The sequence below is a fragment of the Polyodon spathula genome, chromosome 13 (genome assembly GCF_017654505.1).
Source record: "Polyodon spathula isolate WHYD16114869_AA chromosome 13, ASM1765450v1, whole genome shotgun sequence".
NCBI lineage: Eukaryota > Metazoa > Chordata > Actinopteri > Acipenseriformes > Polyodontidae > Polyodon > Polyodon spathula.
The window spans coordinates 7446530-7517700 of NC_054546.1; the positions used below are offsets into that span (position 1 = coordinate 7446530).

The following is a 71171-nucleotide window of genomic DNA, read 5'->3' on the forward strand; positions in this document are numbered from 1 at the left end:
TATTGATCAAGATTGTTGTGTTGTAACACTATAAAAGCAAGAAAAACTGCTAATCTAAATTACCGTGCATCATTTTACACCAGTAAGCCCTTAAGAGTACAGTATATTGTCTCCTCAGAAATCCAGAACAACAAATACATTGCAAATACATTATGTTACGCTGGCACAATCTCAAAGCTTTCTCAAAACATCAACTGACACCTCCAGTGGAAGTAAAGCACACAATGTGTCCCATTTATTTATTTTGTTTTAGCCAAAAAAGCAGCACAGACTGTGGTACCCTGTGTTCACAGGGATGGTGTACAGTATTATTGACTCTGTGTGCAAGGGGGGGGGGGGGTCACTGGCTCCCTGTTAATCAGTGATTTGTGCCGGGTGGTAATTGGAAAGTTGATCAGACGTGGCTCTGTGTTCTGGATCATAGGGTGGCCAGTCGATAGAATGATTACCATTGACAGGGCAGGAGAGTGATGCAGCTCCCTTGTTTTTCTTCTTACTGATGCCCTGTGGTCATTGAGTCAATGTATCTGGCTTGAAGGCCGTTTGGCAGATAGATAAATTAACTAATTAGCGATCTATTATCCAGTGACAAAACCTCACAAGTAGACTATTTTTCACTGTGAGAGACTGTACACCAGTGTTTCCCAGATTGGGGATTTTACCAGGATCAAAACTATAACTATTACAACTCCTGTAGTAGAAGTGTTTCTCGGTAAAGTGGGGAACCTCCAGCAACAGCAGCTTGTGGCTCCAGCTCTCAGCCCTTGCAACTCTAACTGATACACTATAGATCACCTGGCTGTGTCTGGCAGAGTGACAAGAGGAGACACATCGACCAGTACAGATGGACAGTACAGCCATTCAGACTGGATACCAGATACTGATGAGGCCTGGGCAGTGATCAATACACATCAAGAACGGGGGGCTGCTCTGTCTGCTCCCAAGCATTAGCATCCTCCCTGGGGGGAGGTGGGGTCTCAACGGTTGGGTACCGCCAAAGCCCAACCATTCTGATTGGTAAGAAGCATGAAAAGCTTTATAACACATTTATAGAGGTTTTATCAACATATCCTTGAAGTGTGATCAAGACAGCCTCCAGTGGAAGGATCAGTTACGGAGAAGACAGGGAATAGGGAGAGCTGGTTGTTGAGGATCAGAGGGAGCAGTCTGCTGGTTAAATACAACAATATCAATCAGAATAAATCACAATATTCCTCACTATCGGAACACAAATAAAAGAGCATGATGGATTTCTATGTAGGTTAATCCCGGGATAAACGAGTTTCACGTCTAAATTAAAAGTTAAAACCCTTCTCTAATCGCTGTCTGCTCCGACACTGACAGAGGTGCAGACAGGAATAGCTCAACAAAGCCTCTGGATTTTAATAATGCTTTCTTTCATCCAGCCCTCATGTCCTGAAGTGACCGTCGTGAACATTTCTGTCATATCAAGATAAAGTTCACTTATGAACAATGTTCTATTGGTTACCTAGTTTTTTCTTTTTTTTTTTTTTTACAGGTGAAATGATACATAAAATTCAGATTTTTCAAATGAGAAATGATCGTAAATGAAAAGTAAGTGCAGGTCAAGTGCTGTAATGTACCGTGTGGCCTTGTAATGCATCTCCTCCCAGCGGCTGATGAGTTAACAATACTTCCCTCTCGACTACAGAGCTTGTTCTTTAATTGGATGATTAGCAGCTGGTGTCCAGCCCTTGCCTTTCCATTGAATGGGCTGAGATGCAAAATTATTACAGCCTCTTACAGCCAAGGTACCAGGAGACGGCAGTGTACACAATGCGAGGATGTATTTGAAAAATCTTTAAAACGTTCAGAATTTGCAGATTGAAAAACAGTAAGAGATACTTAATGCATGCATAATATATGCTGGACAATTATAGTGTTTAATATTTAATGGGATGGATTCATGAAGGTACAATAAATAAAGCGACAGACATCCATTGTAAAGCAATACCATATAAATATTTAGTTTTCTGTATTAACTTCAAATACACATTAAATATTAATTGAGCACATTTGTTGTGCTGTTGCACTGGCCTTGGACATCTGTTTACATGCAGTACATATGCTTGGAATTACATATTAATGCACTGCATAGACACACACATGTGGGTGTTGCTGTTTTATTGAGGATGTTGCATGTAGACTCATTAAATAATCATTCCTAATTCCTAAACCACTAAAGTCTGTGCATATTTTTTATTATTGCCCTTACAAAAGTTTACCATAGTAAATTCATACACTAGTGTTGCAGTTTTCCCAGGCTTTTTCTGTGATTATTCTTTGCACTTACAATAATTTACTATGGTTTGCCATGTTTTAATATGCTTTACCATGCCCCCCTGGGCTATACAGTGCTTTTAATATACATTGTTACACAATGCTTCTACTGGCAATATTTTAAAACGGTAATGCTCAAAACAAACTTGTTTTACACCTTGGACATGATTAGTGCTAATCTTCAAAGTAAAAATAAAGAAATCTGGAAAACAAAATAATCCACAGCAAAAACAACAAGGGACCCCACACCCCTCTCTCTCCCTCTCCCTCTCCCTCTCCCTCTCCTTCTCCTCCTCTCCCTCTCCCTCCCCATCTCCCTCCCCTTCCCCCTCTCCCTCTCTCATTACTACAGACTATGAAATGAAAACCAAACATCTCCCCCTCTCTTTACTCTATCCTCCCTTCTCCTCTCCACTCTCTCCCTTCACCCCCTCTCCACCCTTCTATCTCCCCTCTCCCCATTCTCTTTGCTTTCTCGACCAACTGCAAAAGTTTCCTAAAGTTGAGAACATACACACTGTTTCCCTTCACTGTCTTCATGAAGACATTGACGCCAAATCACTGGTTATATATTAACTTTATGCAACCCAAGTTCCTTTTTTTTTTAAAAAAACAAAACAAAGGTGTTAGGTAAGTTTCTGGTAGACATTTGCAGTAACAGGTTCTGAACGGGTACTAAGACTCAGGTGAGACTTATTCGTATAACAGAATTAGCTATCGAGAGCCTAAAGGCTCAGGTTGCTTTCTCGACCATTTGATAATTTCAGTGACACTTCTCAACAAGGCAGCTAGAGGATCCCTCCCCATACTTAAGATGGGTTATCTCAGAACCAATCACACAGACCAGGAGTGTGCAAGTGCTGCAGGTCCAGAATCCTCCTGCTCGTATTCTACTTGCACCCTAAACTACCAGAACCAACTCATCCTCCTTCCACTTCTCGCTAAGTTAATAATCTAATGAAGCCTATAAACCCAGGAGGACTGGGGGGGCTGGATTTGTGCAGTTCTGCATTTTCTGTATTTTTTTTATGGAAATTGCACTTTGATGCCCCTAGTGCCCAGTCCTGTCAGGAGTTCACTTGCAAAGGAAACCGGATCAATGTCTTAACCAGGACTGGGTGAAGATGCAGCTGGTTCTCTTTGAAAGCGACGGGCGTGATCTCGGATCCAGTTTCATAACTCTGTGTCAGAACAGTGCCCCTACATCTGTACAGCGCTGACCTCTGACCTGACCCCCTGGTACAACAGGCTTGTTTATCTTGGCAGTCATGATGTCGTCAGTAACGTGAGCACTGGGACACGATACTCAGAGAGGCTACGGGAGAGAGGGGATCATGTGCATTATCCAGTAATGGAGACACTGGGACACACTTAAATACAATCGGACAACAGATGGACTTTTACGGGCCCCCAGGAAACACATGTATTCCTTTACATCTGATGCTTGTATGTTTGTTGCATATTTCAAATGGCTCACGTTTGAACGAGTTTTCTCAAAGTTTCGTTTTTTTCACCCCACAGGTTCATTATTGCTTCTCTACATTTTGACTTGATTTGCTTTTCTAATCTGATCAGCCGCTAGGAGGAGATTCATTTCAATAACATAAAGCAAACAGAAGAAAAAGGGGATCAGAGGGATATTTGCTTGCATAAATAAGCAGTGAGAAATTCATTTTAAAAGCTTAGTTGGTTTAAATTTCTTTATCATGCACTTTTCCCCTTCCTTATTTTCCAGTTTATTTAAATATACATTTTCAATATATTCCCCAAGTGCTCCATGTTTGTCTAAATCAAAGCCAGATTAAGATAAATGTCAGAAAGTTTGAGTTTTATAGTTAAATTAACAGCAGAGCAAGAGTTTGTGAAGGCAAGTATCCATCTTACATCAAAAAATAAATTTGCCTTTAAATAATTACACAGAGAGAAAAGTGCAAAAATCAGCTTGTATCTTACACAGAAACCTATACTAAATGTTTATAATGTATAGCTAAATAAGAATAATTAAACAATACAGCTAAATGTGACATCTTTTCTATCTGATACAAAGAAATTTCAGATGAATGTATCACACTAATGCATCACAGGTTCTACTACTTTATATATTATACCACCCCTGTTCTTTAAAAATCAATTATATATATATATATATATATATACACACACACACACACACACACACACTGTTAGATCAATTGAGCACAGTGCCATAGAGTGGATGGATTTGATAACGCAAGTTAGGCTTCACATAACTACTAACTAGATGACTATAGCAGCAAGCTTGTTTGAAGTTAAAGTCAAGTAGTAAAAGTCAAGGTCCTAGATGTACTAAGATAACAAAAAAAAAAAATCTAAGAAACTGCAGAGACCAGATCATTCTGTACCTCTGTATCAAAATATTTACTCTAAAAGGGAAGTGATGTATTATGGTGTTTCGTGGGCCTGTGAAAAATGCATGTTGAAATGCAGCACACCTATGCATTGGTAAGCATGATTAAGCACAGAGGAGCATTGGGAAGCACAGGGTGCATACTAATGCAAAAATAAACACTGAAAAAACAACTGCTGAAGCTTTCATCTGTATGTGTGCCTGCTGAGGTGCAACAGTCTTAAAAGAATGAAGTGATGATGCATGCCAGGGCAGCTGCTGCCACCTGCTGGTGTCCTGCCACAGATGAGATTCATCAGTTCAGCCAGCTATCAGTAACTTAAACTAGGATTTGGGAAGAGGGGAGGCGAAGGGGTGGCAAACAGATGGGCTTGGCGGGGAGGGCAGAGATTTTTTTTTTTTTTTATTATTATTATCATTATATAAAGGATAAGGGAAGAGAAACCTGTGGAAGATAAATTAAGCTCTAAGAAAGTACTTTTGTTGCAGAGTATTTTCCCTTGTTTGTTTTTTGGTAAACTGGTGACTCACAATGTAATATTATGTATTCACTGCTAATAAACTACATTCAAGAGGCACCAATTGTTAAAATCAAAAAGGTTATCCGATGTTGCACTCCAATAAGTCAAATAGCTGTAGTTAATTTTCATAATTAAACCAAAAATGAGCAATCAGTATTAATTACTGATCAGCATCAGCTGGATTCGTATGTTGTGATGATTATAAGCAAACTTGTCCACAACAGCGTCAAGGTCCAGTTAGTTTAGCCAAGGCACTTCGCACTGTAAGAATGGCAAGATTATTCATTGGCCATTAGGTTTCACAGATGTGTTTTTAAACGCTTCATGCATGAAAAAGGTACTCTGAGCAGAAGCACTGGATGGAGGGAAGGTATTGGCAATGACACAGTTTGTACAGCTCTTAGAAAGCAATCTAGCCGCAGCTTCTATACTGTCCATGTCACATATATAATGCTAAGCAAATTGTTTCAGCACTGAAGTGTCGAGAAAAGTATCCCTCTGGGATCCAAACTGCTATTATTGTCGTTCAATCTGTTTCTCAGCTCAGTTGCAATGACTGGTAAGTGCAAGTTGACACAGTATTCCCCTGAAGTCAATAGTGATGCCTCTTCACAAGTTACATGTTCTGTAACACATTCCTTGAAATGTTCAGAAATCGACATGGAAGAGAGACTACCGCATTAGCTGTTATGCTATATACAATGCAAGGGAACAGTCATCGTTAAAACTTTGAAAATCTGTTGCATATTTTGTTTGTGGAAAAGATTTTAGGTGGGGTTGCATTGGCCCATCAGATATTGCCTGGGAAATATTAGAAGGCCTTCTGCGTCCGCTTTTTATAAACTTGCGATTGATTTACACAACCTACTCAACACTTTGAAGAGACAAGATCATTTTTATTGTGAAACAAGAGTTAATGAAAAATTAAAAGTGAAATGTCTTGGTTAGATAAGTATTCACCCCCATGAGTCAATACTTGGTAGAACCACCTATGGTAGCAATTACAGCTGCGAGTCTTTTGGGGTAAGTCTTTACCAGGTTTGCAAAGCTGGATCATGCAATATTCGCCCAGTCTTCTTGGCAAAATTGTTCAAGCTCTGTCAAGTTGGATGGGGATCGTTGGTGGACAGCAATCTTCAAGTCTTGCCACAGATTCTCAATCGGATTCAAGTCCGGGCTTTGACAAGACCACTCTAGGACATTCACTTTCTTGTTTTAAAGCCACTCCAGTGTCGCAACCCAAAGATTGTGTATAGTGAGACAGACAGACAGACATAAATAGTTAGACACAGACACTTCACACAAGTTTTGGTTCATATATTCTCTTTATTCATTTAACAATATTGTAACAACACCTAATAGAATAATACACCTTTTTTGTCGCTCTTGTTTTTCTCTGCTTCAAAATAAAATGCAGATTAAATTCATTTCATACAACACATCTAGTTTTGGGTTTAGTCAGATCTAGTCAGTTCTATGGTGCACTCCCTGGGTTTGGCTTCTCTTTGGTCAGTTCTAAGGCAGCACCATAGACATTACATCAGAAAGGCAATCTAAAAGAAAGGCTGTTGTCAGCAAAGGCTTTGGCTCGCAGTCCCCTTGCCATCTTCAAGGTTCAGGCGCGACAAAATGTTTTGAAAAATAAAATATATATTAAAATTGTAAAAAAATGAAAGCACAAAAATGATTGGTCCAGTCTTCAGGCATCATGGCATTAAACTGGGAAAATGTGTCTTTTGATAAAAATCATCCACGCAGTCGCTCCTTGTCCCATGTTTTAGTACCGTTTTTATTCTAAAGTATTCGTGATCACAGTATGACCCAAAGCTGCTTTGTAGGGTGCATGGCAACAATGTAGCTGGTACAGTTTTTTTAGTGTGTGTGTTTAGAGATCTTACTCCTGGATCCCTTGACTGTTGTTGTCAGATGCGAGACGCATGTACCTCTCGGCAGGGTCAGGCTTAGCCAGTATTACTGCTTTTTGGAATGTGATCTGCTCTGATCTGATCTCAAAAAGCAAAGCAGCAGCAGCAGCAGCAGGGTCTGGTTTGGTCAGTACTTCTTAGATTGTGATCTGCATGGTTCCTTAACCCCATCTTCCCTGGACTTGTCTGTTCCCAGGGAACACAGACAGCAGGAACACGGCACACTTTCACAACTAAAACTTTGAGAATTAGAAATCTGTCTCAGACTCTGCAGAAAGTCACTAGTCCTGGGTTCATTTGAAACTTTGTTCATTTAGCAACGTGCAACATTAAATCGGGCTTAGGGGTTCGATTGACGGGTAAGAGGGGGCGGGTCAATGACATTGTAATCCCCCTCCCAAACCCCATCCCCCTCTTGGAACCTCCCAACTGTGCTGGCCAGTCCGTATTTTGACAGAGCATGCGTCCGTCTGTCAGTCTCTACAGCATTCCGATGCTCTCAGGTTGCTGGATTCTCTGCTGCTATTGCGAGACCCCCCCTCCCCCTTGCAGCCCCCCCCAAACAGCACCAGCAGGGTCCTGCTCGACACCCCCCCGAATTCGAAGGTGAACGTCCCGTAGAAGATGAGGATGATGAAGGTGAAGGTCCACTCACAGATCGCAGCGGTGTGCTGCAGCTCAAAGCTCTCCTGCACAAAGAACACGCCACCTAGAGGCAGGGAGGGTTAAGGAGCTGGAACAGGGAACAGACTGGTATCGCTGTGGGTTTATATGTTAACAAGGAGTTTATTCATTCCAGATTAGTCAGCAAGGCCACTTTTATTACCATCATCAGTTAGCAGCAACATGTAATAGTGATCAGGTTGAGGTCAGTAGACGTACTAAAAGTGTTTATCAATGTCCACTAGATGATAGGTTAAGATTGGGAGGTAGGGGACAGGAGGTGAGAATGACAAAGGCGAGGAGGGGGCAGTTCTGTGACAGTGTAATAGATAGCACGAGCTTGATGAAGGTGAGCAGGGTCAGTGCAGTAGGGGCGCAGTAGGGGCGTAGAGTGGAGGGGGTAGAGGGTGGAGTCTAGAGGTAGAGGGCAGAGTCTAGGGGTAGAGTGTAGGGGGTATGGGGGTAGAGGGTGGAGTATAGGGGTAGTGTAGGGGATATGGGGGTACAGGGTGGAGTGTAGGGGTATGTGGATAGAGGGTGGAGTATAGGGGTAGAGCATGGGGGTATGGGGTAAACGATGGAGTGTAGGAGTAGAGGGTGGAGTGCAGGGGGTAGAGGGGTAAAGGGTGAAGTCTAGGGGGTGATTGGTACACAGTGTAAAGGATACTCAGTACGAGTGTGATGAAGGCGAGCAGGGTCAGACTGCAGCGTAGGTGCCCCACTCCGTATTCACAGCCAGTCTTGGCCAGGCGGTATGTCAGCGCAGACTGCAGACAAGCAAACAGCATGCTGGTGGGGAATGCAACGCTGGCACCTACGTAGTGCAGCACCTTCGCATTGTCAACCTGTAGGAGGCAGCAGAGAGGGGAGGGGTTAATGTAGCACAGGGAATTGCAATACAATGCAATATGATATAATATAATTCAATGCAATACAATTCAATTCAATACAGCACAGTAGCATCTTAACATTGTCAACCTGTATGGGGCAGCAAAGACAGGAAGGGTTACTGTAGAACAGGGCACTGAAGCAAAATGCACCTTAGCATATCAGAGAGAGAAGACAGGGCTACATCTAACAATTTATCATGTACAAAAGCAAGTCATCCCTCCTATAAATGTTCTGAAGTTAGGTATGTCTTATGTTTCGGGTCATATTGACCTGGTGCAATTTCAAACAAATTGAAACAGCCTTGAATAGATAAAATATTTGTACTCGTGTTGCAGAGAAAATGAGCCTCTACTAACCTCTGCCTTCTAGAGATGTGCATAAACCTTGTTTATAAACACCTCTCTAGACAGGTGCAGATAATAATAATAATAATAATAATAATAATAACAACAACCTTCATGCATACAAAGCTATCTTGTGTCATATTGATCTTAGGCATTATGTTTGTATACAAGATCAACTCTAAAAATAAATAAATACATAAAACATCTCAAAGTTCTTATTTTCTCTTTATAAGTCTGTGACCCCAACCTAGGAAAAGTCATCAAATATTACAGGGATAAAACAAGAGTAACATTTAAGATCAATGGAAACCAATGTTGGGTCAAATAGACCCAAAACATAATAGGAGGGTTACTGCAACAGGAATGAAAATTAGATTGCACAGTTTCTCCCATTCTAGGTTTTACTGTGAGCTTGATTAGCCACAGTGTATAGGCAACAAGCTCAAACATTCAATTTAAAACATGAAAAAATATTATTTATTTTAGGAAGGGAATGCAGCTACACAGAAAACAAAAAGCCAACACTTCACTAAAAACTTGGATCCACCCACTGCTTCATACTTCATGTGTATGACTTCATTTACCAAGAATACATAGAACTGGCTTCCAGGAATACCAGGCAGATGACAAGAGGGAAGGGACAGACGTGTGCAGACATGCAGAGGAATACGAGTGGAGCGAGAGCGAGCAGGAAAGGGGGAGAGAGGAGGGAGAAGGAGAAAAGCGGGTGAGAGCATCCCGATTGGGGAAAAAGAAAGGATTTCCGCACAATATACTGCAGCCTGTCACCTCACTGTATGAGCAGAGGCATGAACACAGCTGCTCTGGTCTTACTGTTGTTTATTTCAGATACACACTGGGGTCTGGCGTCCAACGAAGGCCTGCACGTGCACAGAACCACCCCAGCGATGGGTGTAGAGCAGAGTTAGGACGAGTCCTACTTTTAATCCTTATATAACCCTCCCCCAACTTAAAGCTTGTTCTGAAGTGGAAACACAACATCCACCTGAGCTCAGGGAGAAGTTTAAAAGTCAGAGAACACTTAAAGAATCCCGGGCCTCACAAGCCAGCATGCAAGTTTGTTATTGAATCAAGCAGCCCGGCCGTCGTTGTGTGTCCCTGGTTTCTGAGCTCCTCTGCTGTGAACAGAACTGCAGCGTAGGTGAGGGGCGGCTGATCCATCATTTACACTAATGCTTTACCAAACCTGCCATTCTCGTTTTAATAGAGGCTCCCTTGCCAAATGGATGGATGTTTTTAAAGCAATACAAACAGATCACACAGAGTACCAGGAAGCGCTCTGCACACAGCCGGCTCCACCCAGCTCCCCACTCCTCACTTTAACCCTTAGAAAAGCATAGCAAAGTGTGATAAAGCACAGTGAAAGCATGGCAAAGCATAGGCGAGTACAGCAAAGAATAGAGAAGCATGGTGAAGCACATTAATAAACACGGCAAACCTACTGCATAGCAGTTTCACCCATTCCAGGTTTCAAGCTTGATTAGCCACAGTGTATAGATAAGAAAGTGTCTCTTATTAAACTCATAGTAAAACCAGGAATGGATCAAACTGCTATGCAGTGGAACTCCTATTTCCATCCCTGTACAGAACATTTTCGCAGTCTGCTGTAATAAATCCTAACTGTTGGACACCGAACAAACGTCCTCTTTACCTCTCAACCCGCCTGCTCTATCTCCGAATATCTTTGCAGATAGACCCTTGAATGTATTTTAAACAGGGGTAAATCATTCCTGATTGTTTCTTACCTGAAAGTTTCCAACGACGATGAGCCCGGCGGCACAGATCCAGCCAGTGGACAGAGCGGCGGTGTTGAGGACACAGTTCTGGTGCTTCTCAATGACATGGGCATAGCGTAGCAGCCCGATCACCATCACTGAAATACAGCAGAGCGACATGGCTGAAACACACACAGAGGGGCATCACTGAGATACAGTAGCGTGACATGGCTGAAACACACACAGAGGGGCATCACTGAGATACAGTAGCGTGACATGGCTGAAACACACACAGAGGGGCATCACTGAGATACAGTAGTGTGACATGGCTGAAACACACACAGAGGGGCATCACTGAGATACAGTAGCGTGACATGGCTGAAACAGACACAGAGGGGCATCACTGAGATACAGTAGCATCACTGTGACATGGCTGAAACACACACAGAGGGGCATCACTGAGATACAGTAGCGTGACATGGCTGAAACAGACACAGAGGGGCATCACTGAGATACAGTAGCGTGACATGGCTGAAACACACACAGAGGGGCATCACTGAGACACAGGCAAGCCAGGGAAGACTCCTGTTGCATTCCAGGTTTTAATGCATGCTTCATTCACCACAATGTATAGGTAACAAGCGTGTCAGGTGTGTCTTATTAAATTAAACTCAGTAAAATCAGGAATGGATAAGACTGCTATGCAATGGGAGCCTTATTTCCACTTCTGCAAACACAACAGGGGTACCTGAGAAACCCAGGCACACAGAACAGGACACTGACAAAGTTATTTGTGCTAATAAGTGCTTTAATGAATCCTTGGCACTCGCAGCACTGCTAATAAAGAAGCAAAAACGCAAGCAGCCAAGGTAATCTCATCTTTCACTAGTCGAGATCAAAGCCCGCATTCCCATCTCATCCCGCCCATTTCTGCCTCTGAAACCCTACACTCCAGCTCATGGGCCTGGCTGTTTCCATGCTGCAGGGCTTCGCTTGTTGGGATTCTTCCAAGGATTTATTTTTCCAGGCGTGGTACCACTTTACTGCCAGCGCTCTGCCGAAATCACCCATACAGACAAAACACAGGCCTGTAAAAGAGCGTCCGGATTGGAGCAAGAGACCCCGAAACACAGCCTGCACGAGACCTCGAAACACAGCCTGCATGAGACCCCGAAACACCACCTAGACAAGAGACCCCGAAACACCGCCTAGACAAGAGACCCCGAAACACAGCCTACACGACACCCCGAAACACCGCCTAGACAAGAGACCCCGAAACACTGCCTAGACAAGAGACCCCGAACCAAATACAGCACACCCCAGCTGTGATACAAAACAAGGGCTCCAGTGCTGTTACCAATGACCAGCATCTATTCTACAGACATGCAGAAATCTAGGGGCAACATACATACGCACAGGCAGACAGTCCTCTGTATATTATATTCATAACTTTGAAACACTAAATCATAAATTACAAAGAACATATTCACAGTAAGGTAAACTTTTAGACTAGCAAAATTACCCCCAGATTACGATCCGCTGAATTCCGTGGTAAGAAAGATTCTTGGCAAGCTTCACCACAACTGGATACACACCAGATATGCTATTTATGCTCTAGTCTAGATATATACACACACAATTGTAAGTGTGTGTAACTAGATGCTGCCTTGCTGGCAGTTGCATGACTAAGCCTTGCCAAAGCAGTCATTTACAAGCTATGTATACAAAATCACAGTGAAACAATGTAGGGGGGTCTGGTGCAGCTCTGAGCCCAAACCCAGTGCTCGTCAGGGCCCACGCAAGACTCAAATCAGGATGTGGTTTTAAAGGGAGACAGAAAAATGATAGCAGATATTTCCAGTGTTATGAGGCTGGGATACAGAGAGAGAGAGAAAGAGAAAAAAAAACACCCAATATATGTTGTAATATATGTTACTTTAAAAGACAGTTTTGTAATTCTGGATCGCTTTAATCTCTTCTTACAACTCCACAGAAATATTCCTTCTTGGAAAATACAAGAAACTGTAATAGCTGCAGGTCCCGGAGTTTCTGACTGAGATCATGTAGAGTTCCTGGAACCGACACACGGTGGTTGGTTTAAGAAAATTCTTCCGCCTAACCTCACGCAGCACAGTGCCAGCAGCTAGACAGAGACAACGGCTCGTAATTTCAAAGCCTTACTCCAGTCTTTAATTAACTCCTGTTTTTTTAAAGCAGTCAAAACGCCTGATAATTTTACAAAACCTTAAAGCTAAATATTTCCAGTTCTCTCAAGCGCTCTCAATGTCTTTTTCTTTATTTTGTAACATTAACATGGATTTTTTTTTCCTCCTTTTAAAAAAAATAGCAGTCAATTAAAGACTGAAGCGAAAGCTTTGAAAATGTGGCCCAATACGCCTGCAGCGCTCCAAAAACCACACATTGTAGATATCAATTCATACTTTAAGATTTAAGCTGAAATCAGATAAGGAAAGCCAAACTTTCTATTGTTTCTTACGGTCGGAGGTAAAAATGAACACATTACAGGACCATTACAGGTGGTGATATAACCCAAAAACAGAATGTTCAGTCTAGACTATATAATCAAAACTGCGGTCTACAGAATTGCTGTCTATGGGAAGTTTTGTCATGTACAATCTTGCTTCACTCTGGGGGACAGAAACAGTTCCAGAGCCTATTGTATCAAACACTGCATATCTTTTTATATAGGACTGGGAGAAATCTTAGAATATTCAAAACGATCACTGCTTGAAATGTATGACAAAAATGACCACGATTGTATTCATTCATTCAGCAGAATGTATAAATGACTCTGTCAGAAAGGTAAAGTGAAAAGGAAACCTGTGCATCCATGACGTCGGAAATAAACACCACACTCTACAGTACAGAAGAGACTCTCTTTTCTTCAACAGGGCCTTATTCAGGGGCAAGACCCCTGGAATATTTACTTGTCGTCTCTTTCACTGTTTACATTATAACAGTAAATGAATAAAACAGCTGACAGAACACCCGTTCAAATCTCAAACGCAGAGCTGCAGTTTTTCTGGTTTTTTTTAACTGATTAGCGTAACAGTCATGATCATTCAATTCAATGGATTAATAGTTGCAGCTAGTTTTTGTTTTGTTTTTTAAATCATGAATGTGTAATTGTCCCTGCACCCCGATTCACTGAAACCCTGGAAAGACAGGAGAGGCCAGTGAATTACCCAGCAGTTTCTCTGCAACACCTCCCAGAAATGTCCTTTTCTTTTGCCAGTTACTGTTTGTCTTCAACTGTTAGTGGAGTGTTGTTGTTTGTTTTATTTTGACATGCGTGTCTTCAGAGAGACAGTCAGTCTTCCCAGTGTGTATCAATAAACATGCACTGCGACCGCCAAAGTGACCTCCACGACCTTGCTGACCCCCTCAAGCTGAAGGTCGTGTTTGGTCGCTCACCTACAAAGCGGCAGAATGCTTTTTCACATCTTCCTGTTGAGTTCACACCCGTTCAGCAGACAGATTCCAATACTGTGGTGTTCTAGAACAGCCTCAGGCTTCATCGCAATCGGATTAGTGGCGCACTAGATACACATGTAAAATTGTGTTGGTACATCACACTATGGAACTCACTCCCAGGTTCTATCCGGAGTGCCACTTCACCTTTTATTAATGAGCTGTACAGAGCTTTGCTCTTCCTCGGGCCTCTTCGCAGGTCTGCAGTGCCGAATGTTGACCGAATAGTTTCCCTTGTGGTTTTGCACTAGAGGACGCTACGCAGCACAGCAGTACTTGGGGTATCAGCAGAGCGCGCCTCCTTTAGCTGCAGAGACCTCTGGATCTCAATTTAACACAGGTCTTCTCAGAGCCAGGTCACACTGAGCACTCTGTCCGAGGAGAGGCAAGCTGCTGTTTTCATTGGCACGGCCCCGACAGTAGAACTTCACAACTCAGCATTCAGGAGCTACTGAAAACAACTCCAGCAAATCGGATAATGTGAACACCTTTCATATAAATGAGACCTTGGAAAGGATCATGTGACACGATGGTCCTATAGCCTTTAGCAATATCAAACACTGTCGCTGTCAGCAATATTACCAAGCATGGCACTTTCAATATAAAGACCAGCTAATCATATGCAGGGAAATGCAATGTTGCAAAAAGAGATGAAAAGGGATGAAAATCAGACACTCCTATTGTGTACAGGTAGCAAGCTCAGATACGTTTTATCAAACTCAATTGTAAAACCAGGACTGGTTCAAACTTATGCAATGGGATTCTTTTTTCCTATCCCTGATGGTCAGCAAGAGGTATCAATAAATTCTCCTCTTCCTTCTCTCCGATGGGAATTGTACTATAAAAAGGGAAAACGGCGCCTGTTATAAAACCCAGCTGACTTCTCCGGCTCTCAATCACACAGCCCTGATCCACCACTTGTGAAATCAAACCAGCAGGCTCTGGCTAAATATGGCCTTCTCTAACCGGCACCAAGATAAACTTGAGTGAGGGACAGAGATAAATCAGAGTGAGGGACAGAGCGATAGGGAAATTCAAAGTGAGAGAGAGGGAGGGAGAATGGAGTAGTCACATTTAAAGTGAAAGAAGGAGAAAGAAGCAGGAGAGGGAGGGGGAAGAAGTCAAATCCAAAGTGAGGAAGAGAAAGGGGGGGAGAGAGAGAGAATGAGGAGAGGGATGAGAGTGAGAGAGATAGTGAAATTCAAAGAGAGTGAGGGAGAAGTGAGAGAGAATGGAGAGGGAAAAGGGTCATCATTTCAAAGCTATTATTTTTTTTTTTTTTAAATCAACATGTGTGTCCGGTTTATAAACATTAAACGAGATACCTCACTCTGAGGCGGTAACATGAGAGCAGATCGGGGGACGAGAAGCACAGAATCTGCAAAGTTAACTTCCTTCCCCGCGACGAACGCTCATAGAAAAGCAGCTTCGCCCGTAACGGGGAGCGTAGCATTGGCCTGGCAGAGATAGGTGTTAGCTGTGCTTTGAGAAGCACGGAACAGAAACTCCGGAGTGTTGTACTGGTCACAAGACGACAACAGATAAAAATCACCCGATCTACCAATACTGTCTGAAGAGTTTATATCATACTAACCTATGTTAATCCAAACTGGTTTACATGCCAATTACTAAAAGAAAGTCCCATGACAAACATTTTGACTAGTCTTATCTCAATCAATGATTTATTAAGAAAGGCTTCTAGTCAAAACATTTGTCATGGAATGCATCATTGTTCTTTGAGTATTTCTACATTTAGCAGTGTTCAATGGTTATGGATGATAAAATGCATATAGATATGATTTGGGAATCAATTCCTCAAACAGATATCCTGAATTTGATTCTACTTATAAAACAGGTAACTGCATATTAAAGAGGTAAGGTAAATAATCCTGCCAGGACTGATACGACACTGAGGGGCAGAGCGAGGGGCGTGAGAGGCTGAAACTTACCCATGAAGGAGCCCATGCTGCAGATGAGACTGAACAGACAGCTCTCAGGGGGCAGGGTCCCACACTTACTGCAGGAGACAGAGACACAATGCAGGGTTAGGAGCTGTCTGAAGCAGGAGTGCTAAACTCAAGGCTCAGGGATTCAGTCGGGCTTCCTGAACAGCTTTATTTCAGGAGGCCCTTCCGAACACAGAGGCTGCCACTTAAAGTTTTCCCATGGTATGTTTTGCTATGGTTAGACTTTGCATTTAAATAGTTTACTGTGGTTTGCCATGTTTTTTTTTAATATGCTTTAACATACCTCACTATATTTTACAATGCTTGCCTATGTTTTAACAACGCTTTATTATACTTTGCTATGCTTATACTATGGTGAATGTACAGTACTGCATTTGTTCTACTCCAAAAGATCCAATTCTATTTTTACACTGCAATGACTATTACCATCTACAGAACTGCAGCTAGTCACCTTTCACCCACTTCACACTAAGAGCAGAGGAAGTGCAGGGAGGGAGTGGAGGAAGAGGGGGGTCGGTCTGGAGCAGATGAAATTAAACCAGCTCCCTCACCGATTTCTCTCTCTCTCTCGAACATATTTCTGATATGCATACTTCTATGACTGCTATTGCTATTGTTAGCATTATTACTACATACCTATGTACTGTACCTATTCACAGCTCCTCTCCATCGAGCTACAGAGGGGTTGGTGTGGTGTAGACTCCACATGCCTGCTGAGTTTACTTCTGTAGTAATACATACTTTGTGTGTGTGTGTGTGTATACCTATTGTATGCATCACTCCTAATACTCTCCAGTTCCTTACCTTACCAGCGGGATGTTGTCTGGGGTGCAACAAACTTCAGGGCCTTCTTGCTTGGCTAGCTCCACCTTACACGACAGGTTGTACACCCTGAGGGGGGGGGGGAGGGGGGGGGGGGTATACCACATCACTATCAGGGTCTCCTATATATTATATAGATTATTGTACAGGTAGGGTAACCCCTGCTGAGGGTATCAGTGAGTCACCACTCCAGTTGTGCAATGCCAGATGTGCTGAGGTCACTTCGCCCCACAGAGGCACTGAACAAACAGGGGCTTGTTACACATCACCAGAAAAACAAAAAAACTTTCCCCACTGCTAAGTCCATGTGTCAGGGCCAAGCTAAAAAAGTAATCGTTGTAGGATTCTAATGCATCCCAAATGCATGCACAGTTGATCAGGCGAGTGTTTTAGCTAATGCATGTTTTTTTTTTTTTTTACAGCACTGGGGAATAAACTGCCTCAACACACCTATCCCAGGCTTACTGCTACAAATACGGTGGCTGATGCAAACCAGGTGGATCCCCCAGTGCAGTAAAATGCTGTAATGAAAATCAAGCTCTGATGAAATCAAACACACAAGCATTTCAGCTCCATCAGTGTCACTGAAGTGCCTGAAGGAGAAGAAGTTACTGTACCAGTTCTCCATGGGGCAGACATGTTGATTGAACAGAGCCAGGGCATATCTGGAAAGAAAAATACAGAAATATATTAATACACAAGTACAGCTCTGTATATACTGTACAGCACTCCAGCATATCCAAACATATATAATAATTAGGAAATACTGAACACAGTGAATTAGTCAAGAGCCCTTATACTGTGAAGTACAGCAGATGTACAATTCAACAGTGACATGGCCCAGGGATGGAAATAAGACTCCCATTACATAAAACTTTAATCCATTCCTGCTTTTACTAGGAGTTTAATAAGACACACCTGAGTTTGTTACCAAGACACTGTGGCTAATCAAGATTTTAGTAAAACCTGGAATGGGCAAGTCTAATTTCCATCCATGTGGCCAATCAGTGAATTAACTGAATCTGGGAAATAACAAGCAGGGCTGTATTACACGCAGATCAGGTACTCAAGCACTGTATACCTGTAAAGCAAAATGAGAGTCTGTAGAATTAAGAGACGCAGGAAATAAGACAAGCCACTTATCAGTTGAAGGGACTCTCACCAAGCTGAATAGAAGAGGGATCTGCAACATGTACTGTACTACACTGTGCATGAAGGAGTCCATCAGTACAAGGACTTGAAGTTCTACTTTTATAAAAACTGATTGTAATCCGAGTTAACGGGTTCCTGCTCTGACTGCAGACTGGTACACATGAACCAGTTCTTTAAGCATACAAGACCAGATGAGATAATGTGCTTGGTAATGTTCAGCAGAGCGTCACCTGTTGGATTTAAAACATTTTAATATGCTTTACAATGCTTGCCTATGCTTTACCAGGCTTTATTACACTTTGCTGTGCTTTACTGAAGGACATTTTATAAGGCCAGGCATTGAAGTTCAAAGTGTCCCCAGGTTGTACACTTAGTGGAGTCAGTGCCTGCCAGGTCATTCCACTGATTTATCATCCGCTGGACGGTCAATGAACTAGCGGCCAGTAAACCATCAGAGATCACCTTACTAACACTTTAACTTGGCACTATCTATCCCTTCTGTGTCACACTTATTTTAACACCCCAGTTATTTTTATTCCAACTACAACTACTGAAAAAAATAAGCACTACACAGCATGCAAACATGAGGACTGCAAAAGTTGTTTGAGACCTTCTGAACGTAATTTCCATCAGGTTTTATTTGTACATATTTTGCAAGCCCGAGAAAGTAATGAATGCGACGTTGTGCTGAGACTGCAAGAATATAAACCCGCAGAATACTTCAGCTTTGTTTTTCTTGTGTAACTGATTGATCTGTAATCTCCTACTGCTGCAAGCAATGGCAGGATGGACATTTCTATTCTGCTCACATAGCGACAAGCAGGTTTAAAAGCGGGTAGTATAAACAAACTGGACTTCAAACAAGGCTAAAGCAGATCGTACAGAAGGCTAAACAGCAATATAGTAAAAGGAAACCGGAAGATTACATTTTATTGTGACTGTGGGAAACTGTAGACTTTTTTTTTTTTTTTTTTTCTCATGAAAAAGCCACTACTCCTTCTCAGTGTACCTGGAGCTGGAGATGGACGGAGAAGAGAGTCCCTCTTTCTAACAAGAACCAGGAGCCGAATGACAGAACAGGGAATGTGGACAGTCTCCAGCTAGAGACAGAGACCTTTGTCTTTTATGACAAGGCTAACCACCAATTAAAAACACGCACCATTCATCACCACTTAATAGAATGAAGCTCACAGATCAGGTACGGAGAACGCTAATTATCTGATGAGGAGGGTTCCTTCTTAGCCAACAAGCTCTATCGCATCTTGACAAACTTTCTCTGTTAAAACAAGGCTACTGGAATGATTCTAATGATCTAATCAAATGGAAACTGTTAAAAGGGTATGGGATGTTAATATCAAGGTTTATTTCTCACCACTTTCGTGTCCTCTCACCAGCGTTCTGTGTTCCTCCCTATTGTTCATTCTGTTTAGCTCATGATTTGTCATGCTCGCTAACTATGCCACCAAAGACAGCTTCTGAAAAGACTCCTCAAAAAGCACATCATCGTGGCAATCCCTTATAATCAATCCCCATATTAAAAGCATAGCAAAGTGTGATCCACACAGTGAAAGCATGGCAAAGCATTACAAAGAACAGCGAGGTATGGTAACGCATACTAATAAACATGAGCAAACCAGGGTAAAATCTTGATTGGCACTCCCGTTCTCTATCCCGAGGGGACAGCTTGCCTGAGCCCTGCAGTCCAGCCGGCTGTGTGCTTGTGCTCGGAAGCTGACAGACAGGTAGAGGTTGTGTAAAGAGCAGGGGGGCACAGAGAGTAGATTCCTCTACCTTCCTGGAATGCAGTGCCACAGGCCATAGAGAAGCCTGGTACAGCACTCCCATATAGGCTCCTCTACAGCAGCAGCTGCGGCACGACACCTGTACAAACACGCTGGTTTTAATAAGCAGGCTGGAACTCTTTCACAGATAAAAACCCAAGTCAGTCCTGCACCCACCCACTTGTGGGTTTCAGAACTCCTTTGTTCTATACCACTGCTATAGCGATCTCCAAAGACATGCAAAGGGCTACCCCAGACCAGCCCTGGTCAACACCTGATGAGAAACGCTTTGATGAGATTTACCCCAGGATTAAACTTAAAATGATGGCATCGCTATCCTATTATCGCAGCTTTGAAGAAGAGTGCTAAGTAACAGCTGTGTGCAGTTATGATATGCCAGCACTGTTACCGACACACATCAGCTATCTTTATCGCAGTCGCTGTTTGTTTCATTTTTTGGTACTTTTTAAAGATAGAGGTGCTGTAATTAAAATGTAATCCTAGGGCTAAAATCAACTCTTAACTCTTATTAGCACCAGCAACATCATCACTGGTCCCTCTTTTTAAAAGGAGACCCAAGAAAGGCTTTGCAATCGAGGTTCTTTCCTTATCACTGCCAGTCTACCAGGCTATCGGGTATCTTCAGAGGCACGCCTGTGATTTATGATTGTCCAGCACGACTGCCACCTGCTCTGAACCCTGCATGAGAAAGCACTGCACAGATGCAAATCAGAGGTATAGCTGGCAATTGAAGTGCAGCTGTCAGGTACTGCGGACGCTGCAAACCCACACAGGCTGCTTACTTACACACCAATTTAAAGACAATGCAATCTCCAGTGAAGCTCGGCTGCCACTTTGTTCTCTGAAAGATATACAATTTTTACAGCAGGGAAGATGCACTGCTCATTCCTCACTGCCACAACTACACAGAACGCTAGCAGACCCCTTCTAAAAGTGTCTCTTAGCAAAAGCACAGCAAAATGTAACAAAGCACAGTGAAAGCATGGTAAAGTATCGCTAAGCATTTTTAAAGTTGTTTTTTATATATATATATATATTGATGCGTCAATGAGTGCCAACAACTGCCTCCATTAATACTATGAAATAAACCACTCAGGCATTTCGTGTTTTAGAATTGTAATTGGTGTTTTCCCCTTCTGAAATAGCCCACAACAATTTGGAGTAAAATGCTTAGGGAATTTGACAGCCTGTGCTGTGTTGTGAATGGGAGCCTTTGTGATGTTTCTTGAAACCTGTACCTTGTCCGGTTAATCGCCAGATCTGTAATCCCATGAGAGGGAATGGCAATAGGAATCCCATAATAAGCAGTAGTGCTGTTGCTACTTTATCGCTAACATACAATACTTGTCATCTCATTGTTTAATTCCGACAAGGCTTGAACTCGTGCTAGCTTTGCACGCAGTCTTGGGTCTCAGAACTACCTTCAATTAAGTGCCTAGTTTATGATCAGAATGCAGCCGTTAGGGCAACTGCCCCCTAATACCCTATTCCTGTTGAAAACATGACTGCACATTGTTTAGATAGTAAAAAGCATGTTAAAGCATAAGTAAGCATTGTAAAGAATAGCGAAGTATGGTAAAGCACAGTAACAAACACGGCAATCCAGGGTAATCGATGGTAACTATATAGTGTAACCATGGGAATAGCACTGGGGAAAATAAACTGCAAAAATACTGCACAAAAACACTGTGGTAAGCTATTATAATGGCAAGGCATAGCACTTCTCATCCTCTGGTAGCTGCATGATCAGTAAACATGTACTGTACTCTTAATGGGAGGCTTGCTCATGCTTTGGATTTAGCAGGGGTCTGAGTGCTCAAAGCTCCTGGCTCCAGGTCACTTCAGTCTGAGTGCAGGGCTGGGTGCAGGACTGGGTGCAGGTCTAGTGCGAGGTACTCCTATCACCCATTGGAAATGTGACTGTGTAAAGTAAAGGCTGTGCTGCTCACGCTATCCACATCCCGGTGATGGTGAAGACAGGCAGGCTGGCCGGGAGGAGCATCCACAGGAACATTGCCAGCCTGGGGGGTCCCTCAGAGAACTTCTACCTTCCCAAATATTCCTCCTTCTTTTCTCCCACACAGCTGGGTTTTTAATCACCATTGAATCCAAGAACTGGGTGGACTGAATCCATAACCGCCAGCATCCCCCTGCAAACAATAACAGCAGCAAAGAATCTGTGTGAGGAGCTGTCTTCTACCCTGAAAATGAAAAAGTCTCATTATTATTAGTGCTGCTAACAGATGCTTACTTCTCAATGATCAGAGATGGAAATAAGACTCCCATTGCATAGCCGTTTCGCCCATAGATATATAGATAGATACTTTACTAAAACTATGTTTGTTATAATGTGTTTCAGGAGGAAATCAAGTTTTTTTCAATCTGGCGCATGTGGCTCTACATAGTGACTAGTGAGAGCAGGACAGGTAAGATTAATGGGCACACAGCATTAGCTAGAACCACTTTAACAGACCGAGGGGCTAATTTTCCACTATGGGCAAAATGCCCATTTATAAATTTTCTGTGGGGGGCTGTGTCATGGAATGCAAAATATGGACAGAAAGCTGTGTTGAAACACACACAAGGCTTTTAAAGAACTCCAAAACGGGTTCTACAATGATTCCATTCTCCAGTAAGAAAGTTCGAGAACCGGAGTTGTGTATACTGAGCACCTCGTCTATTCTAGAACTGGACATCATCTCCCCTTCTGAGCGACACATTCAGGACACAGCTTGTGTAAATAAAAAAAAAAAAAAAAAAAATATTGCGGCTGACTTTGGAAAACCGCACATAGTCTGCGAGCAATGAAAGGATGACCATGGGAAGTCTGCACACCGAGAAAGGCATTTAAAAACTGCCGCAAGCGCTGCTGGTTAAAGTAAGTTTTGTATTTAAAAGAACCGTGACAAGAACGGTCCTATTTAAAGGCAATCGGAGATGATGAGTTGTGTAACTCGTGTTACACTGAATCCCTATGTAACCCACAGTTATTAATAGAACTTAAAAGGGGGTTCTAAAATACAACGGAACCTTACAGAGTTAGACACAAAACGCCCAGACGGTAAAGAATTGTGAGTTTACCTGTTCAGTATAGTCTGTTCTATGTTGAAAGTAAATATTCGTTAACATAATGAAATGCAGTTCCTGGTTTGTGTATTGGGGTCTACATTTGTATTAATATCTGCCAGGTAAATGTAAAATGAAATGAGCGTTTTTGCAACCGCGGACAAGTCAAAACTAGTGCAAAAAAAAAAAAAAAGCCTTTTCTAAAACAACAGAAAGACCAGTGTGTTATATAAGATCGATTCCACGCAGTCTGGAGAGTATTTTTATTATTTCCTCCCGGAAAATGATGTTGCTGAAGAAACGAGTTTAAAAGTTGTGCCGTTCCCGACAATATATATATTTTTTGGTCTTACCATTCTCCTGCTCCTTCGATTGTTCTTCCCAGAATGAAAAAGAAAACACACATACCCAGTCCTCTCAGCTTGTAGTTTGCAGCAACGCTGTTTTCCTTGAAATGCGTGCCTACTTTCCACTCTGTCCACATCAGCGACTCAGACTTTCCACGTAAAAGCTTAATAATGCAGATCTTCACAATCCTGCTCGTAAAACTAAACTCCCGTAAGCAAGTCTCAACAGTCCGTGCTCACTGTGCGCTTTGTGATGGTGAGTTTCTATGTGCAATTTGATTTGATGCCTGTGCTCTCTCTCCCTCCCTCTCCCTGTCCCAGCCAGAGCACACTCGACTCCTAGAAGGATCACACGGCAAGTTCCCATAACACGAAAAACACATCTGTCCGTCAGATAACTGCGATGTAACAATTTGTTTATTGTGTTGAAATCTGCGCCATTTTCCCGATGTAATCGACTCCAAATTGAAACTAAAGAACCCGGGCGATGCCGAAAAACTACAACCGCTTTCCTCTTATGAGAACTGGAGTCAATTCTCTAGTTAATCGTATATACACTTGAACTGGATTTACTGTTAACACGGAGACTCCAAATCAGCTTCAATGTATTCCCCTAATCCAAGTCTCAACCTTTAGCCTTTCCGTAGCCCATTTACAACAAACTCCCCTCACCATTACAGAACCCTATAATATACCAGTGTGTACTGCACTACACGATAGCAAACTATATGTTTGGTTTTATTTAACAGTATTTGTAGTCATGGGTGACATGTACAGAGCAGGGCTTCTCAAACCCGGTCCTACAGGAACCCCTGTGTCTTTGCTTAATTAGACCTTTTTAATTGTTTTCAGCTTTTGAACAGTTGCAGTTCAAGTTACATATAAAATGTTATAGTCAGTATGCAATCTGCAACTGTTTAAGAGCTGAAAACAAGTAAAAAGGTCTAATTAAGCAAATGATCTGTTCAATTAAGGGTCTAGTTAAGTAACTGAGAGCTCATGAAAACCAGCAGACACAGGAGGTCCCCAGGACTTGTTTAAGAAGCATTGGCCTCTCCTGCTCCTTATGCAAGAGCAACTATATACAAGTAAAAGCAGAGCAAAGTGGAATAAAGCATTGAAAGCAAGGGAGAATACAGGTGGGAGAGGGAGGAGAGAGGAGAGGGTGAAGGGAGTTGGAGAGAGGGTGGAGGCAGAGAGGGAGGAGGAGGAGGAGGGAGAGAGAAGAGGGTGAGCGAGGAGAGAGGAGGGAGAAGGATGAGGAGGGAGGGACAGAGGGATGGAGAGAGGAGGAGGAGAGAGCAGAAGGAGGGAGTGAGGGAGTAGAAGGAGGGAGGGAGAGAGGAGGAGGAGGGAGGGAAGGAGGGGGGAGGATTGAGGAGGGAAGGAAGAGGGAGAAGCAAGGAGAAGAGGGAGAAGCAGGGAGAGGGAAGGAGGAGGGAGCAGAAGGAGGGAGTGAGGGAGTAGAAGGAGGAAGGGCGAGAGGAGGAAGAGAGCAGAGGAAGGGAGGAGGGAGAGAGGAGGAGAAGGATGGAGGGAGATAGGAGGGAGGAAAAGGAGGGAGAGAGAAGGTGGAGGGTGCAGAAGGAGGGAGTGAGGGAGTAGAAGGAGGAAGGGAGAGAGGAGGAAGAGAGAGCAGAAGGAGACAGAGGGAGGGAGGAAGGGAGGAGGGAGAGAGGAGGAGAAGGATGGAGGGAGAGACAGAGGGAGAGAGAAGGAGGGAGATAGGAGGGAGGAAAAGGAGGGAGGGAGGAGAAGGTGGAGGGAGCAGGAGGGAGTAGAAGGAGGAGGAGGGAGGGAGTAGAAGGATGGAGGGAGAGAGGAAGAGGAGGGATGAAGGGAGGGAGGAGAAGGAGGGAGAGAGGAGAAGGAGGAGAAGGGTGGTGAGGAGGAGGGAGGGAGAAGGAGAAGGAGGGAGGGTGGAGAAGCTTCGGTTTCTGTGTCTGCAATGTCTCTGGAACGCAGCTAAGTCCAGATCTTCACAGTTTAGCTTCTCTTTAAGATGATTGGATCTTACAAAAGAATTCCACAAAGCCTACCTGAAACGAATGACTGAACTGTGCAGTTCTGAAAGAAACACATGTTGTAGCAAGTAATGCATTCTCATTTAAAACATGAGCCGCACTTGGTTGAAGAAATCTCTGTTTGCAAGTCTTGCTTTCAGATAGTCTTGCCCTTCCCTGGTTTAATTCCTAGAAATATCATATAAAAGCATAAAGTGCACAAAGTATTGGCTCTGTAGTTTTATTTTTAATTATTCAAATCATATTTTAAATTATTATTATTATTATTATTATTATTATTATTATTATTATTATTATTATTATTATTATGAAGGGGATATTGACAGTTATATAAATGTACATTAAATTATTATTTATCTATCTTTTTTACACTCATTCTTTGCTCTTAAAAGACTTAAAAAGCAGAACCTAGTCTATAAAACTAGTGCATAGTTTTCATATAAAAATAATAACAGATGTTGTTCTTACAGAAAAAAAAGTACTATAAATATAGTTATTGTTAGAATTATTGTTTAATGTATAACTAAAATCAATAATAATAATAATAATAATAATAATAATAATAAAATAATAATAATAATAATAAAGCAAACTATTTTAATGAAAACTTAAGAAAAAAGGAATGTCATGTTTTTAGAAACATTTATTTATTTATTTATTTTAAATTTCTCTAGTAAATTGTAGACATTTTAATTTATTTGACCAGCAGTTCCTTAGAACTGATTGCACTTCCCCACATTTTCCGCCAGAGGTCAGTAACCCTCGCCGGTTCTGAAGAATGAAAGCTCTCATGTTATGTAACTCATATATAAAAAAAAAAAAAAAAAAAAAAAAAAAAAGAGAAAGAAAAAAAAGAAAGAAGATGCGTGCAAAAGGCATTAGGGATCAGTCTGAGCGTGACTAAGCAGTATTACACCATTCCAGTCTGCATTGTTGTGTATGGTTAATACAGTGAAAGCACTGAGTTATGTTATACTGCAGTCATACTGTATCTCAGGCGCCGTAGTGCTGGCAGTGTGCACGCCGTTTTGTGCTCTGTGTTGTATGCAGTCGTGTGTACCTCGATTGAAACGGTGTCGCTTTACCAGCACACACTTTAATTAACAACATAAAACTACAATTAAATATTTTTCTTTTTGGTTCGTTTGTTTGTTTTTTTTTAATAACCGTTGCTTTGACTGGACTGAAGAGGTTGCTGCTGTGTGACGGTAAGGCGGCTACAGGCTTTTGGGGGTATCACCACTGCACCCAGATACGAGCAGTCTAATAACAGACGGGGCTGCAAATGCCGTGGGTCATTTCGTATGTATGTGGTACATGACGTATGTTTAAAATATAATCTGGATCATCGTTTTAAAAAAGAAATACTTCGCCAATACTTTGTGTACAGTACTGTGCTTTTAAATAATATTTCTAAATGTAACCGGTTGGAATTGAAGCGAGGCTGGCTGAACTATGATACACCACATGCTGTATAGCGAAATTAACAAGACGCAGACTTTGATACTAATGTGGTCTCGCGACGACTCTGATGGTCTCAGGTGTTGACGACCAATAATAATAATAATAATAATAATAATAATAATAATAATAATAATAATAATAAATAATAATAATAATAATAATAATAATAATAATAGGCTCCCAAGCCCCAGTACCAGTACCAAACACTTAAGAAATTGTTGGACAAAGCGGGTTTAGTTCTTGATATTTGCCAAGTTTGAAATCAGTAACTTCACAAGTTCTCCAGATGAACACTTTGAAAGCTTATTACCAAACAATGCGTCAGGCGGTCATCATGGTTCACGCGTAAACACCATTTTTGAAAAAGTCAATTGTACTGATACAGGCATATGATTAAGAAGATGCAGGTCTGGCGGCGATCTTGTTTTACAAAAGAACAGTTTTTCCCTGTTTGAATTCCATTGTCCCGAGGGTGATGCATACCAAGTTAGAGTTAGTTGGTTAAAAGTTTTGCAAACAGAAGCAGTTTGATGTTTGGAGCACATTTTGGCGAATTTGGCGGTAGCCATTTTGATAGTTAAATTTATCGCAACAGCTTCCTCTTCGCAAACTTGAAGCGGGTTTGGTTGCTGATGAGGTATACGAAGTTTCAGATCAGTCGGTTCACCCGTTCCCAATAGGATTTTGAAAGGTTTTTGGAAAAAATATGTCAGGCTGCCATCTTGGTTGACACAGGATCACATTTTTTTCTGCATCTGAACTGTCACCTACACGGGATGATACCTGCCAAGTTTAATGTTAATTGGTTACACCTCGTACTAACAGGAGCAGTTTAATGTTTTGGGAATAATAATAATAATAATAATAATAATAATAATAATAATAATAATAATAATAATAATAATAATAAAAGCATGAGTTACACACACGTGTTGCTACACACTGTGCTTCCTTAATTATTTAGATTGATATTTAAGAGGTGATTCACAAAAATGAAAAAAGGAAACCACTCATGACGTGTTTGCACTGTTGCTATAGGAAACAAAGATCCACTGGTAAAGTACTGCCAGGCACACTGGGCTAGCCAAAGCTACTAAACTTGTTTAAAATAAGTAGAAAACAGAAACACTTGTGAGTTTATAGGCAGACAGACAGAGAATGAGAAACAGAATTAAAGAGAGACAGACCCAGGGAGGAGCGACTCTGTACCCAGTGCCACAGTGGAGCGATTGAGACTGAGACCCACTTCATCCTCCACTGTGACAGAGCGATACTCCCTCGGGCTGGCAGACAGAATAGAGGGCTTTCTGCTCCAGAGCCAAGAGGAGAAAGTACAGATCATTCGGGGGAGAGTATTTGAGAGAGAGACAGAGAAACGCAGAGAGAAAGAGAGACAGAGACGATAGATAGACAGACAATCAAATCAATACTGTATATAGAGAGATCAAGAGAATTCGGATTCATCAATACCCTCATGTGTAGCTCTTTGTTTATTTGTTTGTTTGTTTTGGTTGTACTGATCAGGGTAGCTCCAGTTCAGTATGGGAGCTCACCTCTCTGTGGACCCCAGTGTCCACGTCGTGATCGTGGGCGGCGGGTTTGGGGGGATTGCGGCAGCCCGGGAGCTCAAGAGCAAGGGGGTCCCCTTCACCCTGCTGGACCTCAAGGATGCCTTCCACCACAACGTAGGGGCACTGCGGGCCTCGGTGCAGACAGGTGAGTGAGGAGGGGTGGGGGAGCGGGAGGAGGAGGAGAAATGTATTCCCAAGCTGATTCGTGACCCAGGATGAGGTATATATATATATTTAGAAAATCTGGGTTATATTGAAAATATATCACTGTGCTACAGCAAAGGCAAAGTAATTTTTTCTTGTAAATACAGTGCCGTGCTCTCCCTTCACAACACTAGTCGAGAGCTGTAGGTAAGAGATGCTGCAATATGTGTTCTGCCTGATAACAAGAATGGAAGTGCCAGTGGAATGGCATTACAGGGATGGAAACCAGACTCCTTTTGCAGAGCAGGTTCACCCATTCCAAGTTTTAATTCAAGCTTCATTAGCCCTGGTGTATAGGTAACAAGCTGAGGTGTGTCTGGTTAAACTGCTAGTAAAACCAGGAATGGATCACACTGCTGTGCAGTGACAGTCTTATTTCCATCCCTGTGTAGGGCTGCACTGTTCTGCACTGGACTCCGGAACGCTTTAGCCCACATGGCTTTCCTTTCTCTTTCTCTGCAGGGTTTGCGCGGAAGACTTTTATACCCTACGCAGCCACGTTCGGAGAAAGTTTCAAGCTGGGCAGGGTGGTCAGGATCGACCTGGAGACACAAGCAGTGGTTCTGGAGGGAGGAGAGGTAAGAGACTGGGCTTACTGGGGGGAGAGGTAAGAGACTGGGCTTACTGGGGGGAGAGGTAAGAGACTGGGTTTACTGGGGGAGAGGTACGAGACTGGGTTTACAGGGGGGAGAGGTAAGAGACTGGGTTTACTGGGGGAGAGGTAACAGAGTGGGTGTACTGGGGGAAAGGTAAGAGACTGGGTTTATTGGGGAGAGGTACGAGACTGGGTTTATTGGGGGAGAGGTAAGAGACTGGGTTTATTAGGAAGAGGTACGAGACTGGGTTTACTGGGGGAGAGGTAAGAGACTGGGTTTACTGGTGTCAGTGTGTATCGTGTAAACAGTAGGTCCATCAGAATGTATCCAGATCGTTTGTTACTCTGATATCAGACTGATGTCAAGCTCAGGAGTTTGATCACCAAAAAGCCACAACATTTTCCAGCACTCTGAGTTGCTTGTCAAATATCATAAACGCAGTGGCTTAAGTACATAGTCAAGCCTTGACCATCAGAAGTCTCTTTTTCAATGCCAGGCGCTTGTAGAAATGTTTCTCTTCTATGCTAAGAATCTTCTCTGGGTTGCAGTAAAGTAAACCGAATATGCTTTTGGGTTTTTTGGGGTTTTTTTGTAATCGAAAGGAATTGAAGTTCTCTCACCTCATCCTGTCCACCGGCAGCGAGGGAGATTTTCCGGGCAAATTTATCGAACCGGTTACCATGGAAACAGCCATCCAGCAGTATGAAGACATGGTGAAGGAGGTAAGCAAGAGCCTCCATTTTAAACACAGGGTCAGGCCTGGCCAGTCCTTCTCCTTTTCCCTGTCTGATCCATGTTCTGCTGTGTATCTGGCAGGTTCAGGCTGCAGAGAGGATCGTGGTGGTCGGAGGGGGGTCTGCAGGAGTGGAGATGGCTGCTGAGCTCAAAACAGACCATCCCAGTAAAGAGGTGAGGAAACTGGAGGAGATAGGGAGTACAGTCTGGGGGAGAAGACTTGCCCCTCCCCCTCGCTTTCTCTGTCCTCTCTCCTCACCATGTTCATTTCCCTGTCCTTGCCCTCTTCAGGGATGAAAATATGACTCTACATGCTTGATTAGCCCAGTGTGTTGGTAACAAGCTTAGGTGCATCTTATTAAACTCATAATAAAACCAGGTTTGTATCAAGCTGCTCTACAATGGGAGTCTTATTTCCATCCCAGCCCTTGTTCACTCTCTCTCCCCCCTCTCCCCTCTCGCAGGTGACTCTGATCCACTCCCACGTGGCCCTAGCTGATGTGGAGTTGCTCCCTAGTGTGCGGCAGGGAGTGAAGGAGGGGCTCCTACAGAAGGGGGTCCAGCTGCTGCTGAGTAGGTGGAGAGAGAGTTAAACTGACCGCAGTGGTGTAAACTGTACCCCGTTAACATGGAAGAAAGCAGCCTAGAGCCCTGCTCACCTGGGGAACATTCACAAACTGTGAATTATCAAAAGGTGTCATATCAGTAATAGATACTAATTGTCCTTCTCCCTCTACAGGTGAGAAGGTGAGTAACCTGGCTGAGCTCTCCATCAACGTGACCCAGAAGGGCATGAAGGTATTGACGGACAAGGGGTCGGAGGTCACGGCTGACCTCATTATCCGCTGCACAGGGATCCGCGTGAACTCTGCAGCGTACAGCTCCGCTCTGGGTAGGCAGAGAGACCCCCGAACTACAAAACAAGAACGATATTGAAGTACCCCTCTGTTTGAAACAGGTCGTCATCTTTGAATTAATCTTTACTAGTGTTACGATGTGTGCACATGTGAGGTGTCCTCACTTGGATTATGCTCCGCCACTGGGGGTGATTTCTGTTCACGCAGCAAGCATCACAAATCCAAGCAGCTGTTCATTCATTTGTTTCACTTTGAACGGTATTTTAGCCCAGTCAACACCCAGGACCCTCACCTGATTTCTATGAATACTCGATCTGAATGATTGGTTGGTGCAGCTGTATTGTTTGTGATATGTTTCTAACATCCCCTCCGTGTTTCTCCCAGGGGACAGGCTGGCGGAGAACGGCGCACTGAGGGTCAACGCTTACCTGCAGGTGGAGGGGCTCCAGAACGTGTACGCCATCGGAGACTGCGCCCACCTGCAGGAGCTCAAAATGGCATACCACGCGGGACTGCACGGGGCCGTGGCAGCTGAGAACATCATCAACACCCTGAGAAACAAGCCACTGCGCTCCTACACGCCTGGTACGAGCCCTAAGATACACACCCTGCAATACACACCTGGTACACGGCCTACAAAACACACTCTGGAGTATACACCAGACAGTACACACCTGGTACACACACCGACACTGGAACCAGACTCCCCGTGCAGAGCATAAGACTCACTGCAGAGCAGTTTGATTTTACAGTCACTGATAGGGCATATTAATGAGACTTCCCTCTCTACTCTGCCCCCAGGCTGTCTGACCATGCTGGTGACTCTGGGCCGGGATGGTGGCGTCGGTCAGATCAACGGCTACAAGGTGGGCAGCCTGGTGGTCAGGATGGCAAAAAGCAAGGACCTATTTGCAGGGAAGAGCTGGAAAAACATGGAACAGTCCATTCCACAGTGAACTGGGACCAGTATCACAACTGGGAATGGAGCGGCCTGCTCCCCGTAGAGTGTTTTTTTTTTTGTTTTTTTTTATAAACTAAATAAAAAGTTTGATATTCATGAACTTTCCTTGACATTATTTTAACAAGCCAACACCAAACAGTTTAAAAACAAGTCATATTTCAATCATTGTGGAATGCCACATTTCTAAGATATAAATGCAGAACTGGTCTTTTGCTGAGCTGTGTCCACTGTATTTTTGCTATGGGGGCTTACACTCGTATTCGTGATTGCTGTTTAAAATGAAAATACGTGTTTACTATAGCGTGTGTTCCTTTAAAACTGCACACTTGAGAGCAGAATAAGGAATGGCCGTGCACAAGCTGCAAGTCTTATATACTTACTCTGTTAGCTACAACTGTCTTAAAGTTTTGTGAACAAAGGGCCCTCTGTGATAAATAGGAATATGATAATATACTGCTCAATCTTCGCCAGAGGGGGGCGTTGTCTACTCATTATATGGCTGCAAATGAAGAGGGATGGAAATAGCAGTTTCAGCCGTTCCTGATCTTACCGAGAGTTTAATAAGACACCTAAGCTTGTTACCGAGACACTGTTTATAGGTAACAAGCTTGTAGCAAACCTAGGATGGGCACAATTGCTAAGCAGTAGGAGTCTTAATGTCATCCCTGCTTTAAACACAAAGCACAGACATTTATTCCAGCACACTTGCTTAAACAGAAAAGCATTTGTGGGAGCTGTTGTTGGAATACATTTTAAATGGAAGAACAAAACCCAGTAGGACTTTACATGGATTACCCTTAATCACTGTCGCTCCCTTTGCTGCCCTGGGCCCAGTTAGACCCCACTGTACCAGAGTTTTAATATATCAAATACAATAAAACCCAGTAATGCTACATTATACATATATGTATTGTTCTTGTACTTAAAAATGAAAACCTGATTTTCGTCTTGTCCAAATGAAGTTCTCACAAGATGATGCCCTCATACCATCACAGACCCCTGGTCCACATTAACAATGCAACAAGACCAGCACTAGTTCAGAGACCCCGGGGGTCTCTACTTGTTCTTATTTACATTGGGACAGTAACAGTTTAATTTCTCAAAAAATGTTGCCAATTGCATTTTGGTATGAAACGTTTGCTAAAGCTTACCTGAATCGTTTGGCAGCAGGTTTGTGTTTGTAAGAAGTGAAGCAATCTGCACAGGTTCCTGATAAGTTTGTGCTGCTTTAGAAAAGCTTTATTTTAAGCTTCTGTTGTGATTGCAATAAATGTGTCATCTAGTTTGTTTTGCATTGACTAGGCATCATAAACTCTGCTGATTGTAGAGGTCTAACACATTACCACATAGAAACTGCAGTTTACACAAGAGGTGTTCAACCCAACCCAACATGCAAACAAGACATTAAAGCCATACCACCAGCAAATGTTTAACGTGTATAGTGTTAGGAAAGCCACCACAAGACCAGTACCCTGCCACAGCAGTGAGAGGCCACTCACCTTTAGTACAATAAACAAACAAGTATGATGTGTTTTTACAGAGAGGTTTCCACAGTCTCCTGGGGACCCCCGGTTTAAGAATCAGGTTAAGTCACTCGCTTGCTAGAGCCTTAAAGATATTTACTCTAAAATCATTGCAATACATTTGTGAAACCAGACATAACAAACATCAGGGCTTGTAAAAGAACATGTACTTTATTATTCGTTTTGGAATGGTATTGTGTGTATTTCACTTTCAGCGAATGACAATTTGAAGTAAGCAGCAAGCTGCTAAAACATGAGAAAGAAAGTGGCTGAAACTGTAGCACAATTAACACTAGGGGTGTTCCATTACTCGTGTTCAAATTGCTTTTAACAAGTATTTATCTACAGGTATACATGTTGATTTCAAAACAAGAAAAGCTGTCCTTCCCTCACCTTTGCAATCGAGTACCAATCAATGGCAATTAACTTCTGTAGTGAGTGTTTTAAAAGCCGATTGGATGTGAATTTTCCTCTCATCCGGAGCGCTGAGATTGTTCACAGTTTACTTATCAACATGTTAATGAATTCCATTGAATAGTTGCTGATAAATACTTCTGAAAAGAGAACGAGTGTCAGGACACCTCAAATTGACTGCAACCCGGGTCTCTAGAGGCTGGGACAGTGCATCCCCATCACTGATCTGCACAGAGCTTTGGAAATTGGATTTTTTTTCAAATGGGAGCAAGCACTCCCATCCCCCTATACCCATTCGTAATCACTTTGTGATACACTTCTTACTAAGGCTATTCTTTTACCAATTTTCTACATCTTCTAAAAGGTGCACAAACCAAACCTTAACAAAATCCCTCAGTGCTCCCGAGGCACTTCTAGTTTTGCTTCAGTTATTTTTATTTTTATTTTCCAGACAGTTTTCACAGATTTTATTTCCTGTCAAACCACTCTTGTCTGGAACTAACGTTACCAAAGACAAGGTAGTATGAGATTCACAGTGCTAACCAGGCCCCCGCTCCTTGTGTTACATCTATTAGGACCCCCCCCCCCAAAATTCTCCAAATTCAGTTTCTTTTAATTTATTTAGGGTTAAACATACAGCGCTCCCTCTTCATTTCGACTTGAGAACCCGTGAAGATCCCTTGTAGAGTACAGTATAGGACTTGTACTGTCCACGAACAATCAAGGAAGCACTGTACTTCCTTATCCATACGTGGTTCTTCCTGCTTGCTATATAAACAGATTACTCCATGGATATAATCAGCGCTAGGGGCGGAACTCCACACTACTGCGATGCTGTGCATATCACTGTATGCCATGTGATGCCAGTTACGATACGATGCGAATCACAATACATGCAATGGTCCTAATGGGCTACTTGTATGACGCACAATAAAATGATCAGTTATGGATAATTTTATTATGGAAGTTATGGAGAAGATTATTAATCTACACTAGAAAACGCATGTGGTCTTCATTTCAAGAAACAACTGGTGAACTGCAACGAACCATGCTGTGCTCTCGGCCTTGAATTAAGATCTATATCATGCAAAGAAAGTATTGCGATTCACCAATAGGCAGCGAATCGTTACACTCCTAGTTTTCAGCCATGTCACTTGAGTTACCACGCGTTGAAGAGTCTTATTCTTATACAACACATGAAGAAGCAACTGAAAATTCACACACACCCACATCACAACGGTGATGCAGCTGGAGAATTATTTTTTATTTATTTATTTAAAATCACATAAAATGCAGACTATTCATGTTTGAAATAAATTGCTGTTTTAATGTGTGAAGTGCACATCGGGAACGAGCAGCTTGTCGTTGCACGAGCCTCGAGTCTTATTCTGTGTGAAAGTTCAAAGTGAGCAGAGTTCAAACTATTTAAAGAATGAAGGGAGTGTCTCCAAGGCTACAGTGAACTTGCTTGGTTACTTTTCAGGTTTTTCTGCATACTGTCGCCCGCTTGTTAAAAGGAAAGCGCTGCCTTTTTTTTCTTTCCCTACAGGTTGGGGCAGGCGAGATAGTTGACACTGAGAGAAATGCCAACACATTCTTCAGCAGTAGAAATATACCGGCGTGCCCTACCACTGTAGAAATGAACAGAAACATTTGGGAAATGGAAATGTACCACAAAATAATGCCACAGGGGTGTCTACACTGCCTGGTCACTTGATTAGGAGTGCCCTGGGTGCCCTGACCACAACTTGGCATAGACACCACAAGGTGCTGGAAGGTGTCTCAAGGTGATCTGTTAAGGGCATGGGCTAGCCCTGGAAGATGCCTGCAGTCTCAATCATGCACAATTCGGGCACGGGAGAGGGCACGTTATCCTCTTGAAAATAGCCACTGTCACCAGGGTACAAGTGCAGCATTCCAGAGTAATCAAGGAACCCAAAGTATGCCAAGAGAAATTCAATAGGGGAGAGAGCCAAATCCAATAGAGGAGACAGCCAAGTCCTAATAAGTGACCAGGCCATGTAATCACAGGGCAGGAATGCACCTCCCTTGCAGTGAAGATCAGGGAAGCTTCAGGAGATAATATGAGTCTTGCATGAAAACTGTCAGACAGCACAGTAAACAATGGTCTACTGTGAGCACAGCTACAACAGAGACTGGCATTGAGAGAGAGAGAGGCAGAAAATACACAGGATATTAGATGGGTAAGTTTAGGACAATGTAGCAGATATAGAGTGAAGTGTCCTGCAAATCAGATTCAATGATGCTAATTAGCATATCACTGACACTAACACACACACGCACACACACCCCTACCCCATCACCATGACTTACAGCCACTGTAAGCACATGGAAATAAGTATGTTTGGCACAGATACAGCTCGGTACACTCCCTGATCACGATACTCAGTAACTTGTGGCTAAAGAAGGTCCTCAGCAAGTCCCATCACATTAAGACAAGTAGGTCTCCATTTATATATATACCTGTACAGACCGAATACAATACAGCACACTGTCCAGTCACCTACAGCACAGTCCGTTCCAGTCTGTGCAATACGATGACACACGGAGAAAGATTTAAAGTTTGTCAAAGAATACTTTCTTCTTCATTACAGTCCAGTCTTTTATACTTTAGTCACACACAGCACAGACCAGTCCGAAACAGCCTAGTCCAATACAGCAAAGTCTATGGTCAACCCAGTCCAATATTACAGTCGTCAGAGACTCTGGTCCTAACCTCCTCTAGTCTGCCTTGACGGTCTTCTTGCTGCTGTTGCTGCCGCTGTACCTGCTGCTGCTCCCGCCCTTGATGTAGGTCTGATAGAAGAAGGACAGGAAGAGGAACAGGTAGCTGAGGTACATGAGGGAGGCCCACAGGATATTGTCTAGGTAGGAGAAGCAACGTCCGTCCTGCATCCAGAAAAAGACCAGGCCGCTGACCACCAGCCCCATGACCATCTGTGCGATCTGCATGGTGGTGATGAGCATGGCGAGGGGGCGGGGCACCCGCACGCCCGCCGCCCGCGCCGCATAGTAGCTGTACATGAGCGCGTGGGCCAGGTAGTTCATGGTCATGAACCAGCCCCCTCCTGCCACGCGGTCCTTGTAGGAGTACCAGGAGTACAGCAGCACCGTGATGTGGTGGTACCAGTGCAGGAAGATGAGTGGCTGCTTCCGGAGCACAATGAACACTGTGTCCCCTGCACAGAGGACAGAGAGAGGAGAGGTTAAAGAGGGACTGAGATAGCGAGGCAGAGAGTGACAGACAGAGAAAGGGAGCAAGGGGTTGACTGGGAGAGATGGGTTGGACCAGCAGGCAGAGAGAGAGAGAGAGAGAGAGAGAGAGAGAGAGAGAGAGAGAGAGAGAGAGAGAGAGAGAGAGAGAGAGAGAGAAATAAAGAAAGGGAGTGCAGTGCATTGGTTAGGCTGGGGAAAGGGAATTCTTACCTAGTTCGGGAGCCTTACTCAGCACAAATGCGTACGCCCAGAACTTGCTGACAGGGCCGCTGTAGAAGCTCTGGTCACACACGGACTGCTTGAAGCCACTGGTGTCCAGAATGTACAGCATGTACCAGCCGGTCCGCACAGCCCCGATGATACTGCAAAGAGACAGACACACAATGCACAGCATGTACCAGCCGGTCTGCACAGCCCCCATGATACTGCAGAGAGACAGACACACAATGCACAGCATGTACCAGCCGGTCTGCACAGCCCCCATGATACTGCAGAGAGACAGACAGACAGACAGAATAAATGAATGCTTGCTGTGGTTCTGTGACATCACCAGAATGCAGATTTTTGGTGGGGGTGCCCATCAACAAAAAACAACAAAAGTCAAATGAATTAATAAGAGCTTCAGCACTAACACAAGCAAAGCCACACAGACAGACAGGTAGAGACACACACCTAGACAGACATGCACACAAAAAGAAAAGATACACAGACAGACATACACACTACAGGGATGAAAATAAGACTCCCACTGCATAGCAGTTTGATCCATTCCCTGGTTTTACTCAAAGTTTTAATAAGACACGCTCAAATTTGTTACCTGTACACAGTGTGGCTAATCAAGCTTGTGGTAAAATGGAGTCTTACTTCCATCGCTGATTGAATGTATGAAAGCTCTTGCTACCTGAAGACTGCCAGGCTGAGGGACCACAGAACCAGGGGCTTGCGGAGCTCCAGTTTTTGCCTCTCCTTCATAAACTGCTGCCCCCCGAAAATCACAGCGGCGTACAGGGCTGAGAACACAAAGGACTTGCTCCTGCAAACACAGCAAAAACAAGAAGAGACCGTCAGTGATGTACAGAAGCCATTGCTATGGCGGCAAGCTCAGACATCACAGCTACTGCAGCACAAAGGTCATTATTTGGCTCCACAAATCAGGCACTGGCAATCAGATGAGGGGCATTGCTGTTGACTCAGTTACTAGGTTTCTGGTGACTGCTTTATTTAGAACTCAACACCTCTTGTCGTTTGGTGTTTTGGGGTTCGTCGACAAGAAGTGAAACCTTGTACCATTTTAAATTAGCCGGGTCAGCAACCAATTGTCTCACTCTGTGGACACCTCTTGAACTAGAATAATTAGCCAAGGACAGCACCATTATACCAGCATTGTGTGACTTTGAGTAAGTCACTTAACCTCCTTGTGCTCCATCTTTTGGGTGAGATGTTGTTGTAAGTGACTCTGCACACACCCTAGTCTCATATAAGTGTCTGTTTGTGATTATTTCACCTGTATTAAGGGAAATGTTATGAAATAAAGAAATGTATGTCATGAACTCATGCTTGTGAGTATTGAATTCAATAGGAATTTCAAAGGAAATCGTGTGTTAGTTACATTGGAATTACAGACACTTAAAGTGTTACCAATAATGTCAAGTTTTAACACAACTGGAAAAGCATTTTAGAAATATTAAGCCTAGCCTATAACTGTTGTCTTTTCTTAATTCTAAATGTAGAATTATTTGGTTCCGGAAGGTTTGGAGTCTGTGCCCTGAAGATGCTGGACATTCTGCGACCCTGCCCTGCACTTCTCAACAGCTGGGCAACACAGTTTTCAAAATGCACAAGAGGCAAATACAACGGAAACAAAATAAATTTCCAGTCGTCAGCAACTTGGGAGATGTGTGTGTGTGTGTGTGTGTGTGTGTGTGGTGAAAGTAACAAATAAAAAACCTGAGAATCACCTAAAGCAGACAGCGAGAAGCAAGGGGGAGGAGGAGAGATTGAGGAACAGAAAGGGACACAACAGGAGCAAGGAGGGAAGAGGGGAAAAGAAGGGAGGAGAGGAAGAGAAAGAGTGGAGGGCAACAGAGGGAGCAAGTGAAAGAGCTGGAGAGATGGGAGATTGCAGAGAAAGATTGAAAAAGATGAGGGAGGAGAGTGAAAGCATGACGGTTGAATGAAAGGGAAATGTTAAATACAGGAGAGTCTAAGAAAAGAGGGGAAGGGTGAGTGAGAAGGGCAGAGTACAGAAAGGGGGGGAGAGGGCGGAGAGGGGGGGGGGGAGTTGGAGGAGGAATACAGAGGTGCGGAGATCTGGGGGGGGGGGGTCATGTTGGAGGGAGGAAGACAGAGGTGCAGGTATTTGCTGATCAGCGTTTTTGAGGCTGCTGAGGTAGCTCAGAGCAGCTGTGTCCCATTCATTAAGTGACTGGGGTCGCTGTACATCTGAAACACTACCAGTGCACACATCTGCCTCGACCTTCAGAAAAGACCCTGAATGTGTTACAGTGCCTTCAATGATTCTCTAACAGCTCTTGATAGAAAGCTGTAATTTCTGTCCACTCTGATTCATTGGATACTAACTCACATTTTCCACAGTAGCATAAGGAAATAAGACTTCCATCGCATAGCAGTTTGAGCCCTTCCCTAGTTTTACTGTAAGTTTGATACAACACACCTGAGGTTGTTACCTACAGTACACACAAATCAAGATTGTAGTAAAAACTGGAATGGGAGAAACTGCTATGCAATAGGAGTCTTATTTCCATCCTTGGAGTCCTGAATTCATTCTGTCTACATGCCTTTCTGCAGCGCAGGTAAACATGATGATCTGCTCCCATATTAAGATTGTTATTTTCCTGTATTGTTCAATCTTGCACTTGCTTTTTTTCCCCCACCCTTCCTGGGCTTGAGAATATAATAATAATAATAATAATAATAATAATAATAATAATAATAATAATAATAATAATAATAAATCACATTGCCTGATTTCTCAAGAACAAGGAAGCAACTCTAGGTACTGTACTGTACTGTACAAGTTGTTACAGGTACGGTGTATCACCGTGCACGCCCGCCTCGCCCAAGTTCAGTGGCTTTCTGCGAAACTAACCAACGAAAAACCTCGTACTGGGCTAGAGACAGGCAGGGAGACTGACAGCAGTGTCATCCCCGTGTGCCTACTTACAACGCGTCTCAAACATACTCTATTATCTTTGATGTAGCGACGCAACCTAAACCTGCAACTTAGAACCAGACAAACACGTTTGTCCAGAACTAAACTTCTTTCTGAAGCAGAAACGCGTAGTTCGGGGTGCCTGAGGTTGCTACAGTCCACGCGCATTCTCATCGAGCTATAGTGCATTACTCGAACTGTTGTGTGCTTAGCCCTTTGCAATACTGTCAAACAAATACACCTGAAACAAAGATTCAATTCCACCGGACTTCGTTGTTGTTGTTGTTGTTATTATTATATAAGGCACCAACACATGCGGCATTCCACACCATGCAAAAAAATGTCCACATTTCTGGGTTCAGTATAATTTCCAATGCCCTAGTATCATTTAAACTCAGAACACTCGAGGCAACATCAGGTGGATAACAAACCTATTTTAATCAACAACAGCTGTAGCTATAAATATTTAAATATTATATTACATTATTAAAATTGATGTACTCGGATGAACCAAGGAGGACAAAACGGTTTGCTTGAGAACACATTCGGTGTATATTACTACATGCATGTTTAGCATATAAATGTTTGTACTGAAATATTACATCGTGTTTATTACTACGACTAATAATAATAATACTATTACTAATAATAATAACTACTACTACTACTACTAATAATAATAATAATAATAATAATAATAATAATAATAATAATAATAATAATAAATGCAAACACCGATGCAAAAAATGTTTTTTTTTCCCCCCCGTTTAATATTGTAACCGTGATTTAATAGCAGTTGAAATGAAGTCGATTTCAACAGAAAAAAAAAACAGCTGTTACATACACACAAACACTGCAGCAGGCCTAGCGTATCCAACAGTACTGTACCCTACCAACCGGTACCACTACAACAATATCAAAATCAAGATAACACAGTACCGTGACTGCAGCACAACCAGTCCTGTCAGGACAATGTGGCACAGGATTCATTCCGAGACGTGTGGCTACCCTGCAGGGCTGGGATTCCGTACAGAAGCCCGTGTTCATTCACATGTTACTTTATTACAAAGCTGTGCCGGTTACTTACCAGTTTTCCTGCATCCATTCGATCGCCTCTCGCTCATCAAAGCTCCGCTCAAAGTCGTATTCTTGCAAAGGTGGAAGGTGCTCTCTTGCATTCATTTTTGTATCTGAGCGGTACGGTATTTGCAATGCTGTTGTGTTAATAACACTAACAATAATACTAATCTTAATACTAATAATAATACTTATGTGTACTCTTCTGTGATCGTCCCCCTTTTTATACTGAAATGCAGAACTAGATTTCAAGACATATACATAAATCAAATGACGTACTGTACCGGTAAATACAAATATCAATAGTTAACCCGCTGACGAATTAAATGGCTTGCAGTTTTATTATGATTAACCATTATAATTTCCAATATTAAAAACAAACTGAATCGTCTGCATAACGCACAGTGCTACACCTCCTGACTTAACAGACGCGCCGCTTGTACCGCAGACAGACAAAACCGACCAACTGAGCAACATTTTAACTGCTGGGTGGGGCGGAGCAGCGGCTCCCGGGACCTCCCACAAGGGCTCGGCGTTGGGAATGGGAGGTTTGTTCTAAAAATCTGCGCCTCTCCCTCAAAATGGGCTTCTGGTAGCACAGATTAACACAGACCAATCTGAAAAATAGCGCCTCGTCCCCAAAGGGGCTATCTCAATTGAATAACAGGACGGTAAATTTGGAGAGGCAGAAATGATTATTCAAAATGGGCTAACCTGTGTTTTAAATAAACTGTACAGGTTTTAACTCACTAAAGCCCGTGTAGCTCATTTGCAGATGCACAAATAAACCGCGTTGACTAAGTGTCTTGACTTTATATTATATGTATATTATTATACGACGAATAAAAACATTGTACACAATGAAACGTATAAAATGAATTGTTTTACTCGTGAAACGCTGAAAATATTAGCTAATTTTTTTGTAGGCGTGTCGCAAAAAAAGAGGGGTATTGCAGAACGAAGGCTCACACAGGGTAGCTCACACAGGGTAGCTCACCGTAGTACTGTGTACGCAATTCGTAATAGACGTCTTCACTATGCTTCCTTCGCATGATAAGGATGATGAATTTAGGTACTAAAACGAAGTTTATTTCATAACAATAACCCAGCCCTAAACCTAAGATTCGTGGGATGGTATTGTCACGTGGTAGGGGTGTTGAGGGTGAATGAATTATATTATATTGTTGTTGTTTGATAATGTATACATGCATATCTACATAATGACTAGAGTGTAGAGGCTTGCATTGGAAAACTGTTCCCAGAGGGAAGTAACTTTGTTGCTCGCTTGTCTCATTTTGAGGTCACTGTGATATCAGAGGGCAATAGCGTAATATTTTGCTATTGACTATTGGGTCACCACTGGAAAATGGTCAGAGGAAATCATTTTCATAGTTGGGGGGTGTCTATATTTCATTTTTAAAAAATCTGTTAAACAGTCCAGTAGTGGTGTGGGGGCAGGGTGTCATTTTTCATAGGATAGTCTGTAAAAAATAGTCTAGGGAGCAGATCATATTTCATGGGGGATATGCTTTACCATACCTCTTTGAGCTTCACAATGCTTACGTTGTGCTTTTACTAGGGGAGACTTTTATAACGTGTTTGTAGTGACTGAGAAAGAAAGAAAGAAAGAAAGAAAGAAAGAAAGAAAGAAAGAAAGAAAGAAAGAAGCCAAGGCTATCGGCCAGACAATGGAGAAAGAACATATTATCAGTTTAGCTGTGCATTCAGTGTGCAGCTGAGGATAGCTTCTGCAGTGTAAGCAAGGAGTTGCTGCTTCCTAAAATCCATTAATGTGTCTGGGTCTTAATCTGTGTCTCTGTGTACATTTAGCCTACAAAACAAGGTTAGAAGACATTAGTAAAGTTTGTGAATGCCGCTTCTCATCCTCAGTGCTGTCTGACTCATATTTTTAAAAAAATCTGCAACATTGAAAACAGTGAATTAATGGGCTCAAATACCAGAACAATGTAGGTGTTAACAGTGAATGAGTTCAGCATGAAAATTACAATATAAAGAGTTCTCCCTCGTGTACTGCTATTTATATATTCATTTTTTTAATTCAAACCAATAAAACTACACAGAATTTCAAGGCAATGACCAAATATCCAATTTAATCCAAACAGATTGAAAATTAATTTCCTTACACTAATAATATGAATACAGGCGGTTCTATTACAACTTGTAACTCGAAATAACCGGTTTAGAAACTTCCAGTTTTCTTAATTACTTTGGATATCTTCCAATTTTTTTTTTTAATCATGGCAGGTGATGTTGCAACGCCCTCGTTGCCACTAAGAGCATTTCCACGGCAACGTAGCCCGGCCTGGCGTGCCAAACACGTCGACTCTTGGCAAGCGGTCAAAGCAAATACGATATCCATTTCTGTAATCAAAAGGTCTGCCAATTCAGATACTGCGACGTTTGTAGTGTCCTTTATTGTAAGTGATAAAATAATGCCGGTGTTTCAGTTGAATCACGGCTCACCCCGAGGCCGGCTTGTTGTTTTGTGGTTGTGTGGCAGTGTGTGATTTTTATTTTTTTTTATCCCGGCCGTTTCGCGTCACCAGCTCCACCAGGCTGTCCCGAAGCAAGAGAAACGGGCCCAAAAAGGTGTGGGGATTTCAAAAATTGTTCAAGCAGTTTAAGAGTCTGTTAAACACAAGTAAGGTTTCTAAATAACAGCATAGGTGCCAAGTTTCATCAACTGGAATGCCTAAAATTACATTTCGAACCAATAAAAGAAAAATAAAACGACAACATTGGCTAATATGTGTATCACAATCCCGCGTAGTGTGGAAACCACGTAATGGGGTTGGCAGCGACCGACCTCAAAATGTTGAGTCCCATTTTGCGGGTTGTACAATGACTTTCGCGGGTCTACCTGTTTTTAATGTCCTTAAATCGTTTTGGGTTGATGATGTCAGCTTGCTTGTCGTCCACTTGAATGATCAGGTACACCTTGCAATGTGTCTCCCGCCAAAGAGCCGGTTGAGGTGAGATGGCCGTCTTTCAACAGCTGCCAGGCTTTGTGAATTGAGCCCCCACTTACCCAAACCACTCCGCCAACCGTAATAATTAAAGACTTTGTTCAAAACCAGATCTTTTTTTTTTTTTTTTTTTTTTTTTTGATTACTGAAACGAGTCTAACAGGTAGATCTAGTGCACTGGTAACGGTCTGCTTTTCTAACAATCCTGCTCACTGTTGTGATAATGTTTACTTTTGTGAAAGACTAAGAATTAGAGTTTAGTTTATCTGAGTACCAACTTCAGTATACTTGAAAGGTTGGTAACAAATCAAATAGCCCTTTATAAGAAGAGCTCAAATAGGCTGATGTTACTTTTTTGTATTACAGTATATTCGTTGTTTTTTTTTTTTTTTTGTTGTTGTTTTTTGTTTGTTTGTTTTTTAGTTTAGTTATATAAGTGAAATTGTACCTATGGGAGTTTATACTAAATGAGGTTTGTAAAAAAAAAAAAAATCCTGTTTAGGGCAACAGTACAGTATTATTGTATTTTTGTATAGTAAAATTAGACACTGTTTAGATAATTGAAATATAACCATGTGTGTGTACAGAATTTATTTTAAAAAATCGAGTATTACAACTTGATATTTGACATGCATATTTTTTTGACAAGGCTGGGGGACCATATTGCACAGGCTGATCTATGAAAAAAAAGAAATACATCAAAAAACTGATTCAGTAGTCCCTTTGGGCATCATTTATTTTGGAGATAGTGTTCTAAAGAAATGTATTAGGTGATATAATCTTTATTTCATATAAAAAATGCTATTACCTTTTTCAATATAGGGGCCACTACCAGCATGGATATGTATTTCTACAAAACAATTGACTTATATGTAAACAATTAACTTATTATTTGGACTTACTGTCTTTAAACTACAACTGCACCATGTTTTTCTTTTCTGGGAAATATTTATCAGGGCTCAGTTAATTGAAGATATCCGCTAGAGTGGCACACAACTTATATATTAGAAGCTGTACTGTGTGTAGCGTAGCAGACTAATAGTTCTCGTTGTGATTTTGAAATAGCTAGTATTTGTAGCTTCAATAATTTTCATAATATCATTCTTTTCCTGTATTTGTCTGCAGTGCTTTCTCCCTGGTTGAGGTGCCGCTGGTGAGCGGCGCCAAACACAGGAATCCTCCAATCACATAGTGTGGAGTGCAGAGCGCCCGCCCTCCAGGACCAGCAGGGTCTGCTTGTGATAATGAAGACGTTTTAAGACGCAAATCAGAAAGGTAAATCGTTCAAACCTGGTTCTGTGTCCACTGATACACAGTTTAAAAGAATAAATAAATAAATAAACTGTGTTTGAGGTCTTGTCATTATAAAGACCACCTCACAATGAAGGCCTCTCTTTTACAGTCCCTTCAACATATCAAATTCCTGTTAAATCACCTCTCTGTTTAGACCAACATGATGTAAACTGCCAAAGCATCTGAAAAACTTCTTGGAAAAACAACTTTTAGAAACTGAAACAGTATTAGAACGATTTGCATAAAATACAATAATAACATCTTTTTAAAATTCCTTGTCAAATGTTTAATCTCTGTAGCTTCGGTAGTAAGGTCACACTCCCTATTAAGTCCACATTCAATACTTAAAGTGCAGCACCAGGGTAGAGGACACACAGTTGGAAATTAAGTAGAGATAGACTTTGGACAAACCTTGAGAATCATGTGACACAGACATCTTATTTTTTTGTTTTTTGTATTGGGTAGGAAATCAAAATGAACTAACGTTTATTCTAAAAAAGTGCAGATGAAGATACAAGCTGATTTTCACCCCAGTCAGGGTCTGAGCTGTCCGAAAGCCCATGCCTGATAAAATAACAATTTGTATCGTACATCAATCACATCGTACATCAATCACATTGCATTGGTCTATGCTATATGTATACTGTATGCATTGCATTGCAGGGTCTTGGTTCGGTCAGTATGTCTGGTCTGGAAAGGATGTGAGGAACAATCTGGAGGTGAATATCCTGACAGACCACTCTTACTCCCAGTCCATTCTGCAAGTCAGCCTAGTGCTGGGCCTCTTCTTTTTCTTCAACATGCACTCAGTACACAGAGTCTCCAACAAGTATTGGAAACTCCCACCTTGTGCTGTTTGGTTAAGATTCATTACAATATTATGTTTTTCCTTTTAAATAAGTTTTAGATCGGAGTAATAATATACCCTCAATGCAGGGAGATTCAATTACTCGTTTAATAAAATATGTATGTGCAAAATAATCCTGACCCCTTTTAAGAACTAGAATACTTATGCAGATGGGTTGGTCTTCGACAATCAAATATATTTTGTTTCTTAAAAGAATAGTATTATTTATTACATATTACAAAAACCATGATGTGCAATTATTTAAAATAAGTTAAAGCGTTACTTTGCTTGTCCACCCCCCACCCTGAGTGCCAAAGAATATTTTGAACCCTAGGTGTATCTATTTTTTTATCGAAACCTAAACCCTCTATAAGAGTACACAATTGCTATGGAGGTTACAAGACTGACATCTTAGATGGAGTAGCATACTAGTCATTGTTTACATGGAAATATGAGCCAGTTGCCAACTGGGTGTAAGTGATGCCTATCAATAGTTGAGAAAGCATTGGTATTAAATTACATTTCTGTTATTTACAAGCCACTTATCTATACTATGTATCCAGTTGTTAACAGAAAAACAATTGCCTAATCGTTTGCTAGCACGGCCCTGTGTGTGGGAACCACATACTAAACAGTAGCGTTTAGTCATGCAATCTGTGCTCAAGGTTGCCCGTATTTCAAGCCACCAGAAAAACTTAATTCCAGAGATTCTCAAACTTTTTTGTTTAGGGGACACCTTTTTAAACAGGAAAGAAAAACTGTAAAGCAGTGCAAGTAAATGTTGAATGTGTATACTGTCTGTATAAGCGTCACAAGGCCTGTGTTAGACCACAACAGTGAAAGCATATGTTAAATGTGTGTTGCTTTACAAAAGAAACCCAAACCCCAGTTTGAGAACCTGATATTTAATTACTCACCTGTTTAATGCCGGTGTTCCCAAAGTGTCTAACGATTTACTGTGCACTGCTGAGTTACTATATGGCGTATCATATCTCGAGAGAGGTGTGTCATTTTTGTACTGTGGACCTTATTGTGTTACATAGCTAGCTGTATTATGTTGAGTGGGTGTGATTTATAGTGGGTTATGGATACCTACTCTCGCTTTCTCATTTCTTATAATTTAACTAAATAGTCCATCATTTACCCTTATCAAAAGTTAAGTTTGCATAGTAATTTTGCACTTTTGCCACGGTGATATTATTCATTACATTTTGCTAGGCTTTTGTAAGGGCAATTATGATTATACCTTACTACACATCATTGTGCAGAACAATCTGTCTTTACGTGTATCAATCCAGGAGGAGTCCCTGCTACTGTAAAATGCTCTTAAAAATCCAGCTGGCTATACAGTAGGTCGCTCGACCCCTTCGTTAGTTGTGGATGAGTTTGTTCTTCTGATTGCGCTGCCTGTGTTTTGTCTGTCAGTGCTACTGTTCAACGCGGTGTGCATCTCTGAAGAGACACACAGGAGATTAGTCGCCATCACCGCCCTGCAAAGTAAAAAGAACCACACACAGAAGTCAAAGCATAACCGTCCAGGTATTGCAATACTCATATTTCTCGGTGTACACAGCTCATGTTTTCTGTTCTTCTTGTTTTGATATTTGAAACCTTGCGAGGTGTGTAACTTCTGAACCCCGTTTGTTGGATTGATTTGACAATAGGAAATACAGCTTCATAATGGTGGGAAATCAAAACCAGCACAGTTACAGGTTTTTTATATCAAAATGTTCCCCCCAAATATACCCATCCTTTAAACAGATACTCTAAGCATAATCATTTGCAAGTATGTTAGCCTTGTAGTTCAATATGCATTGGATTCAGATGCATCCAGGTTTTGTGAGTCGTTTTTGTTCACATCCAGATACGGTTGAAATACTGGGTGGTGTTCAAGGTTTATTATTATTATTATTATTATTATTATTATTATTATTATTATTATTATTATTATTATTATTATTATCATACACACACACACAATGTAGAACACTGATTACCCATGTTAACTATCCAGTGTTATTCACTTAAAACACTGGTGATCCAAATTGATAATGTTACTATTCTACAGCCACTTCTTAGCTGGCACCGGCCATGTTAAAAGTTTTCATTAACGAAGGCCATTCTCTGCCTGGTTTTTAAACAGAACTGTATTTTACTTTTAGGTGGAGGTGGAGGTGGAGGTGGAGGCAGAGGTGGAAAAGAGAAAAAGGAGTGGAGAGAGAAAGAGTGAACTGCCAGGTACAAAAGGATGAAGTGAGACATTCTCTTTTGATCAAATCCAAGGCTGTCCCTAATTTTAAATCTCACCTAAAAGGCATTTTTTCAAACACATTTGTTTTTGTTTGTTTTTACAATTATTTTGTTGATTAGGTTAAATTACTACCTTTATTTCATTAATTTGTTCTGTGATTTTGGGGGGGCCTGGTCTTCAAAGGCACAAAATAAATTAAATTTTGTTGTTTTATTTATTTATGTTTTAGTACCCTTGGCCATTATGAAAGTAGCCTGAATCAATTCTGAATAAATTATATTTAAGGCAATTAACGATTAATAGTTGGAGTCAAAAGTTCCCTAGGCACCATCTAGTGGTGAGGCTGCACCAGTGAATATGATGAGCCTTAGGGGTACTTCAGAATGGGAGCCCCTGGAAAGTAAGTGGTAGGAACAGAGACAAAGCAAATGTTCAAAGGGGTTCTAGCTTTCACTGTATTTTTGCATTTTTACCATGCTTTTTCTTGGTTGTACTATGCATTTACCAGCGTTTCCCATGTTTATGAATATGCTTTACCAACACTCGCTATTCTTTACAATGCTTACCTATGCTTTACGGTGCTTTTACTATGCTTTATTTCACTTTGCTATGTTTTGAAGGAGTTGACGGTAAGATGTGCTTGAATACTTTCCAGTATACTCTTTCTCTTTAGAAAAAAAAAACATTTATTTGTTTATTTTATTTATTTATTGATTGATTTATTTATTTGGGGGGGGGGGGAATCACCAATTATGATCAGGTTTGCTGTTTTGTTGTTGAATTATGCCAAGTAGGGTTAAAGGGAAGTCCACTATAACCCCCCGTCATGTCCCGTTTCAGAATCTACCTGCTTGTTTTGTCCCAACTGGATTTGCTCCGATGTGCAGCATTTGTAAAATTCTCTGTCTGTGCAGGTATTCTGGAGAAAGCAGCTCTTCACCAGTACATAGTGTGATTGTTATAACCAGACAAGTATTCCCAGTTATAATGTATGGTTAAGTACTATAAGCCTCACTTCAGTTACGTTTAAGAAATCAAATGTATAATCTAACACCCTTTATAACAATAATAATAATAAATCTTCTTCTTTGTGTTTGTCTGTTTAACCCCTCCAGGCCCTGCCAGGTTATCCAATCCATTTACCATGGGTAAGGGCATTGCTAAACACCTCCAGAAGCGTCAGGGCACTCATAAGTCTGTCTACCTCCCACGGCTGTCTGATGCCCCAGTGGAGATCCTGCCACGGTTCAGCCCCTCCCCTGTCCAGTCCCGGGAGCTGGAGAGCGTGGCTCACTCGGTGGTGAAGAAGGCTCTCAGCACTTCCGCTGTGATCATGCAGGACGAGGTACCGGAGTCACCGTGCTAGTGCACACACCCACTATTACACACTTGCATACACACACAGAGTAACAAATACTCACACACGCTGTTACACACACACTTGCATGCATACACCCACACTGTAACAAATACACACGCTCACATACACACACAGTAAGAAATACATGCACTGTTACACAAATTCATAATTCCTTGTAATCTAAGTACACGCATTGTAACACAAATACACAGACTCACACATATTAACAAATATATACCTTGTAACAGTACACTCACTTGCTGTTACACAGACGCACACTTACAAATACAAACACAATGACACATACACACATTCACAAACACTGTCACATACAAATTGTAACACATGTTTTCTGACACACACACACACTAACACAAAGTGGCACACAGTAACGCAAATACACAAAGTTTTAACATTTAATTTTGAGATTTGTTTTAAGTCTGTTTTGATCATGTAAATACGGTTTGTTTTATTAAACTGTTCTGGACTTTTGTTATTTTCTCTAATTCATCACAAACAGACTTTAAAAGATGTTCTTTAAAAAAAACGTATGAGTTGAAGCTTTGTGAATAGGGTCATTAAAGGCAGCGACAAACATAAAACACATTTGCATGCGTGGAATAGAAGACACAAACCTTGATCCTGCCACCATAGATTCAACTTCTGGGCGCCTTGTGTCTTTAAGTGATAGATGTAAGGGATAACACATGACAGCGTGTGTTGCATTAACATAAAAAACAAACAATTGTATTGTATATGCTTCCACTTTGAAGAAACAATAGTCCATCAGACATGGTTAAACTGGAGGTTTTCAACATTTCCAACAATAAATACAATAACAGAATACTATTTTATCCCAGCCAGGATCAAAATAATTATAGCCCTTTTCCAGCTGCTTACCTCAAATGCCTGAAGCTTAATAAAAGGAGAGTACATGTAGCCGAGAACGTGCTAGACCCGGGGGAAGAGCGAAATGTAGTTGCAGGCTTTGCAACGTGCTAGGCCGCGACAGTGGATAACTAGCCAAAACGACTCTCCATTGCGAGTTTAATACGTTGTGCATTGATAATTTATTAATCAAATTGTAATTAGACAAAAAAAAGTTTCTTATGGAATAAGACTAGCCTTCCACCTGCGGTTTGTTTTCGTTTTTGCCATTTTTATCCAAATGGAATGCTAGTTAAACACAATTATTAAAAATAAATATTTTTTTAAATAAAAAAGTAATGTTTAAGAGTGCAATCGATTCCACTCTCCTGTTCTTAGATCAAAGGGGACGGAGAGGGGAGGGGGGGTTGTTGCTGTTGTCCAAGTAAAACTTATAGGAAACTTAAGTCAAATAGACAAATGTTTCGGCTAGTGCTTAATTAGTAATGCTTAATTGTCTACGTGACGTATGGGTTGATTTTATAAACTGATACCTGCCCACAGCTGGCTTATCACTGGAATACCCCATAAAATGGTTGATGCAAAGAGCAATTCTCCAGTGCTGTGAAACGCTTAAAAACAAAAAACTAAAAAAAAAAAAACCTAGTTTGAATAAATCGATCCCTAGTTTTTTTTTATTTATTTTTTTTAGGATTTATGAGCGTTTGACGTTACAGATGTATTTTCTGTCTCCAGAAAAAAACAGAACTGTTTCAGCATGTGAAACAGCAGCATCACCCAGTGGCAGTGACTTTGAAACCTCCCAGCTAAGATGGATGTGCCTCACTGACAGTAAAATCACTGGCAGCACTAACAGTGCAGGTATCTGTGGAATCCATTTCCAAGGCTGGGCCCGTGTTCACACAAGGCAAGAAAGTTGTAAGTCCAGCTATCCTACAAACTGGTCTTCCTTATGATCAGGGGTGAAATCATTTTTCAAGCCAGCCATGGAAAAAGAAAACAGCCTTATCGCCACCCTGTAATTTGCTCCATATTGATACACAGTAAGTAACGGCAGCAGCACACCTTAACTGCAGAACTATTTGTAACCCTTTTCTCATAGTTTGGTCAAGCGCCATGTCAGTTGCATTTCAACACAAGCCTGTCCAACCGGTTCTGCTCAGTGTGGGAGCCTGCAGGAATGTAGATGAGGCGGAGGGAGCCTGCACTGCCCCTCTGCCTGAATAACAGTGTGTGAGGGAGAGAGGGAGTGCGCTTGCACCGGGTGCCCCTTGTACAGGATTGTTGGATGGGGAAATTTGATTTCCATTACATGAGAGTAGATGTTAAAACTTCATGCTGATCTGAACTCGGCTCTCACCAAGAAAAGCACCAACTAAGACATAGCTTTACAGTAAACTAATGTGATCCATCTGCATCTCCATCCATTTGTGTTTTTTCCATCTGATGATGTAGATATCCTTCTGCCTGGTGTTGATGTTGATGAAGTCTAATGCTGACTCCAGGGATCAGCTTATTTTGCCTCCCTAGTGCATAAGCACACACAATGGCTGCAATGCTGGCTCCATGGATCAACCACAGTGCGGTCTCCCCAGCGCATCAGTATGACAACTGTCTCGATTGAGCTAAGTAGGGTGCATCTCTGGGGTGTTCAAGTGGGCACCTTCTATCCTCAGTGTTTCGTCAACTAGCCCATGACACCTCAAGAGGGCTCAACAGTGATTCTGGCATCCTAGCATCACCCTCCTCCGTCCTCCCACTCAACTCAGCCCAGCTTACTTACCCGTACATCAGCGTTGTTTTTTTTTCTGTTGTGCTTGAGATCCCCAGCCAGAATCTTTCCGTTTCAACCACAGCCAGTTGCTGCTCTTGTGTTCTTATGAATACATGATTATCTCCACTGTAGACACCTAGGAGGGTTATATACACATGAACAATAGAATAATGGAAATATTCTGCCTGAAAGGTTTACAACAAAACAAACAAACAGAATTCCAAACAGACTGTATTTTACTGTACAAAAGCAGGTCACTTTTGTGTGCATATCCCCTCCGATCCATAACATCTTGTAACAAATATTCCTGGAGTTTCATCCAATTCAGACACCAGCTTTCCAAGATGTAGCCCCGAGTAGCTCTTGACAGTCAGTTGTCAGTGAAACAGCAGGTCACCAGGCTGTTATTTTACAGTTCAGTGTGAGCATTGTATGAAATTGTAACAGATGCCCATGGAAACAGGTGCCTCCAATTGGATCTCACAGCGACACTCTGTAAAGCAGAAACATAAAAAGTCAAATGACCTTTTGAGGCAGCCATATTTGTGCAGAGGTCAATCCCATGGTTACCAATATATTTAGTATGCATGCAGTGTTTTATATAAACCTGCAAGTAGAGGTCAGTACTTCAAAGGCTCTCTGAGATATGAAGCTTTCAACAAAGGGTTCATTTTTCTTACACAACACCCACAGCTGAACTTGATCTAGAGAACTTGAGCACACTGAGTGCAAATCCAGTAATTCAAAGTGTTAGGTCTTTATCACCAAAAACATCACATGACCACAATGTGGCAGATATCTAAGGTCAAAGGGTCAAAGGGTACTGTTAGATTTAGCCTTGGGAGTTTTTATACATTTAAGTCTCAAATGGTTTATGCTGCTAGTGTTTGGAATAGCAGCTGTGGCAGATTTACAATAATATATAAGCTCTGTTAACAGGGATGCCTAATAAAATATATACAAGTTTTAAAGGTCATAAATAGGGAGGCACACTGCTTAATAAAAAATACACAAGTGGCATTTCAATGAACTTTGAACTTATTTACACAACACCACAACAGCCTTTCCATAGTATGACCTTAAACAGGTATGAAATAAAAATAAATTGAAAAACAGATTGCATAATCTTCCCTTCAAGGAACCCGACTGCTTAAAATCATCTGTGTTCACACAGGCTGAACCCTCTTACAATTAAATGACTATCTCTGAAATTGAAATAGTCCACTTTATCTTCCTGTTGACATTTGTTGATCGTGCAGGATGCCAGACGGACCACCATCTCTTTGTAGCTGAGAAGACAAAAATGACAACCCTTATTGTGTCCAACAGTAAAAGCACAGCAAAGTGTAATAAAGCATGGTGAAAGCATAGGTAAGCATTGTAAAGAACACGGAAGTAAGGTAAAGCATATTAACAAACGTGTCAAACCAGGGGAAATGTGTGATAAGGCTGCAAAAATACAGTGGTAAACTTCTAAGGAAAACAGACACAGACAATCTAAAAGACTAATACTGATACACTTAAAAAAACGAAATTACAATTTGCCCCGTATACATGGGTGAATTATTGATGTCAATATAATAAAAATACAACAATATATTTCCAAATAGTCTAATATGTGTCCTACAGTATATTGTACAGTATATTTCAGTAATCTCCACTGTAGTGTAATATACAAACCCATAGTTATTCCCCAAAATCGCTCACTCAAATCACTCAAAAGGTACTCAAGCAGACAGATGTTTTGGCTTGTGTCTTCACCGTCATTGTCAATTGCTTTCTTTTCCATGCATTGTACACAAGCAGAAGACCCTGTGAACATTCAGAGTCAGCAGAGTCAGCACAGATCTCACACACACACACACACACACACACACACACACACACACACACACACACACACACACACAGCATCACACACAGCAGAGTCAGCACAGATCTCACACACACACACACACACACACACACACACAGCATCACAAATCACAGCAGAGTCAGCACAGATCTCACACACACAGCATCACAAATCATAGTAGAGTCAGCACAGCGCCCAAACACGCAACAATACTACACTATACCCCCTCTGCTTCACTTTCAGTTTAGCTTTGTAAATGACGCCCAGTTCTGCATGAACCGATTATTCGACTTGAGCTCTCCACAGAAATCAGGCACTGACAATCAGGTGAGGTGTTGATCAGGCTAATTTACCGTTCAGTGAAACAAATGAAGAAACAGCTGCTTGGGTTTACGATGATCACTGCTGTTTCTTCACTCGTTTCACTTGGAATGGTAAACTAGCCCAATCAACACCAACAATACCCTCACCTGTGGAGAACGCGATCTGAACAATTGGTTCATGCAGTACTAATGACAACTGATAAATAGATGAAGGGGCCGAGCGGGCTGGGTGAGCATCCCCTCCAACAAACTTCATATTGGGCAGGGAGGGCTGGGGGAGTGGAGGGCGAGGTCATGGCTGAGCATTTCTGAGAGAGGGGAGAGTAGAGGGGAGTGAGAAGAGGTAGAGGGGAGAGAGAAGGTGGGAAGAGGGGAGGGAGAGGAGTGAAGAGGTATAAAGGGTATAGGGGGGGTGTGAGAGGAATGAGGTCAGAAAGTAAAGATGGGAGAGGGAGCAGAGGCAGAGGAAGTAGAGAGGTATAAAGGGGAGAGGGGGAGTTTGAGAGGTGAATAAGGAAGACAGGAATGAGAGGGATAAAGATAGAGTGGGAGGGAAGGAAGAGGAGATGAAAGGGGAGAGGAGGAGTAGTGTTAAGAATGTGTTTGTGTTACCATATCGATAACTGTTTACAGGATACTCCAGTTGAAGAACTGATATTCCATCTGGCATTCTTAAAAATATTTAAATAGTTATTCTATTGTTTGCCATGAGAGGAGTTCGCAATGGAATGTGAACGAACACGTTTTTTATTGTTGCCCTTGCCGCTTTATGGACTAACCAGCAGTACTTCTCCGTGCGTAAAAAGAGGAGGCGAAAGAGGGTACGGGAGAGGCAGAGCGCGGATTACATTTAGAAATCGATCAGTTAAAACTTAACACAAAGTGCCATACGATTTCCCTTTTTAAAACATTTGTCGATTGTTTGTGTTTGGTTTTATTATTATTATTTTAAATCTAACAACAACGAGTCAACATAATTACAAATTCCACTTTAAATATAATTTCAATAATACAATATAAAAAAGAATGACATATATTTCTAATAAACACACGAACAAACAAACCAAAAGTAAAAATAATAATAAAAAAAGCTAGGCCTATATTTAGATCTAATACCAGGGTGAATACTGATCTAAACGGGAAATCAATACAAACTCAGAGACATGAATGTTTTCACTGCTTTTTTATTTTGTGAACTCGTAATGGTTACAGCATACTGCGCAAAATCAAACTACAAATGACGTTTTCTTTCATTTTATGTGTATGATATTTCCCTAGAAATAAAAATCAAATTCAAAATTGTATATCCTTCTGATAACTTCTGACGTTGTAAAACGGTATGTTTTCATTCTTATTTATGTATTCATAATAATTGAATAAGCGCGTTTATATGTCAAACATGATATGTGAAACAGGGATAGAAAGACAGGCAGACAGAGAGACAGATGGGTGCTTCCATATATCCCAAATTTTGACTGGCCCTCGATAACTTTTGCTAACGTTTCAACAAGTGTGACTGTGACACGTTATAAAGAAGGTCCTTAGAAAAAATCTTAAAAAGACATTGCAAATTTTTCCATGGGACCTGCAGCTGAAAATACCAGGAACTTTAGATAATGTAAGCAAGCCTGACAGCCATCGCGGTCTGGTGTTTTCTTGCGGAGTACAGTGCACACAGGTGCAAAATATAGAGAGCAAGGAGTAAGGCCGCCGGTATGATACTGAACATGACTCGATCAAATAAACCGTGCCGAGGTGCAATAGCCAGTCAATAATAATAATAATAATAATAATAATAATAATAATAATAATAATAATAATAATAACAACACATGTGATTTGTGTTCAATAGCGGTTATGTTACTGTGCTTTGCAATGCTTTCTGCTTTGCTGTACCATTATTGCTTATTACTCTCACCCTGATTGACGAGGACTCACAGAATCTTTTATAGGTAAAAGGTGAGTGGCTTTAAAACGGTAGCTCTCTTCAAGCAGAGCGCTTTCAAGTGCGAAACACTGCCATCTCCCGGAAGAAATAGGTACTGTTTTTTAAGTTGTATGAAACAGAGACATAAGGTCTTGTTGCCAGAGGAAAAGGACCTTTGTACGACATTGCCCCCGATGAGTACAAACGTGTGGTTTCAACCGAGGGACAGCTGTGATTCCAGCGATGTATGTTATGCTGGACTGCACTGGAATTCTTCTAGTATACAAGGCAATGGATAGTAAATAAAACAAGCTTGTACACAGCGATACAGTTCCATTGTGGGAAGGCCGGGGGAGGGGGCATTTAAAGCATAACGAGGTATGGTAAGAATATACTTAAAATAATAATAATAAAATAATAATAATAATAATAATAATAATAATAATAATAATAAATAAATAAAATAAATAAATAAATAAACATAGCAAACCAGGGTAAACTATGGTCCATAGACACTGGGGGGATGGGGCTGCTAAATTAACGTGGTAAACTTGCACGTGATTTATAGCCCGTATTTGTTTTTTGTGTGTCGAGACTGTCCGGTTCCCCCGTGCTGTCTGTGAAGGGAACGCAGTCAGACCTGTAAAGTGAGCTGGCCATGCGCAGACTGCATACAAAAACAGACTGCTGTAAGACAAGACGGGCATGGAATAAAATTAGACAGACAGGCTGGCTGGCAGACAGGCAGGCAGGGGCACAGTCCTAATCCTGACCCCGCTTTATCTCCCACCATATAGGAACAAGACCCCCTCCCAGTGCAGAGCACTTTGAGCCAGTCCAGGTTTTACATGCATTCTGTGCATCCACCTAAAATGTCAGTAATGTGGTTAATTTATTCTAGTAAATGTATTGTATCGATAGCTATTATAAATCAATTATTATTTCTATTACAGTAGGTGTTAAAACTTCATGCTGGGTATTGGACTCTCGCCAAGATAAGCACCAACTAAGATATAGCTTATTTTACTGTAAACTAATGCGATCCCTCTGCGTTCCCTTCCCTGATGATATCTGAAGATATCCTTCTGTCTGGTGTTGATGGCTGAAGTGTAATGCTGGCTCCAGGGATCAGCCTATTTTGCCTCCCCGGCGCATCAGCACACACAACGGCTGCAGTGCTGGCTCCTTAATCAATAATCAGGATCCATTTATTTTTTAAAGTAAATGATTCTTTTTTTTGTAAATAAGTGTATTCAATAGGACTGCCCCCAGTTTTGTGAATATACCGGGCAATAAATGTGTGTTCGCGTGTGTGTGTGAGAGTGTGAATGGAATTGTTGTATGCAGGCGAGGGGGAGAAACGTGTCTGTGGGCCCCTCACCTCTCCTTCCTTCCTGTGAGTGCGGAGCTGGGAAAGAAAGAAATCAAGGAAGAAAGAAGGGAACGGAGGGAGGGAAAACGAATACGGAGCTGTCCGTTTCAGAACCACTCGCGGAGGCTTCGGAAATGACTACGGATTAGCACTGTAACCCGTTTCTCCCGGGGAATGTCGATGTTTAATTAAGTTGATGTTTTTTCATCGCCCATGTCTATGTAGGAGGGATATTCCATCAATGACTAATGATATCACTGCCTGTTTTTAAATCTCCCCGGGACTGACACACACGCTCGTTTACAATTCTCCGGCTCTAAACTACGAATACTGCTTCTGAATTGCTGTCTGTCTGGTAGGGTTGTGTTTTTTTTATTTATATATAGCCTATATATTTTGTTTCTGATTCTTAGTAAATAAGAATATATGTCTTATTTTTGCCGATATAATAATATTTGCATCGCTGTCTGTTATTTTCATTTGAGCTCTGCAATATCGCTCTAAACGTGTGTTGCTTTGAATCCTGCAGTCCGGCTAATACAATTTGGTGACTTCAGGTTTATATTTAGAGACTGGCACTCTGTCTGTTTGTGTGTTTCCTTTCCCTGGTGACATTCGACTGAGCTTGTAGTGTGCACAAGCTTCCAGTATGTACATATTGAATTGTGAATGACAAGCTGTGTACAGCATCTATCCATCAATCTTTCTGTCTGTCTGTCTGTCTGTCTATCTTTCTATCTACACCTGTCTGTATCTATCCATGGTATGTCTATACCAGCCTGTCTACGTGGACAGATGTTTATTTTGGTATTTTTGATTCCAATATGCTGATGTAATTAAACAGCAATGCATCCATGTCTTGAAAGGGATGCTGGCAAGTGAAATAATTCCACCTAACCTGCCCCATCATGTAAATCTCATTTCTGCCCTTTTGGAAGAAGCACATGTTACCAAACTCTAGGCTACAGAATTTTATCAGTTAGCATGCCTGAATTCCTTGTACTCTGTTAAGCATGTTATTGGCTGCAAAGCATGTCTGTCAAACAGTGCAGCAATAGCTGGTTGGATAATGACAGAAAGTAGGGTGTTGAAGAGGGTGGGGACAGTTCCCCTCTCCAGGGGAAATTAACCGGGATGGTGCACTTGATAGTAAAGATTTCAAAGAGGGATTTATTTACCCTGGCACAGTGAGCATGGCTAGCTGTATAGTCCAGTCACAGTGAGCATGGCTAGCTGTATAGTCCAGTCACAGTGAGGAGGGTTAGCTGTATAGTCCAGTCACAGTGAGCAGGGTTAGCTGTATAGTCCAGTCACAGTGAGCAGGGTTAGCTGTATAGTCCAGCAGTCACAGTGAGCAGGGTTAGCTGTATAGTCCAGTCACAGTGAGCAGGGTTAGCTGTATAGTCCAGTCACAGTGAGCAGGGTTAGCTGTATAGTCCAGTCACAGTGAGCAGGGTTAGCTGTATAGTCCAGTCACAGTGAGCAGGGTTAGCTGTATAGTCCAGTCACAGTGAGCAGGGTTAGCTGTATAGTCCAGCAGTCACAGTGAGCAGGGTTAGCTGTATAGTCCCAGTCACAGTGAGCAGGGTTAGCTGTATAGTCCAGTCACAGTGAGCAGGGTTAGCTGTATAGTCCAGTCACAGTGAGCAGGGTTAGCTGTATAGTCCAGTCACAGTGAGCAGGGTTAGCTGTATAGTCCAGTCACAGTGAGCAGGGTTAGCTGTATAGTCCAGTCACAGTGAGCAGGGTTAGCTGTATAGTCCAGTCACAGTGAGCAGGGTTAGCTGTATAGTCCAGTCACAGTGAGCAGGGTTAGCTGTATAGTCCAGTCACAGTGAGGAGGGTTAGCTGTATAGTCCAGTCACAGTGAGCAGGGTTAGCTGTATAGTCCAGCAGTCACAGTGAGCAGGGTTAGCTGTATAGTCCAGTCACAGTGAGCAGGGTTAGCTGTATAGTCCAGTCACAGTGAGCAGGGTTAGCTGTATAGTCCAGTCACAGTGAGCAGGGTTAGCTGTATAGTCCAGCAGTCACAGTGAGCAGGGTTAGCTGTATAGTCCCAGTCACAGTGAGCAGGGTTAGCTGTATAGTCCAGTCACAGTGAGCAGGGTTAGCTGTATAGTCCAGTCACAGTGAGCAGGGTTAGCTGTATAGTCCAGTCACAGTGAGCAGGGTTAGCTGTATAGTCCAGTCACAGTGAGCAGGGTTAGCTGTATAGTCCAGTCACAGTGAGCAGGGTTAGCTGTATAGTCCAGTCACAGTGAGCAGGGTTAGCTGTATAGTCCAGTCACAGTGAGCAGGGTTAGCTGTATAGTCCAGCAGTCACAGTGAGCAGGGTTAGCTGTATAGTCAGCAGTCACAGTGAGCAGGGTTAGCTGTATAGTCCAGTCACAGTGAGCAGGGTTAGCTGTATACAGTCACAGTGAGCAGGGTTAGCTGTATAGTCCAGTCACAGTGAGCAGGGTTAGCTGTATAGTCCAGTCACAGTGAGCAGGGTTAGCTGTATAGTCCAGTCACAGTGAGCAGGGTTAGCTGTATAGTCCAGTCACAGTGAGCAGGGTTAGCTGTATAGTCCAGTCACAGTGAGCAGGGTTAGCTGTATAGTCCAGTCACAGTGAGCAGGGTTAGCTGTATAGTCCAGTCACAGTGAGCAGGGTTAGCTGTATAGTCCAGTCACAGTGAGCAGGGTTAGCTGTATAGTCCAGTCACAGTGAGCAGGGTTAGCTGTATAGTCCAGTCACAGTGAGCAGGGTTAGCTGTATAGTCCAGTCACAGTGAGCAGGGTTAGCTGTATAGTCCAGTCACAGTGAGCAGGGTTAGCTGTATAGTCCAGCAGTCACAGTGAGCAGGGTTAGCTGTATAGTCCAGCAGTCACAGTGAGCAGGGTTAGCTGTATAGTCCAGTCACAGTGAGCAGGGTTAGCTGTATAGTCCAGTCACAGTGAGCAGGGTTAGCTGTATAGTCCAGTCACAGTGAGCAGGGTTAGCTGTATAGTCCAGTCACAGTGTGCAGGGTTAGCTGTATAGTCCAGTCACAGCGAGCAGGGTTAGCTGTACAGCCCAGCAGTCACAGTGAGCAGGGTTAGCTGTATAGTCCAGTCACAGTGAGCAGGGTTAGCTGTATAGTCCAGTCACAGTGCGCAGGGTTAGCTGTTTAGTCCAGTCACAGTGAGCAGGGTTAGCTGTATAGTCCAGCAGTCACAGTGAGCATGATTAGCTGAAGTTCTCAAAGTGTGGAGTGGAATTGACTCTGTCAGGGATGTTGATGGATTTGTTTAAATTCAGGCCAAGCATCATTGTAGTCAGGGAGTTTGAGCGAGCAGCTGACTTTGGCTTGGATTCAGGGAGCTGCATTAGCATCCCACAATCCAGCTGCTTCCACATAATGATGACTCTGCTCCCATAAAAATTCATAGCGCTTTTCATTTATTACAGACAGAGCCTCTCTCTACAGCAATTGGTGATTGATTTTATTTTCTGTGTTTTATTAAAAGCAAGCCTGTTAAAGGTACAAACAGCTATTGCTTGTGTTGTGAAAGACACTTACCTTCTATGAGTGCCATTTTCACCTCTCCTGTGATTATTGTGGAACCAACAGTATATGGAAAAGAAAGCAAGTTATTCAACACTATATCTCTCAATGCTTGTTGTACAAATGTACATTTTATATATGTATTTCACATTGTGAATGCAGCTATTATTGTGCTTGACACACACTGAAACCAGTGGCTTCTGGTTGAATTGACATGAACAGAGTCGTACGCATACATGCTCTAGTCATTTTGCAAGCCTTCTGTCAAAAAGGGCTGCCATTCTACCTTGTGCCCCTGTATCAAATCAAATGGCAATCATGGGTGATGAAAATGAGTTGAGGGCTGATCCACACTAATCTGTAGTGGCAGTTAGCCAAGAGAGCTGGGGCAGAGCCCAGAGCCCACACTCCATCCACACACAGTGAGAAAATAAAACACAGCTTCTAAAATCAGAAGCCAAGCAATTAGTTTAAATTGTAGTAATTACACTCTGTTCCAAGCAGCTCTTTCGATGGGCAGTCTGCAAATTGGATGCCAGTTTAGAGAATCTAAAACATACCTAGTTATTATCCTGAATGCCCCTGACCTCAGCACAACAATTTCCCACAAATGCTCAGGAGAACAAAAGGTCATACGGGCGACCTCCAATCCCGTGACCAACTGCCTCTGTACACCAAGGTACTCGGGAACGGATGTCAGCAAGCTCTGGAGGACAGAGGCCAGCCCTGCTCACAAGGTGGCTGGCTAGTAAGGTCTGTTGTAGAGCCATGAGGAGGAGAAACAGTCCCTGCTGGTTTTGCCTCCCGAACCGACGGGGTTCCAGTGCCAAAACAGTTTGCTAATAACGATTTGGAGAAGAGAGCTTTGAGAATTTCACCCAAACCACATTGATCTTATTCTGTTATTTAAGATAGAAAGGGTGCTTTCATTATTAGAACTAACTGCGTTAATGACCTTGTCAGAGAACTGGAATCCTCGGAATAAGCAAGGTGCTGTCTGTCTGTCTGCCTGTCTGTCTCTGTCTACCTGTGTGTGTGTCTGTCTGTCTGTCTGCCTGTGTGTCTGTCTGTCTGTCTTTCTCTGTCTACCTGTGTGTCTGTCTCTGTCTGTCTGTCTGTCTGCCTGCCTGTGTGTCTGTCTGTCTGTCTGTCTGCCTGCCTGCCTGCCTGTCTGTCTGTCTGTGTGTCTGTCTCAATGTGAGACAGACACACAGACAGACACAGTCACACACAGCTGGTACTATAAGTTTCGTGACCATAACATTTGGATGAAAACTAAGTGGATGAGCCCTGTATAAAAAAACATCTAAATGAATCATGTAAAGGCAATGTTTCAAAGGTTTTGAAGCAGTTCAAACTTTTTCAGAAAGTATGTCTGTGCGTGGATGTGTTTTTTGTTTGTGTGTTTCTCGGTGTGTGTGTCTCAGTGTATCTGTGTCTCAGTGTGTTTGTGTGTGTCTCAGCATGTGTGTCTCATTGTGTCTGTCTCAATGCGTGTCTTAGTGTGTGTGTGTCTCAATGTGTTTTTGTCACAGCTTGCTTATGCAGAGTGTTGTGTTTTGTTCCTAAGCACATGATTACATCTGCTGCCTGCCTCCCTCTCCCTTTCCCCTTGCCTGGAGGAGCCTGCAGCATTAAGGCTTCCCTCTGACCTCCTTCCTTGAAACAACAGACAACGTGTGGCATCTCAACTATCGCTGCCATCTGCCAGCCTGAGCAGAGCCGCTAACGCCACAAGGAGGGGGGCTGTGCTCCGTGTGATTGGTGGAGCTCTGACAGGGGGCGGGCACTGTGTCAGATAGGCAGAGCAGTAAGGTGCTGAGATCGGAGTCAGGCAGGTCAGAGGACCTGCAGGGTGAAAGGAGAAGTGTTGTGAGACTCAGACTCGCAGCATGGATGTGTTCGCAAAGGGGGACACAGCTACTGGACTGAGAAAGAGAGACAGAGAGGAGAGAGAGCTAGTGCTGCAGCTGATTTTTGTGGATAACAAATTTTAAAGAAGATGAGGCATTCTCTAATTGTCTAAGCCTCTAAGGTAATATGCAAAGAGCTGTTTTTGAGCTTTGCGTGTGTTCGAGAGTGGGAGGCGGGGGAGAGGCGGCAGTGAATCCAATTAGTTAGGACAGTGACAAAGTCGGGCCACCTGCCTAGGGTTTTTCTGTTTGTGTTTCTATTTGTGTTTGTGTGATTGCATGTTTGCTAGTGTTGCTGTGTTGTGTACACACAAACACATGCACGTACACGTCCAGTCACAGTATACAAAACAAAACACACACACACACAATACGGGAAATTGCCATACAAACAAACAACATATGATATCAAAAGTTTGTGTGTTTTGTGAACACTAACCACACACCACACACCGACACCACACTAACTAAACCCCCACACACACACACTGTGATTTGTTGTGTACACTAAATTTGGTGTGTGTGTGTGTGTGTGTGTGTGTGTGTGTGTGGTGTGTGTGATTTGACTGGGTGTGAGATTGTGTGTGTGTGTGTGTGTGTGTGTGTGTGTGTGTGTTTGTGTGTGTGTGTGTGTGTGTGTGTGTGTGTGTGTGTGTGTGTGTGTGTGTGTGTGATTTGTTGTGTGTGTGTGTTGTGTGTGTGTGTGTGTGTGTGTGTGTGTGTGTGTGTGTGTGTGTGTGTGTGTGTGTGTGTGTGTGTGTGTGTGTGTGTGTGTGATTTGGTGTACGTGTATGTGTGTGTGTGTGTGTGTGTGTGTGTGTGTGTGTGTGTGCGCGTTGCTGTTCATGTAACCCATACCGTGCTCATTTAATTTCTAGAGCACTCTTCATGTGCAGGCATCCCAGGGCGCTGTAACACCAAACCAAAAGAGCGTCAAACTGCTCGCTACTGAAAGGCCAAATTAAGAAATATCTTTTGAGCTTAGATTTGAAAATACTGACAGACTCTGCACGCTTGCTGCTTGCTGAAATTGTATTTTTGTAAAACAAATTAAAATAATTCAAGCAAACTTGATATTATTCATCCAAACATAGTAATTAAATAACTCCTGAAGGGAGTTTAACAAGTCCACATGAGGGTGAGTTTGACACTCACCAAACACACAGGGGTAACCAAACACACAGGGGTAACCAGACACACAGGGGTAACCAGACACACAGGTATAGGCCTCCAGTGGTGCAGGGAACATTAAAGTCACACGCTGTGCCACCCAGCTCCCGATTCTCTCATCATCACGCTTTCTCACAGCTATCTCTGTCCCTTGTTCTGTATTTTGCATTTGCTGTGCTGTGTTATGTTGACTGTGCTATGCTGTATTATGCTGTGTTGTGTTGTGTTGGCTGTGCAGTGCAATGTTCTGCAGTCCAGTTCTGTGCTGTGCAGTGTTCTGCAGTTTGGTACTGTGGTGTGCTGTGATGTGCAGTGTTCTGCAGTGTGGTTCTGTGCTGTGCTGTGCTGTGCTGTGCAGTGTTCTGCAGTGTGGTTCTGTGCTGTGCTGTGCAGTGTTCTGCAGTGTGGTTCAGTGCTGTGCAGTGTGGTGTTCTGCAGTGTGGTTCAGTGCTGTGCAGTGCAGTGTTCTGCAGTGCAGTTCTGTGCAGTGCTGTGCAGTTCAGTGCTGTATTGTATAGTGTTGTGTCCTGCCCTCACTCTTCTCTCCTCCCCCTGCACAGCTCTGTGCTCTGGCTGCTCATGGTGTAGTAGAAGTTCTCTCAGGGATTACAGCTCAGCCTGATTAGATAAAGGGATAGAGATGCTTGTTCAGTCCCTGCCCCTCACCCCGTCCTCCCTCCTTTATTCTCTCTGCCTCTCATTCGTCTTCCCTCTCGCCCTCCCTCATTCTGTCTCCCTCCAGACACACACACACACACACACACACACACACAAACAGACAAACACACACCCACAGACAGATAGACGGATAGACAGACAGACAGACACCCACCCACAGACACACACAGACAAACACAAACACACACAGCAGTTGGTGCAACAAAAAAGAAAGACAACAGGACAGACAGTGGAACGAATGAAAGTTAGCTTACTCCCTATGTCTCTGCTTGCAGCAGCCTGCGATTCTCTGAGGCTGGTCTGTTGTTTGTTCCCAACTCTAGGCCGCACACTCAGGGTGACGGGGCTTTTTCTGTGCACCCAGACTTTGGAACTCCTTGCCAAATTATATTAAAAGTTCAGACTCTGGAATTTTTTAAAACTTCTTTAAAGACTTACCATTTTAAACTGTACTTTCAGCTGTTTCTTAACTGTACCTAACTGTACCTTTTGTTTTAGTTTGTTTAAATCTTATAAAGTGGCTTGCGATACTTGCTATGAAAGGTGCTATTTGTATTTAAGGAATATTTTTCATACCATTTACATTTTAAGGACATTCAGTTTCTTACCTGTTTGTTATCCAGTTCCCCATCACCCTCTAACTTGTTTCTACTTATAAAGTTTTTCAGCAAATGTGTAATTGTCTGTTAACTGGCACTCAACATAATTTGTATTTGAATCAACTCCAGTTATTTTATTAATTCATTTTAATTGCAATTCTGTTCCAGGTGTGAAGAACAATGTGTGTCTAGAACTGGAGAAGAGCATCTGGCACTGTCTCCCTCAGCTTCATGATGCAACAGAATCACACGAGCAGGGGAGGAGAGGGGGAGCAGCGCTAACAACAAAGAAGAGAAGGAGAGAGAGGAAGACAAAGGGAGAGAGGAGGAAGACAAGAAAGAGGAGGAGGAGTGAGAGACAGAGAAAGATAGAGATAAAGAAAGACTGCAGCCATGTCCCAGATGGGTAAGATCCTGCACCTCTACGTGGAAGTGAGATCGGTCCCAGAGGAAGGGGGGGGGCCAGTAGGGGAGGTGTCGAGGGGTACAGACAGAGGGGGGGTCGACAGGACAGAATCCCAGCCAACACCCCCCAAACAGAGACGGCCAGCCCCCAGCCCCTCTGTCCAATCAGAAACAGCACTCCAGCACAGCACCCAGAACACTCCCAGCAACTCCAACAAGCCCCAGGCTCGACTGACTGCATCCCCCCAGCAACGCTGCCAGCAGCCATCTAGCCCCAGAGAGCAGGCTGCCTTGCAGAGACAGAGCCTGCTTTCTGATGGGCCCGGGCGAGGGGGGGTCGGGGGGGCGGAGATGGCCAATCACAGGACAGCTCCCCTGCAGCGCACGAGATCCGAGTGTGAGCCGTTCAGAGGGGGCTGCAGCTCGCCCATCCCAACAGGCAGGACCACTGCTCCAGCAACGCCGAGCAATGGGAGAAGGGGAGGGACGGGGGAAGGGGGAGGTGATGGAAGGAGGTCAGTGGTCACCTATGGCTACATCGAGAAGGCTAATGTGAAGACCGTGTCCAGCCCCTATCTGTCGAGCCGACGCCCTGATAAGCAGCTACAAGAGGAGACCGTGTGGGTGGAAAACCAGGGGCTCTCTCCTGGCCCCAGCCCCAAACTGGTGCACCCTGGATCAGCCAGCAGCCATCCTGCCACCTCCCCCGGGCTGCGCCACAAAACCCTGAACTCCATTGCTAAGGCAGCCACCAGCCGCGCCCTGGAGGAATTTGGGTCACCGCAGCTGAGAAGGAGAGCAGCGACCCAGGTGGGTTACCAACAAACCCACAAAAACCAGCAAAACCAGCAGCCGCGGTGTCAGTCCTGGACTGGGAGCCCAGTGTTGACGGGACGCAATAACCCGCGAATGCCCAGGTCATCTTGCACCTTGCCTAGGAGCCCAGCCAGCAATCAGCTCTCTTCCCAGGGCCAGGAAGCAGACAGCCAGGACCACCCATCCCAAAGCATGACCCTGCCACCCGAGGTGCAGCACTGTTGGACGGGCAGACAGAGTCCCAGACTGGCCTCCAAACTAAGCCCAGCCCTGGAGAGAGGGCCAGGGAAGCCAGCCAGCATCCTGCACCACAGCCCCCAGCTCCAGGCCAGCAGTGAGAGCCCCAGGCTCTGCCACAGAGTCAACTTCAAGCTGGGGGATTCAGGGCCCACTGAGGGAGGAGGGGGACAGATTTCTCCAGCCAACAGCCCCGAAGTGGCTCGCAAGCTGGCTCAGGAGGCTAGCAAGCTGTCCACCATTTTTCAGGCCAGGAGCTCCCAATCCCCCACTCCTCCCCTCGATAGCCCCAGGGTGGACGCTCACAAACTGGGGCGCCCTGTTTCTCCTGCTGCTGCTCCCCAGTACTCCCAATACTCCCAACAAAAGATAGATCTTCAGAAGACAGAGCCGGAACACACTAAGGATTCAGCAGTGGGGTCACCCTGCTTAAGACAGCAAAGGAGCGACATCCAGGGGACTGTGTCCACGGTCAGGCCTGCAAAGTCCCCCCCCGTGAGAGCCAGACAGCAGCAGCAGGACAGTCCGAAACCACAGAGACACCCAGTTGGACATCAGTGGGGAGACACAGGGGGGGCAGACAGTCCAAATATCCAGAGCGAGTATGTAGAGGACAGTGGCTCGCCCGACGCTGAAATGAGACAAAGAGAGGATGCCCCCAGGCCAAAAGCTGGACAACATATTGGACAGTGTCCAAGCAGATCATCCTCTGTGATGCATGCGAAACAGGGGGACTCCCCCAGCCTGAGGACAGGACTGGACGGACAGGGGGAAAGTCCGAGGCTTGAATATCGTCCTGGACAGTGTGAAGGTCAGGCATCTCCGGGATGTGGTGGAAGAGACAGTGTGGTCAGCTCAGGCCAGCAGACTGGACAGACAGGGGCCCTCAGTATTTCACAAGAGTCCAACACCAGCCACAAGAAGACAGGGAGAGAGGACTCCAACTCTCAGGTACCACAGGGAGGGTGTGCGTGTTGCTGTGCGGTGCGGTGCTGTGCTGTGTTCCGTTGATTATGTTTCACTGTTGCATTGACGATGTCTCTCTGGTTGTCTTTCAGTCAGTCAGTCTGTCGTGCTCGCTTGCTCCCTCCATGCACTCTCAGAGAGTTGCCCGTGCAAAGTGGGAGTTCCTGTTCGGGACCGTGTCCGAGGACAGCACAGCCACGGGGGTCAAAGGTCAGTACAGCGCTAACAAATCCCAACCGCTTACAAACAGCAGAGCGAACTGTGGTGAGAGAAGCATGGGGCCTGCGCACAGAGCTTGTGTCTCTTAGGTATGCATTATTTGGTTTAGTTAAGCTGGAAACCTGTGGTCACTGTTTTTTGTGGTGTATTCATAAAGTAGAACCCTACAGAATAGCAGTTTGAAAGCAAGTCGTTCTCTCTGCAGTGGTTGTTTCTTGACCCCCCTGTAGTCTTTCTGTATCCCTCCTTCTGCGAGGTAAACCTTTGAGGTTTTGGGCCAGTGCTAGGGCCTCATAGTTGATGCTTACATTTAATTTAGAAAGCATACAAGACAGCATCAAAATCTCCCCTTTCCACCCCCACCCTTCTTCTGTCCACTCTCCTCCTTCAGACCCCCAGGACTCCACCACACCCCCTAGCATCGACTCCTTCAGCGATTCTCGCCCCACTCTGACGCCCCCCCGCTCACTGGTCCTGCGGGTCAGAGGTGAGGCTCTGGCCAATCACAGCGTGCAGCATGTGGAGGTGGAGCTGGTGACCCCTCCACCGGCGGTGGGAGGGGCCTGCCCGCGCACAGGGATAATCCGACGCACGCTGCAGTATTCGGAGACCGACCTGGACGCCGTACCGCTGCGCTGCTACCGCGAGACCAACATCGACGAGCTGCTGGCGGAGCAGGACGAGGCAGACTCCGCCTTTGGCAGCAACCGCAGCGTCATCGGAACCAGTGAGGAGGAAGACGGGGGCTGGGGGGACAGGAAACACCGGCGTGCCGCCCCTGAGGAGGAGGAAGTGTTTACCCTGGGCTTGGAACGGTGAGACTGCAGCATTGTTTCTTACCCCTCTATCCTTCTCTCTCTCTCAGCCCCTCCTCTCAGTCTCTCTCTCTCTCTCTCTCTGTGTGTCTCTCTCAGCCTCTCTTCTCAGTCGTCACTGGGCGCCACTCTCAAGTCCCCGATTGATATTCCGGCTCCCAGCCACGCCTCGGAGGAGGGTCTGGACACATTCAGCCGACACTTCGAGAGCATCATGGAGTCCCACCGTGCCAAGGGCACATCCTACAGCAGCCTGGACAGCGAGGACCTCCTATCCTCGAGCCAGACCGTCTTCACCTTCGACCTACCCACGCTGACCCCTGAGATCCAGGGCCTGATCTGCCAGAGCGCGCGTCTCATCGAGCTCAGCTTCGCCCCCCTGGCCCCTGGAGAGAACCCTGGCATGTCCACCACGGACTCCGCCCACACCCGCACAGACTCCGCCCACACCACCGCCCCTGAGAGCAGTGGGGAGGAGGGCACCGCTGGGAATTGTTCCAGGTCAGTGGCAGGGTGTGCTAATACTCGGAACTGCCTTGCATTAAATAAATCTGTGCATTAATGTGTCGATTTGAAAGCAAGAGAAGCTGTCCTTCCATCACCATTTCAATTGAATACCAATCAACGCAAATTGTTCTCTCATCCGGGGCGTGGACATAAAAAGTTGTAAATGTGAAATATTGGTTTTCTGTATCGGCTTCATGAAGATCAACCCATCTCAGCACATCTGAGTACTGGTACACTGGTGCCATCATGCAATATGTAGGGTTTAGTAAGAGATAGGCACCAAAAGAGGCTGCCAAAGCTTGCATTTCCAGCCCATTGTTCATTCCTACATCCTTCAGTATTATAAAGAATGGCAGATGTTGGGCTGTGTATTATAATACTCAGATCCTAGATACAGTGGCAATTACTGTTTAGACTTCCTGGTTGCAAGACTAATAAATGTGATTGATATTAATGCAAGTGATACTATTATCAGGAGCTGGCTTCATTAACTCTCATTGTATTCAACATGGTGAAGACTTCCATTCCAAAGCAGTTTGATCGGTTCCTGGTTTTACTATGTGTTTAATAAGATACACCTGAGTGTGACAGAGCACAGTGAAAGCACTGTAAAGCATAAATATGCATCGTAAAGCACAGAAAGGTATGGTAAAGCATATTAATAAACATGACCAACCATGCTAACTAGTGTGAAGTATAACCATGAGAAAAGCATGTTGGAAAACTGCACGTTTAACAATAAGAGCAGCGTCCCGTTGTTTTTTTAAAAAAAAAAAACTTAAGACTTTTATAAAACAACCCCTTCTTTAAATAACTTGAGGGCGTGTCCTCTGAGCCCCTCCCCTCCTACCATTTTCTGCCCTGCGAGCCAATCAGACCTGGATTGCAGCCAGCCTATCAGGGAGCAGTCTTAATCCGTGTCCAAACCGCAGATTGACTTCGTGGACCAGGAACATACCAGCAGTCTGTATGTCACACTTATATTTTTTCATGAATCTAGAAACCTGCTTTTCCGATTGTGCTGAATCAGAATTGGTCTGTCTCTCTCTCTCTGTTTCTCTGTCTCTCTGTCCTATCAAGAGAAGCTCTTATTCTGCTGTGATGTAACTTGGTCTGGAGATGTATTAGCCCAAGCTATAGAGGGTTTCAGAATTCTGGTGTACATGAATTCGTCTTTTATATAGGAAAATG

The 71171-nt window shown here is 43.1% G+C and overlaps 4 protein-coding genes across 8 annotated transcripts in view; 2 read left to right on the forward strand and 2 right to left on the reverse strand.

The window, feature by feature from the left end:
- Positions 1-6523: 6523 nt before the first annotated feature.
- LOC121326045 (transmembrane protein 150A-like) lies at positions 6524-24226 on the reverse strand. Of its 5 annotated transcripts, none has more exons than XM_041269189.1 (8): positions 23477-24226; positions 21952-22152; positions 17666-17713; positions 17031-17117; positions 16209-16276; positions 10798-10925; positions 8464-8641; positions 6524-7842 (listed from the first exon to the last, which is right to left on the reverse strand). In XM_041269189.1, exons 2-8 carry the CDS (start codon positions 22014-22016, stop codon positions 7607-7609), a joined length of 810 nt encoding a protein of 269 aa, XP_041125123.1. In that variant the 5' UTR covers positions 22017-22152; positions 23477-24226; the 3' UTR covers positions 6524-7606. The 5 variants fall into 5 exon arrangements, with proteins under 5 accessions (XP_041125123.1, XP_041125125.1, XP_041125124.1 ...); XM_041269191.1 differs by having other exon boundaries at positions 21952-22203; XM_041269190.1 differs by having other exon boundaries at positions 23422-24226.
- Positions 24227-26334: 2108 nt separating this feature from the next.
- On the forward strand, positions 26335-31923 carry LOC121325712 (ferroptosis suppressor protein 1-like). Its single transcript, XM_041268599.1, has 9 exons — positions 26335-26647; positions 28428-28619; positions 29141-29256; positions 29877-29996; positions 30091-30183; positions 30474-30582; positions 30749-30901; positions 31251-31451; positions 31668-31923. The coding sequence occupies exons 2-9, from the start codon at positions 28445-28447 to the stop codon at positions 31820-31822; spliced, it is 1122 nt and encodes a 373-aa protein (XP_041124533.1). The 5' UTR covers positions 26335-26647; positions 28428-28444; the 3' UTR covers positions 31823-31923.
- A 4287-nt stretch (positions 31924-36210) lies between these two features.
- On the reverse strand, positions 36211-41715 carry LOC121325713 (elongation of very long chain fatty acids protein 6-like). The gene is made up of 4 exons (XM_041268600.1): positions 41261-41715; positions 37903-38034; positions 37212-37363; positions 36211-36964 (listed from the first exon to the last, which is right to left on the reverse strand). Exons 1-4 carry the CDS (start codon positions 41353-41355, stop codon positions 36507-36509), a joined length of 837 nt encoding a protein of 278 aa, XP_041124534.1. The 5' UTR covers positions 41356-41715; the 3' UTR covers positions 36211-36506.
- A 24663-nt stretch (positions 41716-66378) lies between these two features.
- The window catches only part of LOC121325187 (PH and SEC7 domain-containing protein 1-like), a 31529-nt gene continuing 26736 nt past the window's right edge, over positions 66379-71171 (forward strand). The window contains exons 1-4 of the mRNA XM_041267515.1: positions 66379-68424; positions 68532-68649; positions 69050-69473; positions 69573-69974. Of these exons, the coding sequence (XP_041123449.1) occupies positions 66409-68424; positions 68532-68649; positions 69050-69473; positions 69573-69974 (2960 nt within the window). The 5' untranslated portion in view covers positions 66379-66408. The remainder of the gene's footprint in view (positions 68425-68531; positions 68650-69049; positions 69474-69572; positions 69975-71171) is intronic.

What these genes read in the sequence shown, in the direction of transcription:
- LOC121325712 (XM_041268599.1), top strand. Translation starts at nt 28,445, where the DNA reads ATGGGAGCTCACCTCTCTGTGGACCCCAGTGTCCACGTCGTGATCGTG. An exon ending in TGGTTCTGGAGGGAGGAGAG is followed by an intron (nt 29,257 to 29,876) that starts GTAAGAGACTGG and finishes TGTAATCGAAAG; the next exon opens with GAATTGAAGTTCTCTCACCT. An exon ending in ACTGCGCTCCTACACGCCTG is followed by an intron (nt 31,452 to 31,667) that starts GTACGAGCCCTA and finishes CTCTGCCCCCAG; the next exon opens with GCTGTCTGACCATGCTGGTG.
- LOC121326045 (XM_041269189.1), bottom strand. Translation starts at nt 22,016, where the DNA reads ATGTTCCTGTGGATGCTCCTCCCGGCCAGCCTGCCTGTCTTCACCATC. An exon ending in GTCTGCCCCATGGAGAACTG is followed by an intron (nt 17,118 to 17,665) that starts GTACAGTAACTT and finishes CCCCCCCCTCAG; the next exon opens with GGTGTACAACCTGTCGTGTA. An exon ending in CAGCATGGGCTCCTTCATGG is followed by an intron (nt 10,926 to 16,208) that starts GTAAGTTTCAGC and finishes GCTGTATTTCAG; the next exon opens with TGATGGTGATCGGGCTGCTA.
- LOC121325713 (XM_041268600.1), bottom strand. Translation starts at nt 41,355, where the DNA reads ATGAATGCAAGAGAGCACCTTCCACCTTTGCAAGAATACGACTTTGAG. An exon ending in GAATGGATGCAGGAAAACTG is followed by an intron (nt 38,035 to 41,260) that starts GTAAGTAACCGG and finishes CTGTGTTTGCAG; the next exon opens with GAGCAAGTCCTTTGTGTTCT. An exon ending in CTCAGCCTGGCAGTCTTCAG is followed by an intron (nt 37,364 to 37,902) that starts GTAGCAAGAGCT and finishes GTCTCTTTGCAG; the next exon opens with TATCATCGGGGCTGTGCGGA.